A 70716-nucleotide genomic window follows, 5' to 3' on the forward strand; every position below is an offset into this window, starting at 1 on the left:
AACATGTTTCTCCAGGGAATATGTTTGGAAATTTTCCCATGTTTGTACATATACAAAAGTTATAATTTGTAAGTTGTCACATCTGTCAACTATTTTCTTTACGGCCTTAGGTATTATGTTTTGCTTAGGAAAGCCTTTCTCAGATCTAGATGGTATACTCTTATATTGTCATGTGATATTATTTATGTATTTATGCATTTATTTATTTATTTAAAAGTTTATTTATTTTGAGAGAGAGAGCACAAGCAGGGGAGGGGCAGAGAGAGAGAGGGAGCCAGAGAATTCCAAGCAGGTTCTGCACTGTCAGCACAGAGCCCGATGCGGGACCCGGACTAACAAACCATGAGGTCATGACCTGAGCCAAAGTTGGACACTTAACCGACTGAGCCACCCAGGCACCCTTCATGTGATATTTTAAAGTAGTGTTTCACTTAGTCGTTTCGACATACCTGGACTTAATTTTGGTTGGCAGTGTGAGTCTATTATTTATTTGTTGTTGGAACACGTTAATGGTGTAGATGGACAAAGGCAGATAGTGGCAAAGATAATTCCCAATAGCAAAGAAATGTTTAGCTTTGAAATCATGTGATTGTGTATTTTTATTTTGGGGGGTCAGATTTTAAGAAATTTCTAAGATGTTTGTGATAATAAATTCAAACAATGCAGAAATACATAATGTAAAAACTGAGGGTCCGTCCAACTTTGAGATCCAATCCTCCTCTGCATGAATTGAATTTTTTATGACAAGTGTGTCTTAACAAAAGCAGGACACAAGTTTGTTGGCTGTTTGTATTTCTTCTATGAATTGCATCTTTGTATCTTTTATCAGTTCTTTTTTCTTTTTTGTTATTTTTAATTTAATTTAATTTTAGAGATTGACAGAGAGGGAGACAGCACGAGCAGGGGAGAGGGGCAGAGGGAGAGAGAGAGAGAATCGCAAGGAGGCTCCACACTCAGCACAAAGCCCTATGTGGAGCTTGATCCCATAACCCTAGGATCTTGACCTGAGCTGAAAACAAGAGTCAGACACTCAACTGACTGGACCACCAAGGCGCCCCTGTTCTTTTTTTCTACTGGGTTTTTTTTTTTTTTTTGTATTGATTTGCAGGCAATCTTTGTATATTAAGACAATAACTCTTTGATTATTATTTATGTTCCGGATATTTTGGACATTCCAGTCTGTAATGATTAGCTATTAAATAACAGCATTTATCATCAATTTCCATTTCATTCATTCATTCATCCATTCATTCATTTCTGAAGGGCTGAACAATATGATGGAGAAGGTCGCTGAACCGTGAATGAAAACAGTGAGGTTTGTGACTTGGCACATCGACTCTGTGTAAGTCACTTGAGATCTGGGCTTCAGTGTTCTCTCTTCCAAGATGAAGACGTTGCATTAAGCTCTAAGATCCCTAACTTCTAGGCCTGTATCATTCAGCTGCTGCATTAGCATTGGCCATATTTTCTGGGCAGGAGTATGACAGATTCACATCCTGGATATGTTGTGCCCAAGTCCATAGCAGTGATTCTGATTCCCTGATATACTGACCAGAAAATGGGGAAGCGTGGTGAATGTTCGCCAAAGAGCACAAAAGCACTGACCTGGGTGGGCCCAGTGCGCCGGAGACGACACAGAAGGGCTGGAGAAGCAGGATATGAAACCCGGCATCTTAGACAAGTCACTTTTCCTATCTCGGCCTCCGATTTGATCTGGAAAATGGGAATGGGGAACTGTGGGATACCAGGGGTTCCTAAGCTTCTTGCCAGCTCTGAGGTTCTCTGATGGCCCACGGAAGTCGCGAGTAGTGTTTCTGTGGCTGCTGGGCTGGCTATTTGTCTGCTCATCTCCCCTCCCCACTCCTGCGGGAGGTAACCTCTCCCTCCCTAACACACTGTGCACAGCAGCTTTTGTGTTAACAGCATCGATCTGGCAGTTAGTGCCTGGCTCCGTCTGAGCAACTTGAGAACAAGACTTCTCAGTAACTTTTTAAAAACCTTAGTAAAAGACATTTTAATCCCTTCCCCATCTTATTATTGATACACGCTCGCTGTAGAAAAAACAAAGTTCATAAAGCAGGTAAAGTATCCTAATGATGGGAGACATCTACTGTTAGCATTATCTCTTCTTTGCACGCTGTATACACAATTTTGTAATTCTGGGGTTTTCCCCTATGCCACAATTATTTCCTTGTTTCATGAAACATTCACCATAAGCATGATTTATAATCGCTGTATATCAGTGGGGCAGGACATTTTCTTGTTTAAAAATATCTTCATGTGTATATGCCATCTTTTTCCCCAAAGCAACATTGGAAGAAGACCGGGTGTGGTTATTATCGCTATTGTGGGGGATGGAAGCAAAGCTCACAGCGATTACTGGGACTTTCCTGGGTCACGGAGCTGGCCAGATGCAAGGTGGAGCTACTTCATACCTGCCGTCTGCATGGGCATGACAATTCAGTGTACTTTCACACTTAGCTTGTTCACTCCTGCCAATAGTTCTGTAAAGAAGGTGGCTAGGAATTAGTATCTTCTTTGCCGAGAGCGAACTGAGGCTCAGAGAGTTGAATGACTTGGGCAAGGACGCAGAGCATCAGTGGCAGGACCAGAACTGGAATCCTCCTTTCCTGACTCCAGATTTGATACTCTTGTGTCCCCAGTTGAGGGCTCTTTCCACTGAAGTCCCAGCGCAACAGGAAATTTGAGTGAGGCTGGTTGGCCTCAAGATTTCAGCGATGAGAGATCAGGGTTGTTGCTGGAGGGAAAGCCAATACTCTAATCAATCCAGACATCATTGATTTATAACCGAAGAAGGTGCGCACGTCAGCAGGGGAGGGGGAGGGGAGGGGGAAGGAGCAGCAGAACTCATCCCAGGAGGGGCCACAGGTGTCCTGATGCAAGGGAGCTGGGCCCGGGGAGGCCAGGAGAGGAGAGAGGACAGAACTCAGTATGGGAGTTCCTCTTGGCAGAAAGTGTCTCTCCTGGGTCGATGGGACAGGCCTTGGAGAGTCTTCCTTCCTCTGTCCCTCTGCATTAAGTTCTTCAAAAGAAATGTGCTTTCATTGCTTTTCTCTCCCAGCCCTTGACTCCTCCGGACAGAAATAGCTGGAAAGAGACTGCTCTGTTGTCCAGAGCAGATGGTGGGTTTGGTGATACTCCAGAAAGCACTGGTTTCGGCTTGATTTTTCCAGAGCTGACCTGTCTGGTCTGATTTTCCATCAGCATTGAGACTGCTCAGTTCTCTGGCTTAGGTCCTCAGGGATGAGGGCTGGGAGGTTGTCCCCTCTCAGCCTAGCCACTTATCCTGGGACAGCAGATGGGCCATGGTGAGAGGTAGTGGTGGGGGGTGGAGAGCACTGTCCAGGAGACCTGGGTTTCCATGGAGCTTGGTCACTGCATACTGTGTGCTTTGGGGTGGGTTAGCTTCTAGGATATGCCCTCAGTGTCTTCAACTCAAAAATTAGACGGTTGTAGTAGATGACATCCAGGGCCCATGGGACTCCAGTGTCCCTTGATTCATTTAAAGATAGTAGAGCTCAGAGGACAAGTGTGCTGATCTCAGAAACAGAGTTAGACCTCCTGGGCTTTTTCTAGTTCTGTCACTAGCTAACCATTGCTGTTGACTTATTAAGAGCAAGTTACTCAACCTCTTCTGCCTCAATTTCCTCACCTGTGCAATGGGGACAGTCGTTAACTCACTACCTTATTAGGATGATTAAATGGGTTAATTTGGTCAAACACTTGGAACAGTGTGGGGTATACAGTTAGTGCTTTTTAAATAAATACGTGTTGCTGTTAAGCTCAAGGAAAGGTGGGGCTGGGTACCAAATTGGACTCCACCCTCCTGGAAGGCACACAGCTCAGCTCAGCTCACACCAGCAGGAATTCACCATTGTTTCTTCCTCCTGGAGCACTGCTGGGACTCCATGGGTGTGTCTGGACTGATCAGTGACTGCACAGCCAGCTCCTTCCCAGCACCAAATTCATCCTGCCAGTAACTAACCTGGATGCTTTCAAAGAGCCTGCTTCCTACATTATTTTATTGAATCCTCTCTCAACCTGGGAGGCTCTTGGTGGGGATGACACCAAGCTCACAGGTAGAAGACAGAGGCTCGTAGTCAGGAATGGGGCGGGCTGGGACCCAGCTGTCCTGTTTGTCTTTGTAGCATTGGTCTGGGGCAAGGGCCTTCGGCCAGCTGGGGTATCTGTGCTTGAGGTCACCTTGTAGAGCACTCAGTAGCTGAGTTGGGGGTGGGGGGCGGCGGTGGACTGCCATGTGCCTGGGCAGTAGACCTGATTTTTGCTGATCGTGAAAAAAAAAAAAAGTATACAGACTCACCATGCTTCTGAAACTCACTCCCTTATTGTTGAACATTTAAGCTATTTTCAATTTTGAGATATCATTACGTACCTATTAAACTAGTAAAAAATAATTCTTTCAGAACCTTAGAAGCAGTTACATGTGTATTTGCTGATGGCTCCATAAATTGATCCAGGTTTTCAAGAGAACAATCCAGTAATATTTAAGAGCTATAAAATTATTCCTACCCTTTGACCTGATAATTCCACTTCTGAGAATATACGCCAAGGAAATAGCTTAAAAGAGAAAAAATAAGAAAGTAATTGCTCTTAGAAATGCTATTTATAAAAACTGGAAGCAACCCAAATGCCCAGCCATCAGGGTTTGGCTTAAAACCCATGGTGTATTTACATTCTAGAATATGATAGAGCTTTTAAAAATGATAAATATGGGAACCATGTCAAAGCACAGACAAGTACGCACATATGAAATAATGACGAGTGGAAAAAGGGGTAAGTATGTGTGTTTGTATGCATTTTCCAATGACAACTACACAAAGCAGGCCAATATTTGTTCAGCGAGCTGATAAAGGTTAGGTGCAAGTTGGCATTGCTTTTAATGTTCATTAAAATAGTTTCAGCTTACAGTAAAAATAATATGGGTCCTTTTATAGTCATAGATGATAGGACCAGCTACATAATTTGCAGGGATCACTGCTAAATGAGAATATGGGATGCTTTGTTAAAAACTAGAGGTTTGAAGATGGTGACGGCAGAGCTTTAAACCAAGTGCAGGTCCTTTCGAGCCCTGGATCCCATGTAACTGCACTGTAAGCCTGGGAAGCTGGCCCTGGCTAGAGCTGTTAATCCATTCTACTCACTTCACCGATGAGCAAAACGAGTTTATGAAGTTCAGCTTTGCTTAGGAAACCTCAGAAGCACCAACAACCCAAGGCCCCTTGGGGCTTGGAGTTAGTGCGGAGATGACTGACCATCAGAAGGGTGTGGTCCAGAGAGGATGTGGTCACAGAACTCTGGCCATCTGTCCCTGGGCCTTGCTGCCCCAGCTGGAGAGTCCACTGTGCTTTGTTCACCCACCCATCCGTTCATTTATCAAGCATTTATTCACCAGTCACGTGTCTCAGCTGCTATGCTGACTGATGGGGACACAGAGGACAAAGACATGGGAGCTGAGGGTTTACTTGCAAAGACAAAGGATTCTATTTGGGAAAAGCTATGGTAGGTTTGGACCAGTGGTTTAGACACAGCAGAGGGGCTGTGGGAACCCAGGGCTCTTCTGGAGGAGCTGAATGGCACCTGCGTCTTGAGGATGGAGTGCCTTGATCAGGAAGGTGAAGCGTACCTGGCTACCTAGGAAACAACATTCTCTACAAAGTCCAAGTGAAGACGGTACATTTGGGAACTGCCAATAAGGGCTTTGGGAGCAATATCCCATGACCCACTAATATGGACAGAAGTCAACTAAAGCTCTGAAGTCTTTACCTGGAGACAAGCTAGGAGTTTCCCGTTCTGTGTTTATTTAGCAGACTTGGTTACTTTGAGCCTGTTGTTCTGGTCTACAGAGTCTTTTAAGGTGGACTCTGGCATCTTTCCTGGCTTCATGCCATCTCAGGTTGAATCGGCATGCTGTCCGTTTCCTTACCCAAGTGGTCAGCGGGAATACTGATCCTCCATTGGAGACTTCTGTAAGTTGTCCACAGGACTTTGTGAGAGCCTCTGCTGAATGTCTTCCTGACGCTGCGATGTAGCAATTTTCTGGCCCATCACAAATGAATCTTGAGAGATGGGCAGTGTTGTTTTTGGAGAGCCCGCTTGGTTTCTTGCGGGCACTGCTTGCTATTCTAAAAGCTCGCAGACAGACTAGCTGAGGACATTCCTCCCCACCCTCCAGAAATTTTTGCTCTGACCTACTCCTGAGAACTGGGGGTTGTCCATAGTGAGCTTAGAAACAGAAAAATACACAGCTCCTTCCCTTTCTCCCCCTACCCTCCCAGCACACACCGTCCTGGCCACACATCTAATCCTTGGCTCAAGTGTTAGTACCACCAGATGCCTGCCCCTAGTGTGCAGAGCCCCGTGAGTCACGTCCTTGACCACTGACTTCCCCATATGGGGCTGGCACAAATGCCCAGGGAAGCTGAACCCAGGCAATGACCACAGGAACTGTTCGATTCATTTGCTCTTAAAACTCAAATATTGTCCTTCACTACCCAGCTGAGTTTGTGCTTGCCACTCAGCGTTAAGAATTAATCATCTTTTGGGGGCACCTGGGTGGCTCAGTAGGTTAAGCATCTGACTTCTGCTCAGGTCATGATCTCGAGGCTCATGAGATTGAGCCCCACATCAGGCTCTGTGCTGATAGCTTGGAGCCTGGAGCCTGCTTCAGATTCTGTGTCTCCCTATTTCTGCTCCTCCCCCGCTCACACACTCTCTCTCTCTCAAAGATAAATAATAAAAACAGTAAAAAAAATTAATCATCTTTGGTATTTACGTGTAAATGTTGGTAGTGAAGATATTTGAGAAAAAGGTTACTCTGTTCATATCACTAAAAAGAATCATCATCAACAATCTATGATAACCATCTTGTCTGTATGCATGTAAATAGAGAGCTCTTCGGTAGTTAGGGAAATAATTTGGCCAAGATAGAATCATACTGTGCAGGGCATTTTTACTAAACATGGATTAAATGTAACTGAAAAAAAAATTTTTTTAATGTTTATTTATTTCTGACACAGAGAGACATAGCATGAGCAGGGGAGGGGCAGAGAGAGAGAAGGGAGACACAGAATCCAAAACAGGCCCCAGGTTCTGAGCTGTCAGCACAGAGCTCGACGCGGGGCCCGAACTCACGAGCCATGAGATCATGACCTGAGCTGAAGTTGGATGCTCAACCGACTGAGCCACCCAGGCGCCCCTAACCAAATTTTTTAATAGCACAATAAGAAACTCAAGGAATTGACATGGAATTTCTGAACATCAGATAAATTGTTTTCACTACAAGGAATATTTATATATTCCTAAAGTATATTCAAAATATATTCTTAAAACAGCCTTCAAAATTAAGAGATAGGGCTGTAATTATTAAGAGTAAAGTAAGTTCTAAGCAAAATTCCATTTGAGACACTATCCAGTGACTCTATGTTATGAGAAATGAGAAATTAGCATGTTACTCTTTTCCCCTCACTCTTGCACAAGGCAAGGTGTTTATTCCATGCCCTCCTTTCCTATTGTCCAAAGTAGTCACATTCATTTTCTGCTCTCTAACTGCAATTTCTACTTGCTTAATCCACGGACTGTGGGCTACCTTGGAATGCTCACTGCCAGTTGTCGGTTTTTTAACCACAATTTTTCTCTCTTCAGATTATTCTGATTCACTCTTTGGTTGACCAGACTCACTGTCAGATAGTTTTTCAGAGGAGGGGTCCTTATTTTGCGTGCCTGAAGGGGTCTGTCTGTTGGCTTTACATTTGAAGTTATGCATTTTTAATAATCTTTTTTTAATGTTTATTTTTTTATATTTTGAGAGACAGAGAGGGGGGGAGAGAGAAAGAGAGAGAGCGAGTCCATGAATGGGGAGGGGGCAGAGATAGAGAGGGAGACACAATCCGAAGCAGGCTCCGAGCTGTCAGCACAGAGCCCAACGTGGGGTTCGAACTCACTAACTGCTAGATCGTGACATGAGCTGAAGTCAGATGCTTAACCGACTGAGCCACCCAGGTGCCCCTATTTATTTATTTATTTTTTTAAAGAGAGAGAGAGAGAGCACAGTAGGGGAGAGGAGCAGAGAGAGAGAGAGAGAGAGAGAGAGGAGAATCTCAAGCAGGCTCCACGCTCAGCATGGAACCTGACTCTGAGCTTGATCCCATGACCCTGGGATTATTACCTGAGCTGAAATCAAGAGTCAGTCACTCAACCGACTAGGCCAAATATTTTTTATTCTTTTAATGTGGCTTTCACACCTGTGGTGTTTTTATTTTTCCTTTTCTTTCCTCAACCCTGTCAACTCAGGTTTTCTTTTATTACTTACAATAATCCCCATTTTTGTTTTTCAAAGAATTTTATTAGATTGAGTTTTTTAAGTTTACACACAGTAAAATTCACTCTTTGTGGTGAATAGTTCCATGGGTTTGGAAATGCATAGAATTGTATATCCGCTGCCATGATCAACATACAGAATAGTTCCATTATCTCAAATAATTCCTGTGTGTTGCCCTTTCATAGTTAACTCCTCCCCCCGACCTCTAATCCCTGGAAACCACTGATCTGTCCTCCAACCCCTTAGCTTGGCCCTTTTCACTAAAATCATATAAATAAAGGTATATGTTATACAGCTCTTTGGATCTGGCTTCTATCATTTAGCAAGATGCATTTGGATTTATTCACATCATTGTGTGTGTGTGTGTGTGTGTGTGTATGTCTAATTACATTTTGTGGCTGAACAGTACTCTGTTGTTTAGATGTTTGTTGATCCGTAACTGGTTGAAGGATGTTTGAGCTCTTCCCAGTTTTTAGTTATTATGAATAAAGTGGCTATAAACATTCACATAGTGGTTTTACGTGAATGTAAGTTTTCATTTCTTGGTTAAATACCTGGGAGTAGGGTTGGTAGGTTACACACAAGTATATGTGTGGTTTCCTAAGACATTACTAAGCTGTGTCCTACAGGAGCTGTAGCAATTTGCAGCCATTGATGTATGTGAGTCTAGCTATTTCACATTCCTAGTGCTTGCTACTGTCGGGAGTTTTCATTTCAGCAATTCTTTTTTTTTTTTTTTTTTAATTTTTTTTTTAATGTTTATTTATTTTTGAGACAGAGAGAGACAGAGCATGAACGGGGGAGGGGCAGAGAGAGGGAGACACAGAATTGGAAACAGGCTCCAGGCTCTGAGCCATCAGCCCAGAGCCTGACGCGGGGCTCGAACTCACGGACCGCGAGATCATGACCTGGCTGAAGTCGGACGCTTAACCGACTGCGCCACCCAGGCGCCCCTCATTTCAGCAATTCTAACAGAGGTGCAGTGGTCTCTACACAAACCACACGCATTGTGGTCTTCATTTGCATTTCTTTAATGACTAATGATGTTTTATACTTTTTCGTGTGTTTATTTTCCACCCGTACACCTTTTCTTTTTCTTCACAAAGCCCAATATTTCCAAGCCTATTTATGTATCGTTTCTTGAAGTATGATTAGCATATCATGATATGTTAGTTTCAGGTATGCAACATATGGATTTGACGATTCTATACATTACTCAGCCATGGAAAAGAAGGAGGCTGTGCCATTTGCACCAACATGGACAGACCTAGAGGGTATATAATGCCAAGTGAAATAAGTCAGGCAGAGAAAGACAAATACCATATGATTTCCCCCTACGTGGAATCTAAAAAACAAAAGAAATGAAAAAAAAAATCATCCATATGCCTTTTTAAGTGAAACATCTGTTCAAATCTTTTGCTCGTTTTGTTTGTGTCTCCTTACTGTTGAGATTTTGAAAGTTCTTTATGTATACTGGATACAAGTCCTTTGTCCAATATGCCATTTGAAAATATTTTCTTCCAGCCTGTGAATTGTCTTTTCGTTCTCCTAATAGTCCCTCTCATAGAGCAAAAGTTTTCAATTCTGACAAGGCTCAATTTATCATTAAAAAAATAATAGATTTTGCTTGTGGTGCCATCTCTAAGGACTCTTTGCCTAACCCAAGATTGTAAAGACTTTTCTCCCTGGTTTTCTCATAGAAGTTTGTAATTTTGTATTTTACCTTTAGGGCTATGAGACATTTTGAACTAATTTTTGCATATGGTGTGAGTGTTCATGAGTGTTCGGAGGGGGTTGCCTGGGACTGGGAGAGCATGTCCTTCCTGGGGGCATGGGTGTTTTTCTAAGGGTCTGAAGAAGAGCAGAGAGAAGAAACCAGAGCTTCCTGACCGGCTTTCTGAGAGGTGAGAGTGATCTTAAACCTCTCTCCGTAGGATACGACATCCGGTACTGGCACACTGACTCCAGAAAGCCTCAGGGAAGACAGAGCTTGAATGGGCACGAGAAGAAGACTCCAGGAAGGGTTCATCTGGGAAAGCTGCTGGGGTGGGGGATCTGGTGGCAAGGCAGACCTGGGCTTTTAGAGGGATAACCTTTAAACAATAATAGCAGAATGTACCATCTTGTATTGAACAGCTATTCTGTGCAGACACTTTATGTACCTACTTTCTAATCCATATCGCCACCAGGCAAGGAAGGAGTTATTCTTATATACAGATGAGGGAACCAAAGTTCAGAGAAGTTAAGTTATCTGTTGAGGGCCGCACAGCTATTGAGCAAGAGGGCAGGATTTCAAGCTTAGGCTGGGCACTGAAGCAGGTGCTCTGTCTCTCTCCTGTGACTCAGGGCTCAGGGAACACTGGATAGAGGTAGATGAAAGGCAAGGAGTTAAGAAATGCTGGAGGTTCATCAAAGGGAGATTTCCGTGAGGTCAAAGGACAGTTGAGTTGACTCTTGGACAGGGGCTGAGAAAATCCATGGAGTTGTTCTCCCCAAGGTGTCTTCTGAAACGGAGTTTGTAACTTCTCATCCATGGAGGAAGTGGAGGCTGGCTGAGGACTGGACAAAGTGAGCCTGGTGGCCGCTGAAGGAGAATTCCCTTGAGGTGGCCCCGATGGGACCATTTGTGCCTGCTGTCCTGGATGCTTCCTTCCAGGGCTGACTTGGCACTTTTTAGACCAGGTTCAGCCTGGGAAGCTGTCCGGATGACTAGGTGATGAACAACCAAATTCCTGTCTGCTGGATGGGTACCTACATCTTCCCTTGGCATCCCAGGTGGGGCACTGCCAGCAGAGTCCATGAACCATCATTGGCCAAAAGTCACTGCCAGGGGTACCGAGGGGGCCTGGTAGGGAGCAGGAGGTGTCCATCCTGGGAGAGTGGGACTGAGCGTCTGGGAGAGGTGGCCCTGGCAAAGGGCAGCAATTCTGGATCATTCGGTTGTTCTGCGTAAAGGTTTTCTTCCCTTCACCAAATATGGGGCCTCTCTGGCCTAGGTCACTGAGCTATTCCTGGAAGGTAGACAGGCAGGCACTGTTCTTGCTCTGTAAATAAATGCAGTGGAGCCACTGCCCAGCACCCCCTGGGACCAGGAGCCCAGTGTGCCTCTGCTCTGGGAGAGGTGAGGGCCAGGGAGACAGAGACCCAGAGTCCCCCCATAGTCAGCTTCTAGGTGGTCCCAGGTGGGGCTCCATTACCCTTGTTCAGCCCTTCGTTGGCCCCTCACTGACAGCAGTGGTCAAGGAGGGCTCTGGATGCTGCCCTGGCACCTGGTCTTGGGCTCTCGAGTCCGGTGGTGAGGATCCGGGTGAGCAGTGTCCGTGTGAGTCCGTGTGAGTGGAGGGGCAGGTGGACAGCTGAAAAGGAGCTGGAGTCATTCTTAAGACAGTAGGTCTCTCCTTAGTTCAGAAAGACAAAAGCTGAGGGGTGTCTGGGTGGCTCAGTTGATTAAGCACCCGGCTCTTGATTTTGGCTCAGGTCATGATCTCACTATTTCCTGAGTTTGAGCCCCGCCTCCAGTTCTGTGCTGACCGTGTGGAGCCTGCTTGGGATTCTCTCTCTCTCTCTCTCTCTCTCTCTGCTCCTTCCCCACTCATGTTCACTGGCACTCACTCTCTCTCTCTCTCTTAAAATAAATAAATAAACTTTATTTTTATTTTTATTAAAAAATGTGTTTAATCTTTATTTTTTGAGAGACAGAGAGAGACAGGACATGAGCGGGGGAGGGGCAGAGAGAGAGAGGCAGACACAGACCCTGAAGCAGGCTCCAGGCTCCGAGCTGTCAGCACCGAGCCCGACGCGAGGCTCAAACTCACCGACCGCGAGATCATGACCTGAGCCGAAGTCGGACGCTCGACTGACGGAGCCACCTGGGCGCCCCAAACTTTTTTTTTTATTTTTAAAGAAAGACAAAACCTGAGAGGATGAGAGTAGAGTCACTACATTTAGGACGAGTCTGAGAAGCATGAACACAGCCCATGCCCACGTCATCTACAATATGGGAGTAAGGGGTGACAGTGCCGAGGTGAGGGCCAGTCCAGCTTCCCCTTACCAGTTGGGCAAGTTCCATAAGTGCTCTGAGCCTCAGTTTGCTCAGCTGTAAGAGTTCAAGGTTGTTGGGAGGAGTATTTAACATGGCTGAAGTGCTTAGCATGGTGCCTAACACACACGGTAAGTGCTCAATAATTGGGAGCAATCTTCATCATCATCATCCACACCAGACATTTTTATTGGTGCATTTGGAGTCACTCTACTTCACTTGGAGACCACGTCCAACATGTAGTTATTATGTGATCCTGGTGAAACTCCTTGACCACGCTGAGCCTTGGCCTCCTGATCTCTACAATTAGAGGCTAATAATGAAAGTGAAGAAAGTCAACCCAAATTGGCTTGAAAAACTGGGAATACTAGCTGGACTGAGCTGGGCTTCGGGCTCACCTGGAGCCAGGCATGTGGACAATGGCGTCAGCATACTGTCTGTCCGTCTGGAGTCCTCTTTTCCATTGTGTGGACTCCTTTCTCAGGCAGGTTATCTCCTTGTGGTGGCAAAGCCAGCTGCTGTCAGGCCCGGGGAGGCCACCTTCAGAGGAGAAAGCAACACTTCCTCGCCCTGAGCGCGTCACACTCCTCAAAACGACTGTCTGAGTCACATGACCACCCCTGAACCACCGACCAGATTGGGGCTGGATCACATGGCCAGCCGTGTGGCAAGGCCCGAGGGCCCTGTGTTTGACAGACGTGCCGGAGGCCGGGGAGGGGGCACTATTCCCATAAAGCAGAGAAGTGCGCAGTTTCCAGAAGAGAGAAGGCTGGCCGGCCAGGCAGAGGCAATCACTGGTGATTAGAGTTAAAAGGATGCTCTAGGTAATTCCCTGGATGACCTAATGCCTTGTCTTAATGGGCTGTTAATGGGAATGCTCACAAGACTTCATTCTATGGGTCCCTCGGTGCCCTGGCAGGAAAGGAAGCAGGGACTGGGCACCCACTAGACTGCCCTCCGCACACAGCCAGTCCCAGCATGCCACAGACCACACCCACACCCTCACCCCTGCCTGCAGGGCAGTCCTGGAGGGCCTTACTGCCCCCCTTGAGCTAAGGTGGACCAGGGTCCGAAGGCTGCAAATTCATACCTTTCATGGACGCGTGCTGGGAGGGGACGCAGTGAAATACAGACAGCTCTGGGCTTGGAATCAGAGGCCGAGGGGCTGATGTCACCCCGGAGGCATGACCTTGAACACATTGCTGCCCCAGGCATCTTCCTCTGCCGAGTGAGGGGCTGGGCTGCCTGGTCTCTGACGTCTCTCCCAGAGCTGACATTCTGGGAATCTATGAATGTTATTAAATTCATGAATCGGCTTCTTTGCCTGGAACAAGTCAGCTTAAAATACATGCAAATTGCACTAAGTATAGCTGTCCCCTTGCTGAGGAGGCAGTCTGGCATATTTACATAGTTTGAAATTGGCTGCTGCATGCACAGGGTGGGGAGTAACAGGCTCTGAGGCCTGGCTTTTAATGCAAGTGGAGTTCTGGACCCTTCCCAGCCTGGAGTCCCGAGGCCTGTCGTTAGCAGGGAGGGGGAAGGGAGCTGCTCATACTGGAGGCTAGATATGCCAGGATCCATTCTGGGTTCTCATTCTCTAAGATCAGTGAATCTTCACAGCAGTTCTTGAGAGTATTACTGTTCCCATCTAATCAATGAGAAAACCTATAGCCTGCCCAAGGTCACATAGAGAGTAAATGTTGAGGTTACTCTCAAATGTTGAGCCAGGAAGGGGCTAACTCCAAAATCCATGCTCTTTCAACCACACTAGACCAAGGAGAGCTTCCTCTTCACACGCCCAAGTTCAGTCAGACTCCCTGAACTTTGGCCATGGTCTTGTGGGCCGGTGTTGAGAGTCTTCATTCATTCATTCATTCATTCAATCAGTACATGGCGGGCATCTGCTGGGCGCTAAGCTCCGTTCTGGTGATTCTGCGGTAAAACCAGACCGACATGTGTCGGGACTCTTGGGGCTTACATTCTGGTGGAGAGTCAGCAAATAAACAGGGGAATAAAGAAATGAAATGGATCGCAGATCGCGACAGATGCTCAGATCGCAACAGATGCTCAGAAGATAATAGCGTGCAGACACCAAGGACGCCAGGAGCCTGGCCTAGAAGGGGGCCATTTAGGAAGGACCTGGGATGGTGCCAGTAAAGCTGAAAACAGAACAGTGTCCCTGGCGAGGGTTCATCCAGCGGCTCCGGGTTCCAGTCTCAACACCTTTGGGCCTTGTCACCATGGGCGAGTCACTTACTCTTTCTGAGCCTCAGTCTGCCATCTGTGAAAAGGAAGTGATGATACCTCCATTGAGAGGCGGGCTGGGAGAATCGTAACAGTGTAGGTAAAGCACCCAACACAGTGCCTGTCATGCATGTTATTGCTATTGTCACTGTACTTTCTGATCTGGGCCTGGGGCCTGCATCGCTCTTGGCAGTGAGGCTGTTGGGTCGAATCCCTCTATGGCTAACCCCAAGACCATCAAGCCTGGGAGGGCAGATATGGGTAACAGGTCAAGAATCCGGGGCCTGGTTCTGGGCCTGGCTCTCATACCTGCTGCTTGGCGACCTTGGCAGGTCAGGGAATACACGAGGTCCCCGTGCGTCTCCTCTTCCTGCCTCCCAGGATGGCGGTGACACATCAGGGTAGGAAAGTGCTTTGAACAGCTCTTCTTCCAACCAGTTCTCTCGTCCAACCAGCAGCATGACCTTGACAGGTTTTTTTTTTTTTGTCTCTGAGCCCCAGTTTTCTCATCTGCCACAGGGGTATAAGAATATCCACCTCGGTGTCATTGTCAGGGGCAGATGAGAGGAAGACTGTGCAGTGGCCCCTCCCTTATCCATGTTTTTGCTTTCCGTGGTTTTAGTTACCCTTGGTCAACCGTGGTCCAGAAGCAGATGATCCTTCTGACATATTGTAAGGTCAACGGTAGCCTAAAGCTAAGTCACAATGCCTGTGTCATTTACCTTACTCCATCACATCGTGTAGGCCCTTTGTCATCTCACATCATCGCAAGAAGAAGGGTGAGTAGAGCACAATAGGATATTTTGAGGGAGAGAGACCACATCCACATAACTTTTGTCACAGTATATTGCTACAGATACTCTAGTTTATGATTGGTTATTGTTGTTCATCTGTTAGTGTGCCTAATTTCTAAGTTAAACTTTATCACAAGTATGAATGTATTGAAAAAAAAAAACAATGTCCGTATGGTTTCGTGCTATCCATGGGTTCAGACATCCACTGGGGGTCTTGGAACGCATCCCCCGTGGATAAGGGGGATCACTGTGCAGCCTGATAGAAATGGAGGGCTGTGTGCTTAGGCTAGGGTCACGCTCACCCCCACGTCCCGGCAGCCCGCACAGGAAAGATGCACTAGAGTGGCTTGTATTCTGAGAACCAGTGGGGAACACCGGGGCCCAGAGGAAAGACACACTGGCCAGGGACTAAACTGTAGCCATCTTGAGGTGAGGGCGGGGACGGAGTCTCATAAGCCACTTCTCCAAAGATGTGCAAATGACTGGCTGAAGTCAGTGTCCTTCCTACATTTCCCACCTTGAGGAAGATTGGACTTGGATCTGTACCTGGCTCTGTACAACCAGAAGGAACAGAGGAAATCTAGCAGTCTTGGGCCAGTGAACACTCACAATGCCTTACAGAGGAGATGGCTCAATTCCAGAGAGGTTAAGCAACTTTCCCAGAATCACACAGCTTATAAATGTATTTGAGTCTAGTTCGGTCTGACTCCCAAGGCAGATCCTATTTTGTGGAGCCTGAAGCTTATTCAATTTTGGGGAGGCTAGGGGCGAGGAGGATAGAGGAGGGGGATCTTTAAGACAAACATTTTATAAGGACACAACATTTGGTAAGAAAGTGAATACTGGTCTAGAATGAAAAGAAGGGACCTTGGAGGGCCCATGTAAGTGAAGGCCCTTTGTCCATAGACTCAGAAAACATCACGACCATACTGTTCCTCATAGAAATCCCTAAGGATTAACCCTCTGGGCCTGTAGGAAATCATATTTAAGCCCTTCATTTTCCAGGAGAAGGAACTGAGGTGACCTTGTCAGGGCAACTAACTGGCTTTCACACCTGAAACCCCCGCCATGGACGTGTGATGTGTCATGGAGAAAAAAAACACAGCTCATAGCATCAGACATATCTGGGTCTAAGGCTCTATGCGTCACTTTCTTAGCTACATGAACGTCTTTGAGCCTCAGTTTCTCCATCTGTTAAGACAGGACAGTAATACCTACCTTACAGGTTTTATAGGTATTGAATACTATGAAGAGATAAAGGATACAGGGCACATCACAGCTGCATCGTAAGGGTATCCTGGGGTAATGAGAACCGTTGTCTGGGAGCGGGGGTGGGGGGGCGGGTGACAGGGGCTCACTGCTGTCCTGTTGAAATGGAAACCCTGGGGGAAGGAGCCGGAAGAAAGCACTCAGTGCTATCCCACCCCACCCTCCATATCAGTCAGGGCCCCAGTAGGCTCTGCTCCCCAAACCCCATGGCCTCGGGCTGGCCTGACCTGCACTCTTCTCACGCTCTGGGTGGCCAGTGGTGGGGCCAGCCAGGCCTGCTGGACGGGACCCAGGGAGTGGCGAGTGAGGCTAACTCCCTCTGACAAGCCCAGGAGCCGTGCCCCAGGGGCTGGCCAAGCTGAGACCCAGGGGCACTCCTGCTGGCAGGGCAGCTGGTCACATTGATCTCGTAATTAAATCAGGGCCAGGCCTGGCTGACCATCTGGGCTCTGACCCTACTTGGGCTCTGGCCCTTGGCTCCCAGGACGGGCCAGCGTTTGCCTCTGAGAGAGCGGAGGCTTTGTGGTTGGATGGAGATGGGACAATGGGGTGTCTTATGAGAGGCACTACTGTGGTTCCATCCGTGGCTAAGAAGGGCCCTCTCAACAGCGCCTGGCTGCCCGTAGCTAGGACTCTAGGGAAGGGGCAGGGCTAGAAGGTGCAGACTCTTAAATGAGCACCTGGGCAAGTGGTCGCCTGATTAGCTCTCGGGAAAGGGCGGCTCTGTTGTGTCAGATGCTCAGGCCAGAAGCTTGTGGTCATCTTGGATGCCTTAGTTTTTCTCACACTGCACATTCGGTTCACCAGCGAGTCCTGCTGGCTCCATCTTGCTTATATATATATATTTTAAATTTAAATCCAAGTTAGTTAGCATACAGTGTAATAATGGTTTCAAGAGTAGAATTTAGTGATTCATCATGTACACGTAACCCCCAGTGCTTGTCCCACCAAGTGTCCTCCCTAATGCCCATCACCCATTTTAGCCCAGTCCCCACCCAGAACGCCTCTGGCAACCCTCAGTTGGTTTTCTGTATTTAAGAGTCTCTTATGGTTTGCCTCCCTCTCTGTTTTTATCTTATTTTTCCTTCCCTTCCCCTATGTTCATCTGCTTTGTTTCTTAAATTCCACATATGAGTGAAGTCATATGATATTTGTCTTTCTTTGACTGACTTATTTAGCTTAGCATAATACATTCTAGTTCCATCCACGTTGTTGCAAATGGCAAGATTTCATTCTTTTTTTTTAATTTAAAAAAGTTTTTTTAAAATGTTTATTCATTTTTGAGAGAGAGAGAGAGAGACAGAGCGTGAGCGGAGAAGGGGCAGAGAGAGAGGGGCACACAGAATCTGAACCAGGCTCCAGGCTCTGGGCTGTCAGCTCAGAGCCCGACATGGGGCTCGAACTCACATGACCTGAGCCAAAGTCAGATGCTCAACCGACCCAGGAGCCCCAAGATTTCATTCTTTTTGATCACTGAGTAATATTCCGTTGTATATATACCACATCTTCTTTATCCAGTCATCATCAATAGACATTTGGGCTCTTTCCATACTTTGGCTATTATCGATAGTGCTGCTATAAACATTGGGGTACATGTGCCCCTTTGCATCAGCATTTTTGTATCCTTTGGATAAATATCTAGTAGTGCAATTGCTGGGTCATAGGGTAGTTCTATTTTTAATTTTTTAAGGAACCTCCATACTCTTCTCCAGAGTGGCTGCACCAGTTTGCATTCCCACCAACATTACAAAAGTGTTCCCCTTTCTCCACATCCTCACCATCATCTGTTTTTTCATGAGTTGTTCATGTTAGCCATTCTGACAGGTGTGAGGTGGTATCTCATCGTGGTTTTGATTTGTATTTCCCTGATGATGAGTGATGTTGAGCATCTTTTCAAGTGTCTGTTAGCCATATGGATGTCTTCTTTGGAAACATGCCTTTTGCCCATTGCTTTACTGGATTATTTGTTTTGGGGATGTTGAGTTTGATAAGTTCTTCATAGATTTTGGATACTACCCCCTTTATCTGAAATGTTATTTGCAAATATCTTCTCCCATTCTGTCAGTTGCCTTTTAGTTTTGTTGATTGTTTTTTTTTTTCACTGCACAGAAGCTTTTTATCTTGATGAAGTCCCAATAGTTGATTTTTGCTTTGTTTCCCTTGCCTCCAGAGACACGTCTAGTAAGAAGTTGCTGCGGACGAGGTCAAAGAGGTTGTTGCCTGTTTTTTTCCTCTAGGATTTTTGATGGTTTTCTGTCTTACATTTAGGTCTTTCATCCTTTTTGAGTTTATTCTTTTTTGTATAAAGTAAGAAAGTGGTCTAGTTTCATTGTTCTGCATGTCGCTGTCCAGTTTTCCCAGCACCACTTGCTGAAGAGCTGTCTTTTTTCCGTCGGATACTCCTTCCTGCTTTGTCGAAGACGAGTTGGCCATACGTTTCTTTGCATCCATCTTCATACATAGGATGTATAGGTTGGCTACCTAGGTGGGCTCCAGAATCCACCTGCTTCTCCCCAGCCCCTCTGCTGCATAGCCCTCCACGCTACCAGCCTCTCTCACCTGTGTTATCATGCCACCTTCTTGCTGGTCCTCCTCCTGTCTCCATCTTTGCCCGCTATGAATTCTACACACAGCAGTTGGTGTGATCGCAGAAAAACATGTCCAATCACTTCCCTCCTCTGCTCAAAAGCCTCCTGTGGCTTCCCACCTTACCTGGGATAGATTCCGGAGTCCTTTCTGTAACAACAGGGTCCTAAGCTTTCTGGCTTCGTGTGTTGCTGGCTTCCTCTGCCCTGGCCTCCAAGGCATGCCCTCTCCTGCCTGGAGCACTCTGGCCCTGCCATGCCCTGAGCCTAAAATGCTCTTCCCACATCAATCTGCATGACCACTTCCCTAGATTCCTTGAGGTCTCTGCCTAGATACCACCTTATCCAAGAGACCCTCCTTGATGACCCAGTGCGCAAGAGCCCCCTACCATCACTCTCTAATCTCCTCAACCCCATGAGAGCAGGAGCTCTCACTAATCGGTTTATTGATGTATATTCATTCTCAGACTAGCAAGGAAGGGCATTCAGTTCTTTGCATTCCTCATAAAACCAAGGGAGGTATTGGAGCAGGGTAGGGGCTTCATTCATGCTGCCTGACTTTATGTGCATCTTCCTTGCCAAATGTCATGGCTCTTGACATCTTTTGAAGAAAAATGTGGTGCACTTGGCTCGCTTGGCAGTTGGCCAACTAGCATTCCAGTTACCAATTTGCTGTGTAGCCTTAGGGAAAAGGCTGTCCCTCTCTGGGCCTCAGTCGTCTCATCTATAAAACGAAGCACTTGGTCTAGTTGACCCCAACACCTTTTCTAGATCTGACAATCCAGGATCTTATCACCCTCAACCTTCTCACCCCTCACCTCACTCTTGGTGACAATAGATGTGGGTTCCGTTTTGCTTCCAGCTGGGTGTCCTTGAAAAGTCACCATCCTTTCCGTGCCTTGGTTTCCTCCTCTGTAAACTGGAGATAATGCCTGCAGGGCCGGCCAGCACCTAGATGTATCATAAGGCTCAATAGCTGAAAAATTGCTCTGGAGTCTAGATCATGAATAAGAGGGAGACTTAGGGGTGCCTGGGTGGCTCAGTCGGTTGAGCGTCCGACTTCGGCTCAGGTCATGATTTCATGGTTCGTGAGTTCGGCTCCCGCGTCAGGTTTGCTGCTGTCAGCCTGTCAGCGCAGAGCCTGCTTTGGATCCTCTGTTCCCCTCTCTCTGCCCCTCCCCTGTTTGCACTCTCCCAAAAACTAAATAAATATTTTTTAAAAAGGTGGGGGGGGGAGACTTAGCAGCATGGGCTTTGGAGCCACAAGGCCTGGGTTCAGATCCTGATCCTGCACGTTATGAAAGCTTCCCTAAGCCTCAGTTCCCTTGTACATAAAACGGGGATAATTAGCGTCTACCACCCAGGGTAGTCACAAGGATTAAACCGGTTAATATATGTACAGTGCTTAGAACAGGGGCTGGCACAGAGTGGTGCCATATGAACATTTGCTTTTATTATCTATTCATGGAATCATTCATTCGTTCTGAATGCATTCTGCAAGCATCGATCAAGAGCCTATTCATATTCTATTACAGCTTCATCTCCTTCCCTTCCCCAATTTAATTTTTCCTCCACCTTTCCCTTCTGAGGGGAGGAGCGGTCTTACCATGAGATATTTTTGGCACAAGAAGGACATCTTATTTACCTTAGATCCTCAGAACCTAGCATAGTACCAGGCCAATATCAGGCTCTGCAAATATTCACTGAGTTGATGAGCAGCAAGGAGGCCCCAGCATTGGGCAGCGTCTGTTAAATACTGATTCCCTGTCAGGCTCCCTGGCAAGGGTTTCGCATAAGGCTCTTATCCCCACAGTTCCGCAAGGTGGGTGTTATCACCCCATCTTATAGATGAGGACGTTGGGATTCAGCGAGCTCCATTACCCAGACAGAAACCAGCGCTGGGATTCTGAGGCTGACCTGCCAGTCCAGAGCTGAGGCTCCTTGCTTCCTGGGCCACTTCCTGCTCCCCCCCCCCCAAGCCCCCGAGAGTGGAAGGTATTACTTATTGAGCACTTACTGTGTACCAGGCATCGTACTAGGCTCGTTCCAATACGCATTTCATCCTCATGGCTGCCCTGTGAAGAGAATGTATCCCTAATTCCCATCCCTGCTTTATAAATGAGGAGACAGGGGTAAGGCTATGGGGGGAGGGGAGGACGGAGGAAAGAGGAGGAGGAAAAGCAGGGTGAAGGCAATCCCTTTGGCCACCTTCTGACCAGAAAATGTAAACTGGAGACGGAGGCTGGGGGAGGGTTGCAGACCCCCTAGGCTTCCTCCTTTTTCTAGATCAGAAGCTAAGGCTCAGAGGAGGAAAGCTTTTTCAGGAACTTTTAATATAGCGATTTTGCTCATTCACACCTCGCAGCCTCGTGAATCCCATTGACAAAAATACCTGAGGAGGGTGATCCCAGTCCACTGCACCTCCTAATCCCAAGACTTCCTGACTCTTCCCCAGTATGCTTCATTCCTTTATTTTCCTGGAGGCTCCCAGAGATCAGAGGTTCAGGGGACAGCGCTGGAGCCCTTGGTGATTTTTGCTGCAATGTCATTGTAAGACCCCAGCTGGAGTTGACCCCACCAGGGGGGCTGTGGTGTCATATCAAGGGCGTTAGGCCAGGTTTTGATGGCTTCCAGCTGTCTTGGGTCTGAGTCCTAGATTTGCCTCATACTGGCTTTGTGAGCTTGGGCAATTACTTTGCCTCTCTGAGCCTCAGTTTCCTCATCTGAAAATTGAGATAGTGACAAAGACCTCATAGAGGTGTGTGTGTGTGTGTGTGTGTGTGTGTGTGTAACCCAACCCTGACTCCAAGGCCCAACATTTTCTAAGGTGCCAAGGTCTCCTCAGTCTTAGAATTTGGGAAGCCTGTAGGAACCCTTTAGATTCTCGGCCCTTGGGAAATGGGAAAGGCGTGGCCCTGGGGCTGCTGTGGTGCCAGGCAGGCTTTGGAGGGCAACTTCTCTGGGCTCTGTGGGAATATGTGCTGTGGACAGGACATTAGGAGGTGCATGGCACCCTGACTGCAGACCATTTGCGTCGTGATTCGGACCACCTGTACCTAAAGGTCAGTCTGACCCCAGAAGTGGAGATTAGAGGTCTCTTGTAGGACCAGAGAGAAACACAGAAGTAAGGGAGCCCGAAACACGGCTGTATCTTTGCTGTCTCAATGGCATGGATATCTTGGCCACCATTGTGATGATGTGATGTAAATAGTCATTGACTCAATGAATATTTATTGTGCCTGGCACTGTCTCAGATGCTGGGGATTCAGAGATTAACAAAACACTTAAAGATGCTTGGGAGAGAGAAAGTGCCAGAAGCCACCAGAGCACAATGGATGTGGTTTTACTTCTCACATGGCTGTTGCTAGGTCCCCAAATGATCAGTGAAGAGTGTGAGTGTTCATCAGAACAGACCTAGGAAGGGGCGCCTGGGTGGCTCAGTCGGTTAAGTGTTCATCTTTGGCTCGGGTCATGATCTCACGGTTCATGGATTCGAGCCCCATATTGGGCTCTGCGCTGCCAGCTCAGAGCCTGAAGCCTGCTTTGGATTCTGTGTCACCCTCTGTCTCTGCCCCTCCCCCACTTGCGTCTGTCTCTCTCTCTCTCTCTCAAAAATAAATAAACATTAAAAAATTTAAAAAAATAACAGGCCTGGGAAGAGGCTGATTTTCCATGGAATAGAAATCTCCATGCAGGTGGAAGATTTCCTTCTCACAATAAGCATGGAGCCCTGCCTAGTGTCCAGTCTGGAATAGGTCCGGGCCCCAAAGCCTTGATCTTTTCCTGATAAGCCAATCACTTGTGGGTGTGTTGCTTACTGACCTACGAGAGGGACGGGTGTGAGGGGTGGTCTAAAGGGACAAAGGGGAGAGATAATCAGAGCTGACAGGTTCGGAAATGTCCAATGATCCTCTGGTCAAAGAGATGCAGACTTGCCTCATTTGCATGTCATTTAAATAGCACTGATTCCACATCAGAATATGAGGTCTTTTCCCCACTGCTGTGCTAAACCAGCCTGGGAAACTTCAGGTCTGAGGCCCAAGCACAGCTGCAGCACAGGGCAGAGATTAATGGAAAGAGATGTCCTGGGAGCAGGGTCTGGTCTAGATCTGTGGTGCACAGGGCACAGGACAGGCACCCCAGGCCAGGCAGGGAAGTGTCCAGCGTGCTCAAGTGGCACCGGTGGCCTACACTTGAACTAGCTCAGTCGCCCTTGCCACAAATGGGGAAGAGAAGTGGGACCTTGGTGTTGTAGCTTGTACACATCCCCAGCCCCTTTCCCTTTTCCCCTTGATATATTTGTCTAACAAAATCTAAACAGTCAGGGCCAGACAAAACTCTCTCCGGCTCCCATCCCTCCGCTCTTTAGAGGACAGAGGTGGGAGCGCCACGTGTCACAGGAGAAACTAGCAGGAGGGACTGGACCTTGGGAGCCCGATTCAGTTTCCTATTTCTTTGGGGGCAAGGAGCCCTGTTAGTCATCATTAGTCTGCTTGGGGCTGTTCGGAGAAGCCTAGAGCTCTTCCGCATCCTTCACAGTTCCCATTCCATGCCGGAGGAAATGCCCCTGCCCCAGCAGCTGTCCTCAAAGGCTCTCATCTATCATGCTCTCCCTTGTCACCTCAGTACGTGCTACCCGGAAACAGCACCTTGTGCAGGTGCGAGCAGGGTTGGGGGGCCAGCTGCTTGGGTGGGTCAGTTTCCCAGCGGGGGAGTATGGCAGAGACCGTGAAGGGGACATCATTAACAAGACACTAGGGGCAGAGTGGAGTGTGCTTGCTGGTGATTGAATGTAAGGGCTTCTCTTACCCCACACCTTGGCTCCTTTTGAGCCATCTGAATGCTGGGCAGTCCAGCTATGGACCAGATTAGCCCTTAGAAACAATCAGACAGATGAGTCTCCGCAGTGAGTGAGTGTGTGTGTGTGTGTGTGTGTGTGCACGCATGCGCATGTGTGTAGCAAATCTTTTCCAAGGAGGTGCCACTGCATCAGTGAGTTGCTAGAGAACCAGGCCTCTCCTCCTGGGCAGGCAAAGGTAGATGGTCTCCTCACTTGAGTGCTGACAGCATGGTTGATCCAGACCCCTGGGCACCAGCAGGAATGGGCAGAAGTGGTTTGAGAACCGGGCCCTCAAAGGTGGGTGCAGCTGGAGCTAAATGAGGGGGTCTGACTGCTCTTGGTTTTCGAACAGGGTCCCCCTTCCCCACCCATGCCCCAGATCCACAGAAGATGCAAGAAACACGCATATAATGTGAGAGGAGATCGAAAACCCCCACCCAGTGTCCCATCCACATTCTCTGCTTTGTGTGCACTGAGCCCTCAGGCAAGGGCAAATGGGCACATGGCCCAGGTGGCCCCTGATGCACCCAGGAGAGCCCTCGCCTATCCTGCCCTGGTCTCTGGCGGGGCCCTCGAAGTTGCAGAAACCAGAGTGACGGCGGGGCAAGCTCGCGTGCATGTCGTAGGGATGATAATCCGGTCAAGCAAGAAAGAAGGTGGAGACAATCCGTGTCTGTCAAAAATTTTATTTTATGTTTTCATTTCACACAGAATGATGTTAAAATAAATCCTCAGTAATATATATATTTATATACCTATTTACTTGTGTTGATAGTTACAAAAGACGGTGGCGCTCTATGAGGTCTATGTACACCCATGATCAGGGGGACAGACAATGTTCATCGAGGCATGTATGTACACACATATGTATAACCTATGTACAAATATCAGACCCTACTGACACAGGAACTCTCAGCTGCAGAAGTCCGGGCAGGGCAGTGTTGGAGGGGCCGAAAGCTTCCAGAATATGTCAGCAAGAATGATAATACCTATATATCTTGTGCGATGCAGTTACAGCTGGTGTCTAAATTTTCATGAAGCAAACAACTAGTTAAATGCCTCCCGACTCCCATGAGTCTTCCCCACAAGTCCTGCTCCGCCTTCAACTCCCATTGGTCCCCAGCCTCTTATCACCATGGAGACCCCGGTTCCCTTTCGGCATCATCCTTACGAAGCTTTACCATCAGCCTTGGAGTTCCTTCTCCTATTGATCCCAGGGAGGCTTATTTATCTGCCTCTGCTTTTTGAGTTTACAGCAATTATCAGAGACAGAACACGGGAGGGCAGCTGCGGAGTCATGTATGAGCAGCAAGGAAGCCAGAGCAAACCCTAATTAGAGTCTGTGCTGCATGAGCCTAAGTGAGCGGCCATTTCCACATTTTATATACATATGTGTGTACTATATAAAATCTCCAGAGACAGCCTATATCAGCACACAAGCACACAGGTCTAGAGAAAGCATCCTGTACCCATGAGCCTTACAGATGGGTCCCTGCTGAAAAGGAGAGAATCCTCCTTGATGGCTGGCACCATTAATTCCGACTGTTCCAAGATTACCCTCAGCGGAGAGAGGGGTGCAGGAATGCAGAAACCCAGGCAGAGGCCAATTTGGCCAGGGCACTGTTTGCTCAGCAGGCTGGAGCTCGATCATGGGACTTTCCAGCTTCCTGGGGCCCTTCAAATGAAGGAATCATCCAAGCACGACAACAAAAGGAAACTGGGTCGTCGGATCCCACGTGAAGGCAGAACTGGGGCAAGCACAGAGCGTGTTCAGACCCTCCAGAGCTGACACTCACCCTCGCCAACGCCAGCCAGCCAGCCAGCCAGGCCACTCTTGCTCTTCTCTCCCATTTCCTAGCCTGCAGCTGTTTGCTCTTTTCCAGCCCTACCTGGCAGGTCACAGTCCTTGCCCTGCACTTCACAAGCAAAAGAGGCAATAACGTCAGCAGCAGACGCGGAAACTGCTCAGTAGCAAAGCGAGGCCCTGGATATTCCCTCCCTCCCAGCCCTACCTCTCGCTTTCTCTAGCCGCCCTTGTACAAACAAGGCAGCCAGTGTCTAGGGAATCCTTTTCAGGGAGAAGCAGGGCTTGGAGCCTCTCACAAGGACTGAGAAGAGACACGGGATTGAGTCCTCTGGGTAGCGACTGAAGGTCCTAGCACACAGCCACGTCGATGCTGCCCTCGACTATCTAGATGTTGCAGCAGCTGTGCACGGTATTATGTAACCACACCCGCCCTGTGCATCCGTCACGGGAATGATGCGGGGAGTTCTCAGCTGCGAACTCATCTGGAACATACCTGACTATTTTAGGCGTGCAGAGGAGCACAAAGCGTTTCATCTGTTTCCACGCTAGGGTTCACTCAACGTAAGAAGTGGCCATCCAGACAGGCTGCCTTGACTGGCCCCGTTGACCGCTCGTCAGGCTAAGTCTGGGTTATGGGCTTCTACCACATGATCGTGGCCAGTGTGGCCGGACTGGAGGGCTGCTGTGAGCAGAGGGAGGTGGCAGGCACCCCCGCACTTCCTCAGTTATCCCAGGTAGCAGTGGGGAATCCCTCCCACCCACCCTTGTCCGGGTAGACTGCATACAATCAAATGCAGGACGTGAAGCGGAGCTCTCTACCGTGCATCTAAGGTGTTGCCGGGGAAGATGGAGAATGAGAGCGTGGTTCAGCTCAGAGCCAGCTGCTTCTCCAAAGAGGCAACTGAATTATAGCTGTTCTCCTGCCCAAACCTGCAACCTACACTTGGTCACAACGACAGGGTGAGTTTGTTAGTTCTATTGGTCATCACACAACTTGCCTTCCAAGGGGCAGAGGGGTTCTTTAGATCTTCATCAACACCATTACTTGTAGATCTGTCAAAATTCAAGCCTAGGATGCCACCCATGACAAAGGGAAAGCCTAACAGATCAGTCCTGTGCCGCTGCGTCATCGGGCTCCCACCCCTAAGAGCCAAAAAGTCTGGAATAACTTTTTTGGCTTCCGTGATGAGGTTACAGCCAACCAGGGCAGGCAGAACAAAGGATAAAGCACCTGGCCCTTAGATCAGACTTCCCTTTTATCCCTGAGTCAGGCAGCCACCTGGGAGGGAAAGGAAAGAGGTGATCCTGGAGCCCGATCATTTGTTATGAAAGAAGTGCCTTCTAGAGAGGTTCCTACGCAGAAGAAAGAGAGCTGAACTGGGGAGGTGGCAAGAATGCAAGGGAAGGTCATTTAAAAATTCAAAGAAACGCAGTTTATTCCTTGGATTGCCAAACGTATTCCACATTAGTGAAGCTAAGGGGATCGGTCACTGTATAATTTTCAAAACAATGGTATACATATATACATATACTATACATATATACACACAGATATATGTATATATGGAAAACCTCTGATAACTCGGGACCAATTAACCCAAACCTCGATTAACACAAGAATTACGTTTTCTTACTACACTTTCGGTAGAAAGACGCAAATGACAGCCAGGGCATTCTCTGCTGAGCCAGGACGTGCCCACATGGTCAACTTCTGGGTACGCCTCGCGGCCAGCATACATTCAGCCTATCTCTTTGGTCTCCTCCGCCTGTATTTCTGTACGATGAGCACTGAGGTTTACGGCGTTGACCCTGAGCAATGCAAGGTCTTCTGTCGTCTTCAAACACTCTACTTGCTAAGGCAGGAAAGTTTATACTAACCTACTTAGGAAATGGGTTTCTTTCTTTTTTTTTTTTTTTTCAATAGCGAAGGTTCCCACACACCAACAACCATAACTGTAAAGCAGCCAAGCCGCCCCCTTCCCTGAGGATTTCCCCATCAGTTTACTGAGGTTTTGCTGTATTACACGCGTAGAGAGAAAGGTGGATTGGGAAGCCATGGAATGGGACCCTGGGGTTGATTGTCCAGTGTGGCTATTTAACCTCACAGATTTTTCTTCAGCAGAGCGGGTCTCTTCTGAAGTCCCCAGTTATGTGTGCAAATATTTGTGCAAGTGCACACGGTAGTGGGTTGGGGGGCCTTTGCTTCTCTACTGTCATGCCCTAAGCACCCACTTCCTGTCCCTGTAGACCTCCACCCCACGCAGTCCCTTTGGTTAAGCAAATCAGCTTATTTAGAAGGACAGCCAGAGGGCAACTCCCCAAATCTGCCCAGGCTACCCATCCCAGGTACGAACCTCCAGGCCACATTCCCCCAGCATCCTTCCCCCTGGGGAGGGGAGGAGGCGAGACAAATGGATCAAGTAATGGCTTTTAGTGCATGGAAATGATCTTCTGTAATGGCTCAGGATGCTTTATTCTTATCTATTGGTAAGTGCTTTCCTGCAGGGTTCCATTACACCCCGCCAGATTGAGAGTCAACGAGATGGGCTGCCGTGAGGTCACTTCAAACTCAAGGTTTCAGTGCCTACAGGTTGCGAAAATGACATGTGAGAGCTAACGGTCAGGGGCAGGCAGGAGGAAGAGAGGAACAGAGAGGGAAGTACGCATGAGAAAGAGAGAGACAAAGAAAGCCTTTGGTGGTGGTGGTGGGGGGGTGGTTCCTTGTGCATACTTGCACCTCTGCATAAGTTTACATTCCAAAGGAGGGTCAGGGCCTCAGAGGACAGGAGCCACGTGAACCCACGGGAAGAAGAGGGAACCACAGACACTGAACTAACAACGCTCAGAAGCCAAGGGCATTATCTGATAATCCAAGTACTATCACTTTTCAGTCCTGAGAATGTGGTTTTGAAATAGCTATTGCTAAAGAAAACAGTCGCCATTTATTTTATTGCACTTTTCCTCGTTAAAAATATTTTAAAACACAAACCATGAGAGATGGAACTGAGCTTTGGTGGGAAGGGAAGCAGAAAGAAAGGAAAAGTGAACGGGATTAGTGTGAAGAAGAAACCCATCCCAGCTTGTAGAGGACCCTTCACATCCTGCTTGCTGCTTTGATGAGGACAAAGAGCTGGTCTCAACAAGGGAAGACTCTGAAGATACAGATGATGGTCACACTAGCCATGGGGACACCTCCCAGCATCCAGCGCTCTGTTAGGTTAGCTCAGGTGGCTAATGACGTTCGGGGTTAAGGTCATGAGTTCAAGCCTGGCGGTGGACACTTTGCCGAGGCTGGGGAACCCCCACTGTATAGCCAAGGAGCACCCCCGGCATTATAGCCTACGTGGACCAGCCTCTCAGACCAGGCAGCCATCACCCAGATGGAGGCTGTTATGATAATGGGACCCAGAAGAGCCAGAGCTTGGGCAGACCTCACCATCCCAACTCCTGGGTAAGCCATTCAAAGCACCATGCTCCTCCTGTCTGCCACGGGGGCTATGCGATTTGCAAACTGTCCTCTAGTCTCCTTTGGGGAAAGTCAGCCTCCCCCTCTTTTCGCCACTACTGTGGGCTGCACTAAACCCCCAGCTGGAGACTTCTTCGGAGAGCACTGCCCTCTCTCAGCGTGAGTTCGCACTGATATTTTACGGCTATGACGAAGTAAGTCGGCCAAAGTCCTCACTACAATGGAATGAGAGATCCAGGGACAGCAGATAAGACAAGCCAGTCCTGCGACCCTCCTCACATGAAGCAGCTGCACGAGCGCTCAGGCTGGGGTTCAGGCCAACAAAGCTTTCACGGAGCCGTTTCCACATCAAGCCAATGGAGTCTAGAGCCACACTCCCTGGGGGCCCCTTCCAAAAAGTTAACCTCCTGTTGACATGCCTTGTCTATCCTCAGAAGTCCAGCTCAGACAGAGAGAAGCAGAGAGGAAGGAAGACAGTGTGTCAAACACCACAGAAGCTTCGGGAAGCAGAGAGCCTTAATTATGTCCTTAGTTAAGTTCAGCTCCTGCAAAGTTTACTCTGAAATTTGACCTTGTCTTCCTGACCATCTCCCCCACCTTTCCCGGACTTCTTTCTCTTTAGCCTCCTGCAAACTCCAACTTTCTTGAAGATTTGAGCTCACGGAGACACCTGCTGAAGCTAAGGGGGAAATTGCTGCCCTGACTTGGGAATACGGGAAAGAGCCAGCATATTGCACCAAGTGTGCAAATTTGAACCCCTCCCCCCATCCATTCCTTGGTGCTGTTGCTTCCTCTGTCATTTGGAGGAAAGGGACAAGGGACGGCCACAGGAGTAGAGACTAAGATGCCTGAGCCTGACACCTGACTTCCATTCCCAACTTCCATTTGAGGTGGAGCCTTTGCTAAAAAGCACCCAGCTCTCAGCTAGTCCTAGCGGTGGGAAGCAGCAGCTTGGGGCGCAATCCAGACAGTGGGGAGTCTCACAAAGCATTCAAACGTGGACTTAGAATATAAGATAAAAATCAGGCCTTCTAAAAAACTGTTTGCTTGTGCGGCATGAGGTTCACATCCTTAATCGTGTTTTACTTAAGGCACACTAATTGTGTGCGTTTCCTCAAGGCGCAGCCATCGGATGGGAGGTGGGGCATCCAGGCAGGGGCCCAGCAAAGGAAAGGAGCATGCCTGGGATTGAACACCCACAGAAGGGACTCAGGAGTTGACCCCACTGGGCTGATGCCCAGGAGCAAGTGAGACGCCACAAGCAAGGAAAAGCAGTTCATTTTAAGAGACAAGTCTACGTCTGGTCTCGACTTTCTGACCCACTCCTGACAAAGCCACTGGGGGATGGAAGGACAGGAAGGTCTGTGGATGTTGGGGGGCATCTTCACTCTGGTTTTGGGCCCAGGTCCCTGCAGTTTCTTGAGCCATCAACTGCTTTCAAGAGAATGGAGCTGAATGTAGACAGCCTAGGGGTTGGGAGCAGGGGAGCCCGGGCTAGGGGGCTGCCCGTGTGGACTTGCTCCCAAGGAAAGGTCATGGTGAAGGTGTTAGGCTTCTGGCTGTCCCAGGTCCTTCCACACCCACGTTTCTGGTGGGAGGAAGGTGAGTAAGTAGAAGCCCTCTGAGACTCCCAGTCTTAATCAGAGTTCTGCTTGACAACGGGGGCCCATCTCTCTGCTTCAAACCTGGGGGTTACTTCTCTGAAATCTGGAGGTGGGAGAAAGAGAAGAGGGTAGGGGGAGAGGCCTCTTGAAGGCTACTGAGAGGTACAGATGCAGGCTAGGGAAAAGTGATGCAATTTCATCTGTTGTTTGTGTCTATTAATTTGCAGCTCTGGGGGCAGAGAAATGGATCTGAGTATATGTGCACGCTCCCTGTGAATCATGAGTGGATGTGCTTGGGTGTGTGTGCTGTATCTTCTGTGCTTCGTGTGAGTAACTGCATCGTGGGTATAAACCGAGTTTATGTGTATTTTGTGGGCATAAACAACATAAAGTGTCCTTGGTATATTTCACATCCATACCCATCGTGTCCGTGTGGTTTTTATGCATTTTGCATCTGAGTTGCGGGTAGGTCTTTGCACATGGTGTTGGTCTTTTGTGTTGTGTTCTGTGTTGGTGAGTGCATTCCAGGTCTGTGCCGAATGTGCACGCTTTGGATACGGGTGTAGCTGTGTATCACCTGTGTGTGCCCTTTTCATTAATTGGTGCGTGTGCATTTTGCGTTTGGGTGTGGCAACAGTGTATCTATCGATTTGGGGCTGGGTGTGCACGTGTGTGTGCCTGCACCTGTGAACGTTTTATGGTCCCAGGTCAAAGACGCTGGGATAAAAGAACTACCCCCTGACGAAGGCCTTAGGTATGGACTGTTTTATCATCTGTTCCCCTAGGTCTGTGTCCTCCCCACCCCATGTCTTGGGAATTCAGCACCACCTCCCATGAAGGAGAGGAAGACAAGCATAGAGGCTTTGCGCTGGGCAGGCATGGGGTGTCCTGCAGATACCCGGGGACGTGGGTGACCAGGAACTAATGAGCACCCTGGGCCTAGCACCCTGAGCTGGTGCCCCACTCCCCCCAGGTAACTGTAGGTGCTCAGTAGCCAACAGCAAGGCTAGGGCTGGAGCCACGACTGGGCAGCCCGACCGCACAACTCACTGTGTTTGGGAAATCTAAGCCATTATGTTGAAAGGAAGAAGCCCAGTCTGTGAGGCAAAAGCCTCCCCACCTCAACCCACTCCAGGGCCAGCCTGAACTCTACCTTTAGGCCGTGCGGTGCTCATTCACTCTCAGTCTGTCCTGGGGGTGGGAAATGAGTCTCTATCCACCCCCTTGGTTGCCAGTTCAAGGAGGAGAGAGTTTGAGCCTGGCAATCCACATGACGACTGTGGGTCATCTAGGGTCTCCATGCCTTGGTCCTGGACTTCAGAAATTTCCATGTAGAGCAAGCTCCCTTTCAAGTCCAGACTTGTGGCATCTCGGGTCCCCAGAAGCCCTCCTCCTGGTGTCCTTGCTCTGAAGCAGGCAATCCGTTCTGGGTCTTTAGGGAAAGGTTCATTTAAAGTGACTGATGCAGAGCCAAGTGACAATAAAGACCAAAGAGGGCGGGGAAAGATGACAACAGAGATGATTTAACATGATGTGCTGTAGAGACAAGGCCTGGGGCGGGTCTGGCCCAGGGCAGCTGGAGCTGGGAGGGCCGTGGGCCCTTGTGCACTCGGTAAGACAAGCTTCAGCCCCGGGAAACTGAAGCTGCAGCACATGGAGGGCAGAGAGACAACTGTAACATCGAAGAATCCGTGAAACTGGAGTGTCTGAGGCAATGGCAGCAAACCCAGGCCCAGTCGGGTTACCGATGAGAGAAATTAACCCATTAGGCCTCTCAGACGACCAACCCACCAAGCAGTGGATTTGCTCCTGAACCTGAACTCCAGAGAATGAATATGTGTGTGTGTGTGTGTGTGTGTGCGTGTGCACAAACATATGCACACACGTACGTATGTATGTATATAGTACATAGTATATACATACATACTCTAGTGCACATAGTCAAACACATGCATAAATTGCCCTGTGTCCAAAATATTGCATAAGCTTATACAAGGTTCAAATGCAATTTTTTTTTTCCTATAGCTAGCTAGGTAGAGGAACTCATGAAAGAGATACTCAATATATATTTATATACACTGGATCCACAAATCCGCCTGTCCTCGGGACCAGATGCCCTGGTCAGCTATAGAGTCATGCCCATGACCAGGTTAATTCCTAAGGTGCAGTTATGTGAGGTGTTCAGGCGCTGTGTTCCCTGCTCACTTTCCTGGCTTCGCAGAGGTCTGTGCCCCAGCTTGGAAGAACAGGGATGGCGTGGGCTGGAGAGCCAGAAGTTTTGGTTCCCCGTGCCAAACAGTCTCTCTTTTTTTTTTTTTTCTCCTGATTGAGGGCTTTTGTCCTCCGATGGGGGGGAAAAAAACCCTAGTTCAATGCCACTCTGGGGCTATTAATACTCTAAATATGAATACTGTGTAGGCTACTAAGAAAATAGGTTATCTCCTGTGTTTTAAATATTGAGATTCATGCAAGAAACACCCATGCAGCTCTATCGCATCACTGGTAATTTCACTGCGGTGTCAGTGCCGCTGGCACGGCACTAGGAAAGCAGATGTCTGCAAACTCCAGTGTAACGAAGAAATCAGACGTGTTGTGTGACCCCGAAGCCTGCAAAAATGGTGAGATCTGAAGCCGAGAGGTCCCTTGGCTTGCTAGCTTCTCCCCATAGGCCTAAGAGCAAATGTGAAACTTGACAACTCACATTCGGCCATACTCACCGTCCCTCCCCCCTGGGGTTCCCTCACATCCACACTGCAGAGAAAAACCAAATGCAGCATTTTCCGTTACGAAACACAAGCCTCCAGACCATCCACTTGGCAACTGCAACTCACAAAGCCCAGCCCGTGACACAGAAAGTAATTCCAATACACAGGCCTGTGCGTGCTTTTCGATGCAAAAATGGGAATGACCTTTTGCACAATTACCAGCGCTTTAAAGCTAAGCCACCATGGTTTTCCTCTGTGAAGGGGGAGGTGGGCTCATATGGGATGATGGTGCCGGGACCCGGAGGCTGGGGTGGGGGAGGGGTGCATCTCCCGGGTGCCGTGTGCATCTAACTTGGAAGGGAAGGTGGCGTTGAGGCGGTGGGTTATGTATTTGACATGAGGTGGCCCCAACGTGTCCTTCTGAAATTCTGGCTCCATGGGTGACCCCCCCCCCCGTTTGGAAACCCCTAAGCCGGTGATGAAGATTTGCATGAAAGCCATGGACAGATACTCTGTGCTCTAAATCCAAAATCAAAAGATCAAAAAGTCACTTGCACGACTATTGCTTTCCATGCAGAACCAGATACACACTGTAGAACACACTGACTACAATGCAGGCTATTACGCAAGATCTGCATTAGTTCCATGGAGCTGCGAGTATGGTAATGGGTTTCCATCAGACATCAGTTAACATTTTGGTAATATTCACATAGTTTGTATTAGCCAAAGTGCAGTTGGCCGTTTTCAAGTTTTCCTCTCTAAAGTCCTCGTTACTGTTGTTTACCCCCTCCTGGATCTCCATGTAATCAGACTTACTAATGGTAGAGGCACTTCTACTTTTCTTTAGGTCAGGGGAGGATGGGATCTTTGGACAGCTCGTCACTTGCAGGTACTGGGCCTGCTCCTCTCCCTCTGTCTCCCGGTGGTAGAAGTAGTTGAAGTTGGACACGATGACGGGGACCGGTAAGGCAATGGTTAACACACCTGCAATCGCGCATAGGGAGCCCACGATCTTTCCCCCGATGGTAGTTGGAACCATGTCTCCATAGCCTACGGTTGTCATGGAGACGACTGCCCACCAGAAGGCATCCGGGATGCTGGGGAACTGGGAGTCTCGCTCATCGGCCTCTGCGAAATAGACAGCACTAGAGAAAAGGATGACCCCGATGAAGAGGAAGAATATCAGGAGGCCCAATTCTCTCATGCTGGCTTTGAGGGTCTGACCTAGAATCTGGAGACCTTTGGAGTGTCGAGACAACTTGAAAATCCTAAAGACTCTTACCAACCGGATGACACGGAGGATGGCCAGCGACATGGCCTGCTGGCCCTGCTGGGCATCCTCCGGCTTCTCGGCCAGCTCTGTCCCCAGGGTGATGAAGTAGGGGATGATGGCCACGATGTCGATGATGTTCATGATGTTGGTGAAGAAGCCGGCCTTGCTGGGACAGGCAAAGAACCTCACCAAGAATTCAAAGGAGAACCAGATGATGCAGAGGGTCTCTACGATGAAGAAAGGGTCAGTGAAGGAGGTCGACTGCTGGTACCCGATGGTGCTGTTGGAATAGGTGTGGAAGGTCACCCCGCCACCATGCATGTCCTCGTTCTCATCCCGGAAGATGGGCAGTGTTTCCAGGCAGAAGCTGACGATCGAGATCAGGATCACCATGACAGACACGATAGCTATAATCCGGGCAGGCCCCGAGCTCTCTGGGTATTCAAAGAGGAGCCACACCTGCCTCTGAAACTCATTTTCGGGCAGAGGACGCTCTTCCTCTTTGATATAGCCTTCATCTTCCCGAAACATTTCCATGGCTTCTTCTCCCAGCTCATAAAACCGAATCTCCTCAGAGAATATATCTAAGGGCACGTTCACAGGTCGCCTCAGCCGGCCCCCAGACTGGTAATAGTACAAGATGGCATCAAAGCTGGGGCGGTTCCGATCGAAAAAGTACTCATTTCGGAGGGGGTCAAAGTACCTCATCCGCTTCTTTGGGTCCCCTAAGAGGGTCTCTGGAAACTGGGCTAAGGTCTTCAGCTGGGTCTCGAACCGCAGCCCCGAGATGTTGATCACCACCCTCTCACAGCACTCGTGGTCTGCCTCGGGGTCATAGGTGTCCTGCGGGTGCCCGGGGAGGGCAGCAGCCTCGTCCGCTGGCTCTCCGGTGGCCACTGTCATAATTGGGGCTGAGAGAAGGGCCTCACACTATGCCTTCCAGCTGCCTGGCGGCAGGGAGCTCAGGGTACCGCTTATGGCCCCAGGAAACACAGAAGCATTGGCCTGGGTTCCTGCAGGAGAGCCCGTGGGCTCTCTGAGAGCTGGAGAGACAGCCTCGCTTGGCTGAAAGACAGAGGCAGTTAAGGACATGAGACCACTCGGCATCAGCAGCCCGACCTCGGTTGCTGCTCCTTGTCTCCTACCTCTCAGCCAAGAGTTCAGAAATATCACCACCACCACCACCACCACCACCAAAAAGCAGAACTTACTTTCACCTTGTAACCTGGCTGGGGATCAGAGGAAAGCAGGTGGCAGGCTCTCAAGAAAGCTCCGGACTGCCCTGCACTGGGGGAAGGTGGCTGGTACGGGTCCCCTCTGCACCGCACGGGCTTCATGGAGCACAAGCCCATACTAGAGGCCAGAAGGGAGCCCTCTCCCAGGCACTGAACTCGGGGTTTGCAGACACCTGCGCTCGGGGAGCTAGTCACAGTGGTGCATCTGGGGCCTGGGTCTCCCGCATCGCCCCCACTCCAATGACTCTACGCATGGCTGTTATTAAAGAATAGACTGATTTACCTGGCAAGGCAGGAACCTGAAGCTCTCTTCCTCGCAGAGCTGATCAGATACTGTGGGAATCCTAGATACACAAATAGGCAGCCCGGCTGCCCATCACGCCTTCTCACTTGAGCGAGAAATAATGGTGAGTCATTCTGGGCAGGAGGGCAGGCTCCAGGTCCTGGAGGTGAGCTCCAGAACTGGGCTGGCCTGGAGGGGCAGTGGAGGGCCTGGCCAGGGACACGTAGGACTCCAGGGCAGCTGAACTTGGGTCCGGAGCCTTTGGAAGGAAGGAGGCAAGATGCAAAGTTCAGCAAAAGCCAGAGTCCTCCTGGCTGTCCTCAGGAGGTGTGACGTTGCCTGGAAAAAACAGCAGAAAGGTGGAACCGTGGCTCTTGGGTAGCTGGTGCCAAGATTTAGGAGGGCTCTGGCGGCTTTGCCTTCCGTGCCCACCTTCCATGCTGGTGTCACACCTGAGAGCTACCCCTCAGCCTCCCAGCCTCCTCCGGGGCGGGCTTCCATCAGCTGGAAGCATTTTTCTCCCAGGGAACAAGCCTTCAGGCTCCGCTGGGCCTGCCTCCTCTAGGGGCCTCCCAGGGCAGAGCCACAGATCTCCCTTGGTCCTCAGCAGCCATCTGGAGGGACTCTGGGCCAAGCCCTCCAGCCCCTAGGTCTGAACACAGCATCTCCCAAGGGGAGGGCTTCCTCCACGGCAGCCCAGCCGGACTGTAAGCTCTGACCTCGACCGGGTCCGGGAGGAGGAAGAACCCCTCCCCCCACCTCCCCAACACGCACTCCTTCAAAGCCCATCTAGGGAGATTCCTCACACGGAAAGGTCGATTCTACAAAAGCTGGCTGGCTTGGTCCCAGGACTTACTCTCCCTCGGGGATGCCTAGGTTGCAGGCTTCCCTCCGAGCAGGGTGGCATTTGATCTGGGCAGGCGCCCGACCACCGATTTCTCCCCAAGAGAAAATCCCTCCCGTCTCGGCAGGGAGCGCAGAACGAACGCCCGGCCAGCCCGGCTGCGAGGCGGCTTGGCAGCGGCGAGAGGGGGAGCCTGGAGGAAGCCGGCTTCCGGGCTGGCCCCCTGCCGGCCCAATCCCGCCGCCCCCAGGGCGGGGAGGGGTCTGGGCCCTCTCCCCACCGCCCGGACTCCGGCCGGGATTCCGCCAGGCGCGCCCCGCGCTCGGTTCCGCGCCTGCGGACCGGACCCACCAGCCGGCCACCGCTGCGAGCGCCGCCTTAACCCCTTCCTGCCCGGCTCCCGCGGGCCCGAACGCAACCCGGCTCTCTCGCCCCTGGGGTCCATCTCCACCCGAAAACAAGGGAGCCCGAACTCTGGGGGTGGGGAGTAGGGTGCTGCCCCAGACCTCCCCTTCCTCCTAAGCGCGGGGGCTCCCCCGCAACGCACGGCCCCCGGAAAGCGGAAAAGCCTTGCCCCGCCGCAAAGCCGTTTTGATTTGGAGCCGGAGAGGGGAATGCAGGCCGGCGTCCCAAGTGGCTCGGGTCCGACCAACCGGCGCTATCGGCCAGACCCGGTTCTGCTGTCAGCTGCACTTCCCATCACCCGCCCGCGCGCCTCGCTGCGCCCACCGCCCGCGCCGCGCGCAGCCCAAGGGTCCCGAGCCCATTCCGTGCCCTCTCCTTCCGCAGGGCGCCAGCACCCCCCCTCCCCACCCCCCGCCCGGGCCGGACTCAGCCCGAGGCTGCCGCGCTGCGGGCTGCGCCGCCGGTGCCCCGCAGCCCCTCTGCGCGGCGCAGCCCGGGCAGGGGAAGCGGCCCGCGCAGCCCACCGCCCCGACACCCATTTACCCTTCGCGCTGGGCACCCGGGGCCTCCATGTTCCTGGCTGACCGCGAGCGCCGTGACACGGCGGCGGCGGGCGGCGGCGGCGGCGGCGGGGTGCGGGCGGCCAGCCGGGAGCCGGCTCTGCAGTCCCGCGGGCGGCGCGTACGGAGCGCCCGGCCGCCGCCCGCAGCCGCACCGCGCCGCACCGCGCCACGCAGCGCCGCACCTGGCCCGGCTGCGAACTCGAATTAAAGGGGCCGGCGGGGGCCAGAGCCGAGCAGGTGGCCGCTGAGTTGCGCCCCCCTCCCCCGCTCCCCCGGCCTCGGCCCCCACCCTGCGAGGAAAACACCCATGCTTTGGCAGAACCCAGCTTACGAACCAGAACCTCGTGGAGAGCTCAGCTGCGTGCTGCCGGGCCCGGGGAAGGGGGACAGAAGTTGAGGGGCGGTCGGGAGAGGCTCCTGCCAACAGAATGAAGTAGGCGAGGAGGAAACAATCGATAGCAGCCATCCCGGGTCCGAGGAGGGATCCAGCCCCGCGGGAGATGTGTTGCTATTTTTACGAAGCTGCCAGACAGAATTTGCAGACCCCCTCTCGCGCCCGTTCGCCCCCTCCTCCAGCTCTGCTTCCTCACCTCCCTCTTACCCTGCCAAAGCTTTGGCTTCGCAAGGGAATGCAGCAGGTATGGGCCGCAGTGTAGCTGAAACTCACTGGGTTGGTTTCCTGCCAAGGAGCCCCAGGAAACGGGCAGAACTGCAGAGCCGGCCCTCTAGGCTCCCCTCCCCTCCAGGGCCGGGCAGGGAAGGCTCTGGGCCGTGCTGCTGCCCTAGGGAAAGGCCAGCCACTCACAAAACCGGTCTCCTCACAGACCTTAACAGGGCCGGATGGCCCACGGAACTCTGAAAATGGGAGTCCAGCTCCCAGCGCCCTGGCACCCTGGGGTGTGGGCAGAAGAGAAAGGCCTTTGCTTTTGGAAGAAAGGGTAGGGGAAGCCCAGCCTACCCTCTGCTCACATGGTGGATGTGAGAGGGTCCAGGGTGCTCATGACCACATTACAGCCCCATGCCCCTGGGAGTTCTGGCATCTGGATCTCTGTCAGAATCATGGCTGCAAACAGTGATTCCGTGAGCCCCAGACTGGGGCAGACCAGGAGCCTTAGATGCAAAGGGGCTCCAATCCCAGGGAGGCTCCTGCTGGGACCTCCTTACTAAGAACTTTTGGTCTCTAGGCCTGTAGCCTTGTGATGGAAGTTCTGACAGCCGTCAGGGTGGTCTGCTAGGTATGGTTTAAGACTGGGGGCCTAGCCAGAGCTGCAGGGCATGGTCTGGGAGGGAAGTGACCTTAGTGAGCTCTGGGGATGACACATCAAGCGGGCTGGTTTGGCCTAGGGCTTCTAGAACTTGAGCCATCCATGTCCCAGCCTGAGGGTGACCTGGGTGTTTTGAAGCCAGCCAGGCTGGGACCTAAATCCCTGCTGGGTAGGAGGTGAATTAATTCAGCTCTCTGGACCTCGGTGCCCTCATCTGCAAAATGAGGATACTTCACAAGCTGTTGTGAGGGTTAAGTTGCTTATGTAAAGAGTTTAGCCCCCAGCAGACGCTCCACAAATGATGGTTTCTCCACTCTGCCTCCCTGTGAAACAGGCCGTAACTCCCAGCCTGTAGCTTGGCTTGTGGCTCTTTCTCTAAGTTCCCGATCACCGGGTTTTTCTGGCCCATTCTCTCTGCCTCCCAGTGTGCCCCACCCCTCACTTCCCCTGAGATTTCAGCCATTCCCACCTCCTTCAGCACACCGTCTGCCAGTTTGGGCTCCGCCCTCCTACTGGAAAGTCTCCCCTCCCAGCTCTGCAAGGCTCTGTTTCTCCTTCTGGCTCCGTGGGGGTCCTCATGCCAGTTGAAGCACAACACACATCCATTTGACCACCTGTATATATTTTCTTCGCCCGCCTTTGTTCAAATGAAAGCCGTGGACAGAAAAAAAACGCTCTTGAGGGAGAATTCATAATTGTGCTAATTGGTAACATGTGCCCACCATGTGGCGGACACTGTGCTAAGCACGTCCAGTTCAGCGGGAGGCTTAATCCTCACAGCTCCCAGAGCTAGTTTCTACATCACTACCGTTTCCGGGGGGGAAGGAAATTGAGGCAGAAAGAGGTGAAGCAACCTGCCCAACGTCCCTGAGTGATGGCTCTGGGACTTGAATCGGGTGTCTGTGACCCTAGGGCAGATACCCTTAGCCCCCACGCCACACTGCTCAGGTACTGGAGCAACCCCAGAATTTCATTTCCCTCTTTGGGATCTTCCTCTGACCCCTGTCCCATCTGATCGGGCTCAGGGGTATGTCGTCCTACTCCACGACCCTTCCACCCCCCTCAAAGCCTTACCTAAGTGTGAACAACAAGCAAAAAGAAATGAAGGAAAAAAGGGAAGAAAGAAAAAGAAGCATAATATCAGTTGTGCCAGGGCACGTGGGGTGTGGCTCCCACCCTGGACGGTCCCTCTTGGTTTGGCAGGGCTGTGTGAGAAAAAGAGCACGGACCCAGTTCCTACCTCTGGCATTTGCTAGCTGTGTAAACTCGAGCAAGTTATTTAAACTGCTCTGGGCCTCAGTTTCTCCTTTGGTGGGCGGGACAGCAAAGCGGCTCACAGGGTGGGGGGCAGGATGAACTGAGGTGTAGTGGACAGCCAGCCAGCTTAACATAGCTGCTTGATCACTGTTAGCTCTCTTTCCAGCCCTCTAGAGGCCACCATTTCTTATTCTGGGCCACGAAAGGACAGCTGGGGTGCCTCTTGATCCCTCCCTAGGGCTGGCCAGACCCCCAAAGACCACTCCTTTATCCTTCAGTCGGGTGTCCTGCTTGGGGGCCGTGCCTTGTCTTCGGCAGAGGGAAATACTGGTGACGGTCACAGCAGTGACCTGCCAGTGACCTGAAGTTGTCGGTTCCTGCCCTCTGCGACTACAGTCACTGAAAGGAAGAGTTATGATAGGGCACATCCATGAACCCCAGCCCCCAACACACACACACCAAGGCACTGCGGGTACCTTGGTGGTCTCTTGGAGGGTCTCTTCGTCTTTCCCGCCATGATTCATGAATGTAGAAGACAGGAGCGCCCTTCTCCGGTGTCACTTCCAAAGGAGCGGCGCTCCTTCCTTGCATGACCGTCACCTCTGCTGAGGCTTGGTCCCCCACCAGCCCTCGGGCCCACTGTGGTGGCACAGCCCCCTTGAGCCCGCAGGAAGCAGGCCAGGGAAACAGGGAATGTGGGCCCAGGCGCCTGCTGACAGCTGTCGTGGGTTGTTTGATTGACTCCTTGGCACCACCTAAGGGAAAAGATGCCATTATCTCTATTTTATAGATGAAGATACTCAGAGAGGACAAGTCGCTGTCCAGGGCAATTTAGCTCGTAAGTGGTGAGGCTGGAACGGAACTCAAGATGTCTGACTCCACAAATCACTGTTCATTCTCCTGCCCACTTCGACCGTTAGCCTGGTGCCAGGCCTCTGGGCTCACTTCCTGGTCTTAGGGGCAGGGATCCCATCCAGCAGACCTTCTAGACCCTTAGGACATATCCATATATTCTGCGGAGGTTGCCCAACCTGCCAGGATGTCTGTTTTGGAAGCTTGTTGGTGGAGTCAAGACAGCAGTACAAGACTCAGGACCTGAAGTTTCCCCTCTGTGCCTTTGCCTGGAGCAGCTCCACTGATGGCTGTCACATCTGCAGGGCACAGGGCTAAGCCTCCCTCACCCCAGAGCTTTAGTCTTAGCATGCAGAGCTGTGTGACCCAAAGTCACTGGCTTGACCTTTCTGTGCTGTGGTTTACTTGTTTTTTTTTTTTTAATTTTTTTTTTTTTCAACGTTTATTTATTTTTGGGACAGAGAGAGACAGAGCATGAACAGGGGAGGGGCAGAGAGAGAGGGAGACACAGAATCGGAAACAGGCTCCAGGCTCTGAGCCATCAGCCCAGAGCCTGACGCGGGGCTCGAACTCCCGGACCGCGAGATCGTGACCTGGCTGAAGTCGGACGCTTAACCGACTGCGCCACCCAGGCGCCCCAGTGGTTTACTTGTAAGATAGGAAGGGTAGCATTTGTCCCCTGGCTCCCCTTGCTTTGTAGGGTTTAAAGAGAGAGTGGAAGGAAGGAAAAAGAGAAGGAAGGAAATTAGCATTCATTTTTAGCGTGTGTTAAAAATCGCAATTGTTAGCATCAGAGGAGAGTTGATGTGAATGTGCTTGGAAAAGGAGAAAGCCTGGTCCGTGTGGAAGAGGACACTGGTCCCGTCACCATTGCTGCTGCTGTCATGATTGTGCCCTGCCCGTGTGCATCATGTCTGACGTCCGAGGACTTCCCCTGGAAAGTAGAAGGAGCATCGTTCCAGTGCCCTACTTACCTAAGTGCTGCCTCCTGCAGGAAGCCTTCTGCGATTAACTCCCCGCTGCCTCCAAGGAACTCCTGTGAGGAGGCCTGGGCCTTGGCTCCTGTACTGCAAAATTTGGCCACATAAAAGAGTATATTAAGGAATGGGTGAAGGGGGTGGACCTTCCCTCCCCTTTTGGGGCCACTCCTCTGGGTCAGGCATCATGCTGGTGGCCTCACCCTCTCGTCCCTGCCGTTAGCACCCAAAGGCAGAATGGCGTCACGCTTGAGGTACAACCGCTTGTGCCAGCAGGTGTAGGACCCAATCCCCGGCCTGCCATGTTTTAGCCCTGTGACTCAGCTCCTCACCTGTAAACTTTCATCGTGTGGTGGGGATGTAAAACAGTTAGAACAGTGCCTATCCCGGAGCACACACTAAGTGATACTTTCGGCAGACCACCCTCAGCATTGCAATCACCTTTTTCCTCTCTGTTTGGAATAGAAGTGGGTGAGGTTGATGGGGGGCCGTGACACGGATGCCTTGGGTATTCCAAACCACATCCCCTGGACCACCTGTGATTTCAGCTGCCTGTGGAGCTCTTTCTTTCTTTCTTTCTATGCTTTTTTTAAAATGTTTATTCATTTTTGAGAGAGAGAGAGAGAGAGAGAGAGATGGAGTGTGAGCAGGAGAGGGACAGAGAGAGGGAGACAGAATCCGAAGCAGGCTCCAGACTCTCAGCTGTCAGCACAGACCCCGACGTGGGGCTCGAACCCACGAACCGCGAGATCATGACCTGAGCTGAAGTCAACGCTTACCCGACCAGCCCCCCCTCCAGGCGCCCCTGGAGCTGCCTATTTCTGAGCACGCTGGCGGTGTCCCCATCAGTCACTGTGTCTCTCGGCTTTTCTGGCTCCAGACTCTTTCTGAGGCCGTGGTGGCCTGCCCAGGTGGCCTGGGGTGGCCCGGATATTGGTGGGTGGGGGTGGGGGTGCAGCTCTGAATGTCCCAGCCTCCCATGTGTTCAGAGCCCCAATGGCTCACAGAGGTAATCAGTTCGATCACGTGAGCCAGCTGGCCTGGGTTAGGTCAAGGTCCTGACCACCCACCTCCTTGGGCCTGTGCTCCAGGCAGCTGAGCCAGCTCCGGGCCCTGCCCATGGCTGGCTCCCTGTGCGCTCTGTCATCAGCCCAGGCCTGTCTCCGGAGCCTCACTTCCCAGGACCGCGTCTCCCTCACACTCCCCTGGTTTGGAGAAAGCCCACCTTTCACTCCGTCACCCAAACCAGAAACCTGGGAGCCCTATCGGCTCTCTTTGCTTCCCTCGCCCCGATATCCCCTGCACGCAGTCCCTCACTTGGTCTTGGTAGCTCTTCACTTCTCTCCGATTCTCTCCTGCTACCCTAGTCTCAGCCACCAGCAGGGGGGTCTGAGCCACTACAGTTCAGGCTAGCTCTCCCTGGTCCCTTCTCCCCACAGTTGCCACAGTGATCTTCTGAAAGAGCAAATCCCGTCATGTCACTTACCTCTTAACCCCTTGTTGACTCCCTATTGCTGTGACCCAGACAACGTGTTCTTTTTTTTTTTTTTAATTTTTTAAATGTTTTTATTTATTTTTTTTTTTAAAATTTTTTTTTTTTTTCAACGTTTATTTATTTTTGGGACAGAGAGAGACAGAGCATGAACGGGGGAGGGGCAGAGAGAGAGGGAGACACAGAATCGGAAACAGGCTCCAGGCTCTGAGCCATCAGCCCAGAGCCCGACGCGGGGCTCGAACTCCCGGACCGCGAGATCGTGACCTGGCTGAAGTCGGACGCTTAACCGACTGCGCCACCCAGGCGCCCCATGTTTTTATTTATTTTTGAAGGAGAGAGAGAGAGAGAGAGAGAGACAGAGCATGAGCAGGGGAGGGGCAGAAAGAGAGGGAGACACAGAATCCAAAGCAGGCTCCAGGCTCTGAGATGTTAGCACCGAGCCCGATGCGGGGCTCGAACCCACAAACTGTGAGATCATGACCTGAGCCAAAGCTGGACGCTCAAGTGACTGAGCCTCCCAGGCGCCCCCCAGACTACGTGTTCTGAAAGACAAGCAGAGCCCTTCGTGATCTGGTGTTCCCCCCACCCTTCCTCTGTGCCCATCTTAAAAGTCTATGTTGGCATTAGGCCAAACGGTCTTGAGAGCTCTACCTGGCTTAATACAGACACATTAAATGAAGTCCTACGGTCAGACAGGCTTGGCGTCGAGTCTTGGCTCTGCTGCTTGCCACTCACGTGGCCTCAGCTGGGGTATTTTCCCTCTCTGAGTTCCAAACTGTAAAATGGGACTAACGCCTAATGCTTATTCTGAGGACCTAAGGAGATAATGTGCACAGGGTGTTTATCTCAGTGGCTCCCCTGCAGGATGGGCTCAAAAATACGAACTTCCTCGGGGCGCCTGGGTGGCGCAGTCGGTTAAGCGTCCGACTTCAGCCAGGTCACGATCTCGCGGTCCGGGAGTTCGAGCCCCGCGTCAGGCTCTGGGCTGATGGCTCGGAGCCTGGAGCCTGTTTCCGATTCTGTGTCTCCCTCTCTCTCTGCCCCTCCCCCGTTCATGCTCTGTCTCTCTCTGTCCCAAAAATAAATAAACGTTGAAAAAAAAAATACGAACTTCCAGATGGTTCCAGGTCTTCCTGCTTTGGCTTACAGCCTCTCACCCAGAACACCCTGCTCCCCCCGCCCCCCATTACCCCAGTGACTCCTAACATTCAACTCATGTCACGTCCTCCACGAAGCCTTTCTGGACCCTCTCCCTGGTCTCCGCTCATCCATGCAATGCCTGTACGCTGCCCAGGAAACAGGCCCATCACACTGAGTTCTGGGGGTCTGTCTCTGTCCCCATGCTCTCTTCCCCTGGGCAGGGGGCATCCTGAGGGCAGGTGCTGGTGTCTCCCACCTGCAACTGCGTGTCTGGTCCAGGCCAGGCCCAGAGCTGTATTTGTGAGCCGGCAGATGTTGGCAGATGTGTGGAAGGCTCCTGCTTCTGAAGAACCCTCAGTCACCCCAGGACCGGCTAGGACCTGTTCCCGACTCTTGCCTAATCCACAGAGAGGGTTCGAGAAGGACGGCCGGTCACACAGCAGCCACTACCGGAGGGAACACACCTGGGCAGCCCCTGAGCCCGAGGATGACAGAGGGGGTAGAATGGTTCCCCCAAGGGGGCTGGCTCCCTGTCTATTTCACAGAGAGGCTAGATAGCTTGCTCAAGGTCACACAGCTAAACCAGGTAAGAGCCAGGGTTTGAACTCAGGCTCCAGGATTCATGCCCTTTGCCCTTCTGCTGGGCTGTCTCACAGCTTGAGCGTCCGGGCATCCTGTGGGCTGGACTAGACCTTGTCCGCCGGTCACTCTGTGCGTTAAGCTCTGCAAGGATTCCTAAGGACCTTTTGGCTCATGCTTCCCCACCTATGGCTGTTACACGCCATCAGGGACCGGGGCTTACTGCACCGGGACACCGTGAGTCCCACCACGGCCATTCCAACGTTTTCACTGCCTTGTGTCCACCCCTGAACCTTCCTTCCTGAAGTCTTAACTCAGAGGTCTCCATTCCACCTGTGGCCATAGAGCACGATGCCCCACCCCCACGCCCAGCACACACCAGCATTTCACACAGTTGCAGAGAGAAGCTGGGAACCCCACAACCTTTCTTCTTTGAGGCCGTCATCCCCAGGCCCTCTGTTCTCCTTAACACCTCATGACATTCTCTGAAAATTTCTCCAACTTCTTTTTAAGCTTATTTATTTTTTGAGAGACAGAGAGAGAGGAGGGGAGGGGCAGAGAGAGGTGGAGGGGAGAGAAAGAATCCCAAGCAGGCTCCACACTGTTAGTGCAGACAGAGCCCGACACGGGGCTCGAATCCATGAACCGTGAGATCATGACCTGAGCCGAAACCAAGAGTCGGAGGCTTAACTGACTGAGCCACCCAGGCGCCCCAATTACTCCAACTTTTAAGTGTGTCTCACTCGGAGGTCCCCAGAGAAGAGCCCTTTGGCCCGGGTGTGGCCCAATCAGCCCAGAGGTAGGGGCACCAGCACGGCTCTTATCACACGAACACAGCACACACTGACCCTTCGTGTCCATGTCCTGTGACTGTTTTGTCTGGGCCTGATTGTTGCTGTGACCCCTGTGTCCTCCTTTTCACCTCTTTACTGCCTAGTCCATACGCAAGCGGACTAGAGCAGACAAACGAGCAGGAACCTGATATGGAAAGTCCGCCGGCCGGGCAGTTGAGGCCCCGGCTTTGCCACTGCCTGGGTGACCTTGAGGTGTGTGACCTTGGGTAAATCACGTGTCTTCTTTGTGCCTCAGCCCCTTCATCTGTAAAACGGGAAAGCTGGACAACACGATCTATACGACCTCGTCTTGTTCTAGGACTAGTTCTTTGACTTCACCCAGCCAAGGGATGGGAGCCCCGTGCAAACAGATGCGTGTATCTCATTAGCTCGTATCATCAGTGCTCCTATTAGAACTACTTTGCTTCGAGGACCCTGAGCCTCAGAGAGGCGTGTGACCTGCTCAAGGTCACAAGGCTCACTCTAGGGAGTGGCAGAACTGGGACTCGGGCCCAAGCCCCTCTGCCTCCCAAGTCAGCAGCCCCCATCACATATCAGTGCCTGTTTTAAAAAGGGAGGAAGGAATTTTGGAGATGCTAAATCACTGTGAAATGAGTCCTGAAAAAAATTCAAAACAGTGCAAACTTGATGCTCAGCGCATCTTAATGATGTTCTCTGAATCCAAGAAGGGTCATTACAAGGGGAACTCTGGGATTCTTCAGCTCTGAGACCCTACGGAGAGAAGACAGGCTGATGATACCTCAGCAAGAGAGCTCGCGTAGATGGTGGGGAGGGGGGGCGGGGGGTGGCAGAGGGATAATGATGGAAACTATGGGACATTTGATGAACTATGAGACCCGAAGGACATCTTAAAGAACATGGCCTGACTGTCACACACCTCTTAGGTATGGCCTTCCCCAGAATGCTAAGAGTCAGGTGAGTCAGGTGAGTTCAAGACTGGGTAGGGAAGTATCAGGTGGCAGATAATATGTTTGTGGAACGGAATGAGCTCTGGTCTGGAGAGGTAGTAGGGCCTTGTCCGGGGAGCTCGGATGTGAGGTTCTGGATGACTCAGCCTGTCTGACCCGACTTTGAATTAGGGAAAAGGGAAGACAGAGAATGGAGGTGATGGAGCCATCTTGGCAACTTTCCCGGTGTCGCAGAGCCAAGATGCGCCCGGAAAAATGGAGGGAAGCCGACAAAGGCCCAGGGAGATGAGGGAGGGCCAGACAGAGGGACAGAGAGTTGGAACCGGTGTTTTTCCCTGCCCCTGCACACTCCCAGCGGCGACTTGGCTTGCCTGATGGTCCCCAGCTTAAAATTCCGGGATCGTCCAACAGTGCCACCCAGTGGCCACGTGGGAGAGGTGCAGAGAGGTGCCCAGGGAAGCTGAAATTAGATGGAAGAGGAAAAGTACCCAGCCGCGCAGAAAAAGAGAAAGCTCTGCGTTTCTTCCTGCCTTGAGGATGTGGTGCAGGGCTCCCCACAGGTCTCTGGGTCTAGGAGGAGCTGTTCTGTAGTGGTCCACACCCCCCAAAGGACTGCCTGTCTCCTCTCAGCCGGGGCACTCGGAATCTGCTGGGTTCAGCCCACGTTCCTCTAATCTGGAGGCCCCAGGACCTGAAGAGACAGGGATGTCTGCAGCCCTTCCCCCAGCCCCACTTTCTTGGATGAGGAAGGGCCAGCTGGCCCTCCCCTGGGGTTGATCTGGTCATGGTCAAGGTCATAGTCGCAGTGAGGTTGGCACAGTGCGATCTCTAGGGCAGCAGGGGAGGGGGCTGCAAGTCACTTCCCGGCAGACTGCATTCCACTTCTCTTCTCGTGCACCCTCCCCGGGGTCCCTGAGCTTTTAAGAAAGAGACAGAAGCTCTTCCTCTAAGAAACGTGGGACCCCAGAGTTGGGTCGTGGAGAAGGTGGCACATTTCCTGAGAAAGACACAATAGAACCTGGGAATGAGGGTCTCCTTGAAACTCTCCTGCCTAAGAGTATGTGATAAGGACAATACCTAACGGAGGCAGGTCCTATTTTCATTCTCATTCTACAGATACAGAAACCGAAGCTTCGTGAGGGTGAGTAACGAGCCGGTGGCCGCATGGCCAGTAAGCAGGTGCGAGGGGCAGGAGCTGGACTGTGGTCTGTCCGACTCAGCAGCCCCAGCTCCAGACGGGGCCCCAGCCCAGCCAGGAGGAGGTTCTCAACAAAGTGGACCCTTCCCTGGAGCTGGAGAGGGAAGCAAGTTGTCAGTAACTGACTCTGACTCGAGGCAGAATGAAAATGCTTCAGCTGACGAATAAAGTACAAAAGTGCATGAGACAAGGGAAGCCTTCATAAAAGACGGGGTGTTTGAGAGGTGGCGTTAAGAAGCATGTCCAAAGGCCGTAAAAGGGCTGTGGAGGGTTGGGGCTTTCTGCATGGGGTCTCTGCATACCTGCATTCACTCCCTGCAGAAACCCTCTCTGCAGAAACCCACCAGCCTAAGCAGCGACCCCCTCCCTGCACCTTATCCTGCTGTATTTCTCTTTAGAGCACTTATCTCTACCTGTCACTTTGCTATTTACATATTTGTTTGTTCTCTTATTCCCTGTTGCTAGAAGACAAATTCCATGGGGAAGGATTTTGAGGATTTTGCTCTTTCTTATACCCCCAGTGCCTGGGGTGTTAAGGGTAGTCAACACATATTTGTAAAATAGATGTCTAAATGGATGAGTGGATTCCAGCATACGGGGACAAGAGGGACAGGGCACAGAAGCAGTGTCGCCTGCCCCAGGAATACCGAGTCATACGGCAGGACTGGAGCGGGCTGCCTGGAAGGACACAGTGAGACAGGAAAGGTTGTTCAGGAAGATAGGGGAAGGCCTCGAATGCCACTCGGAGGAGTTCGATTTATTTTGTCCTATAGATGACAGTGAACCTTTGAGGGTTTTGTGGAAGAGAGAGACAGGATCCAACTAGATTTTAGAAAGATAATTTAGGAAGGTAATATGATTTGTAATGAAATTTGTCATGAAAACGTAGCGTGAGGGATGATCTGAGGTGGCTCCTCCCGGTGAGAGGTGACAGGCAGGAAGAGACCAAGAGATGGTCCCGGTAGTAAGAAGAAAAGATCAACGGGGAGCCGCCAAGGGGGAGTCAAGAGGACTCAGTGGTCAGTGAGACGGGCGAGGGGGAGAAAGTACCGCGGTGCCTTTGGCCAAGCACCAAGCAAGGGATTTAGGAAGGTGTCAGGTGGGTGTGCGCCTGCATATGTGAGCCTACGTGGGTGTTGGGGGATTGAGCCCATGGGAGGGCAGTTCTGGCAGAGAGGGGGGTTGTGGGGCTGCTACAGCCAGGCTGTCCTTGTCACCTAGGCAGGTGACAATGCTGGCCTGACGCTCAGGAGAGAGGCTGGGGCTGGGGTATTTGGAGCCGCAGGGGAGAACGAGATCCTCCAAGATGAGACTTAGATGGAATGAGAAGAGAACAACCCACTTTACGGGGAAAGGAAGACAGTGGAGGGGAAGGAGCCAGTGGAGTCATGGTCAGAGGGGCCGGAGGGCCCGAGGCAGTGTCCCAGACAGCCGCATCTGGGCCAGGGCCTCGCTGACACACTCACGTCCCCCACTGATGGGACTTCCATGGCATCTGAGCCCCATGGCCCCCTCCCTCATTCCCACACAGAAGCACAGGGCATGGCAGGGTCTGATATCCCAGGGTCCCTACTTAGGGTCAATGTTCGCCCTACATTGGGGCCAACAATTCTTCAGAAGGAAGAAATACTTTATTAGTGGTATCTGTGGAGCTAAACGTAAGATAGTTTTTTTTTAATTTTTTTTGACGTTTATTTATTTTTGAGACAGAGCATGAACAGGGGAGGGTCAGAAGGAGAGGGAGACACAGAATCCGAAACAGGCTCCAGGCTCTGAGCTGTCAGCACAGAGCCCGATGCGGGGCTCGAACTCACGGACGGCAAGATCATGACCTGAGCCGAAGTCGGCCGCCCAACCGACTGAGCCACCCAGGCGTCCCCAAGATAGTTTTTTAAAAACACTGGCAAATCCTCATTAGAGTTTTCTCCAAAGTAGCCTTGTCCTTCCCATTCATCTGTTGGGAAGGGTAGACTGTGGTCTAGAGATAGGACCCAGTGTCCAGATGTGGGCTCTGGGGAAGGGGAGCCAGAGGAATTTGGAGCAGGCTTTGTGACCTGGAAATACCTGGGGGGGCAGGGTTGGGCACTGTGCCTTCTAGGAGACATGGTGGCCACCTCCTTCATGTGGCTCACTGATTCCAGGGGAGACAGACTTGCAGATGTCGGGTGATGGGAGCCATGGGACCCACGGGAGACCACTCTGCCAGGTGGCTGTAGGGGTGGGGACTTGGGACAGAGAGGACTTGGAACTTGGCCCTGGAACCCAGGGTCCCACCTGCTCCCTGCTGGGGTGCACAGATCCACACTCCCGTAGTAGGATGAGCCCAGCCACCCCAAGAGAGACCTGTCAGCTAAGTATTTTTTGGCGGATCCGAGGAGCCCAGAATCCCAAGCTTTTCTCTGACTTTGCCATTTAGTTGAGGCGTGGCCCCGGAAGATCGGCGATGCCTGTTGTTCTTTCTGTTTGGAATAACTGCTCTGGGTGGACTTTCCTTCTGGGAGGAGGCGAGGGGGGCGTGTGACCCTCCAGTGACAAAGAGACCCAGGAGGGTGATGGAAGAAACATAAGGAGAGGACAAGAAGGATAGAGAGCCTTGCTCAGGTAACCTGACATCGTTCCTTAGACGTCCAACAGGCAGCTCAAACTCAGAATGTCCAAACGGACTTCTCCTTTCTGCTCCCCTCCCCCCCAAACCTGGTCCTGAACCACGTCAGCGCTCACCCAATTGTTCAGGCCCAAACCCTGGGAGACAGCCTTTTACGAAGCCATCAGCGAATCCTATTGTCTTACCTTCAAAATGTATTCTGAGTCTGGTTCAGATTCCTCCAAGGAGCAAGGCGGGTACTGGATACTCGCATCTCTCACCTGGGCTCCCAACAGGTCTCTCTGCTCTTCCCCATGGTCCCAGAGAAGCCAGAGTGATTTTTTTTTTTTAATGTCAATCAGGTTGTATCATGCCTTTGTTCAAACTCCAATCGCTGTTTACCGGCCTTAGAACTAAACCTCCAGCTCTTCTGTGGCCTGGAAGGCTCCGCACCATCTGTGCCCCGGATACCTTTCTGACCTCATTTCCAACCACCCCCCACCCCCGCCCGTGTTCACTCAGCTGGGCCAGCTGCCTCCTCGCCTGTCCCCAAACCCAGCAAGCCCATCCCTGCTGCAGGGCCTGTGCGTTGACTGTCGCCACCCCCTGGAAGACTGACCCGGAGCATTCTCAATATTCGCTTCCTTTCTGGGGTCTCTGCTTACACATGGTCTCCTAGGAGGTGCCTGGCACGTAGGAAGAACTTAATAACCAGCATGGAATAATAGCCTGGCCAAAGCTCTCTTGTCTTGGCCATGAAATCCGCCCCCCACCCTCGGCGGTTCCACTGGACCTACACTGAGAAGATGCTATCAGCCCCGCTGAAAGCACCAGATGCATGCGGTGTCCATGGCCGCCAGAGGGCGCCACAGGCAGCTTCAAGGGCACACTGCGGCACACGCTGCCACGGCAGCCGCCTGGGGACGTTGGAGCCACCTGCCCCAGTCCTCCAGGCCCCTAACCCTCCCCCAGCACGGGAGAGATGGGAAGTAGGCATTCTGAACCAGCACCTGGCTCTCCTCATACCTGCTAACTGAGGCCTTCTTAGAAACAGGCAGGTGAGACCTTGCCGATTAAAAATGGGTTTTCCCTCCACTTATTTGTCAAACGCCAAGCCCCACGGTCTCCTGTTACCAGAGGTCATGTTGCTGACAGCAGTGCCCTCCCCCCAGTCTCCCTTCTGCAAATACAGGCCCCAGAAACTGGAGCTTTAGTGTGGTTAAGGAACACAAACCCCTCTGCCCAACCAACCCGTTTAAGCAGCCAGGCCTCTGGGGACAGCAATTGCAGCTTCTCTAGGCTGACTCGGGCCTAACCTTCTCCCAGGAGGTCACCGGTCCCTGTGGACATCTCCCACTGCAAGTGCTGCTCTGAACTGTAGTTGTGGGAGCTTCCTGAGAAAGAGAGAGAGAGAGAGAGAGAGAAAGAGGGAGAGGGGGGTAGACAGAAAAAGAGAGAGACAGGGAGAGGGAGAGAGGGATTAAGCACTCACTTGGTGAGGACCCAGAGCCAGGAGGCTACCAGACTTCTCAGCCCCCAGACCGAATTTGACATCTGTAGCATCCAGACCCATGCCCTGTCCTCACCCATTACGGTCTCTCCTCTAGACCCTCCCGTCCCCTCCGGGCCAATCCCGTACGGGCAGGTCAGCCCTCAGTGCCACGGTGTCTTGGAGGTTACCTCACCACCTCACCACTTCTTGGGCACCTCCAGCATGCTGGGAACCCACCGCTTACTATCCCCATCCCCATTTCCAGGTCCTCAGGTGTGGTTGGGCCCACGGGGACCGATGGAATGTCTTCTGGATGGTAAGCAAACTCTCTCTCCCGGGCACGGCCGCTCATGGGGCTTGCCCGTCTGTCCCGCGGCTCCTTCTCAGGGGCTGGATGTGATGCCATTGACAATGGGGCTTTCGCTTGGCAGAGGGCCAGCGAGTGGGAGTGGGAAGGCAGGACAGGGAGGGAGGGAGGCGGTGAGCTGCTGGTCTAACCAAACGACGTCCCAAGGGGACAGGATGTGGGTGGGAGCTGAATACAGGATCAGGGCTGCACTGCACCTGAGGTGGGAATGGTCAGCCTGTCTTCCACGCGGCTCCGCTTTGTGGTCATTCCCACTGAAAACTCCTTTTAAAATATCCTCCCCACTCCCCCCCCCCCCCCCCCCGCCCAGGAGCCCCGTGTGTGGGATCATTTTGCCTGAGAAACAAACTGCCTGTATTATGTAACGATGAGTGTGAGTATCCACTGTTAGCAGCGTGAACGTTTGTAACAGCGAGCATAGCTCCTGGCCCGCATGGGAGGCTGCCGTCTGCCTCGCTCAAGGGTGAGGATTCAGCCCAAAGTAAAGCCACGTGACATTCTGCTTTGCTTGGGCAGCCCTGTTACAGGGAAAGGTGTGACTTTTCCTCAGGCTTTTTGCAGTTCTAACTTAGAGTGCCACAGTCTTGCCCCTGGGACGCCAAGTCTCTGGAGATTCCTGAATGTGGACACTGGCTTCGGTTTTGTCCTTCACACGAACGAACTTCACTGTTGAGAGTCCCACTCCTTAGAATGCTGTTCTTTCCTGGGTGAAGAAGGCTGCATTAGCTAGTTTTTTTAAATAAGTTTCCATGAAAAAAAAATGGGCCACTAGGCTAATTTTGACTATAGCCCTTCCAGGTAGCAAAATGCTTTAGCCCGATAAAATACAAGTGTCTCTGGAACATAAAATTATAACTTCGTTTAAAAAAAAAACAAAACTGGTGAGATTTCCAGCTCTGGCAGAGTGAGGACTCTGGCAAATCCTCTCATCCAAAAATAATGCTCAACTGGACAGAATTGTCAAAATCATTTCAGGGCTCTGAAAATCGATCAAATACGAACTAACACACTGAGAAATGTTTACTCATTAAAAAATTGTTGGGGCGCCTGGGCGGCTCGGTAGGTTAAGCGGCCGACTTCGGCTCAGGTCATGATCTCGCGGTCTGTGAGTTCGAGCCCCGAGTCGGGCTCTGTGCTGACAGCTCAGAGCCTGGAGCCTGTTTCAGATTCTGTGTCTCCCTCTCTCTGACCCTCCCCCGTTCATGCTTTGTCTCTCTCTGTCTCAAAAATAAATAAACGTTAAAAAAATTAAAAATAAAATAAAAATAAAAAATTGTCGAACTTCTGGTCTGCACAATGGGAATCTGTGGAGTTAGTGCACAGAGCTTCCCTCCTACCCCCCAAGCTTGGGAGAGGGAGAGCTACCAGAGGGTGTCTGGCTATGAACACCAACAGCTTCACTGCTGGAGAAGGCTCTCTTGATTTGGAGAGGAGGACAAAAGGCCCACGTTCAGGAGAGTTTTCAGTAAAAGTAGCAAACGCGGAATGAAACAAATGGGAAAGCCCACAGCCCTGCTTGCTTGATGCTTCTTGTTGCTTGGGGTGGGCAGCAGACCAGTAGCGTATTCAGAAATGTAACAGAAACATCTGGAAATAAGATAGTCACAGAGGGACTAGATAAGCTCTCCACACATCTCTGGTTGACTGGGAGGCTGAGCTCACGCAGAGGCAAGTTCCGGGTGGAAAATACAAGCTGACTTTAAAACCTGCCCGAACTTTGAATGCGCTCCCCGCCTACACTCAGATCCACGGATAGAGGGTGGATGCTTTACTGGCTCAAGGTGCTTGGGTACAATCTCCGGCCAATCATTGGCTGATCATTAAGCTATCAGACCAGAGGCAACCTCTCTAAAGACAGGCTGAAAAAGAAAAAGGGAGTAAGGGGGTAAGAATAAGCAGGCACATCAGTGAGGCACATTGCAGAGAGACAAATAACCACAGATTAAACCCAGGCAAGAGGGGCGCCTGGGTGGCTCAGTTGGTTAAGTGGCCGACTTCGGCTCAGGTCATGATCTCGTGGTCCGTGAGTTCGAGCCCCGTGTCGGGCTCTGTGCTGACAGCTCACAGCCTGGAGCCTGTTTCAGATTCTGTGTCTCCCTCTCTCTGACCCTCCCCTGTTCATGCTCTGTCTCTCTCTGTCTCAAAAATAAATAAATGTTAAAAAAAAATAAAAAAAAAAACCCAGGCAAGTTACTCAAAAGACAAAACCCAACCAAACGAGAGCAGCAAAAAATTTCAGAGGGAAAAAAAATCAGAACCTAGAGTTGCTACAAAATATTACCTAAAAATTTCCAATTTTCAACAAATTATAAGACATTCAAAGAAATAGGAAAATGTACTCCATACTCAGAAAAACAGCAGTTAAAAATGGTCCTCAGTGGGCCCAGATTTTGGGTTTAGCAGAAAAAGATTTCAAAGTAGTTATTATAAATGTTTAAAGAAATAAGCATGTTTAAGGAATTAAAGAAAAGTATTAAGAAAATGGCTCAACAAGCAGGGAATCTAAAAGAATGAATGGAAACTCTTAAAAGAGGACCGCATGTCAATTCTAGAATTGAGAAGTATAATAGCTGAAATGGAAAATTCACTAAATGGGCTTAACAGCATGTTTGAGATGTCAGAAAAAAGAAAAGAACTGGTTACCTTGAATGAAAATCAGTAGAAATCATCCACTATGAAGATCAAAGAGAAAAAAAATGGAAGAAAAATGAACAGGCTCTGATATCTTTCGTATTATGCCAAATGTGCCCCACAAATGTGTCATGAGACTCTCAGAAGGAAAGGAGAGAAAAGAGCAGAAAAAAATATTTGAACAAAAAGTGGCTGAAAACCTCTCAAATTTGATTAAAAAACCCATGAATCTGTGGATCTGACGAGCTCAATGAACCCAAAATAAGGTGAACGCAGAGAGATCTGCACCTAGACACGCCATAGTCAAACTGTTGAAAGCTAAAATGAAGAGAAAATCTTGAGAGCAGCAAGACAAAAATACCTCATCACACACAGGGGAAGAAGCACGTGGTTAAGAGCTGACTCCTCCTGAGAAAAAAATGGAGGCCCCAAGGCAGTAAAATGATGTAAATTGAAAAAAAAAAAAAAAAAGCAAGGGGCAAACAGCATATTTAGTATGCTACCTTTTGAATACCGAAGTCAAGGGAATACAAATACACATGTGTATGTGTTCATATTTGCACAAAGAAATACTGGAAGGATACAGAAGAAATTAAACTCAGTGGTTACCTCCAGGGCTTATAAAATGGGGCGGTCAGGGCAGAATGAGAAGAGACATATCAATGTGTATCTTTATTATTTTGATTTTTGATCTATACAAAACATTGCCCTTCAAAACAACAACAACAACAACAACAACAAAACCCTATTTTCAAAGGTTGCTATTAGTGGATATTAAAGATCCTAAGCCTGAACTTAAGAGACTCAGTTTTCCGGCTTTATCTCCCCCTCAGCCCTGCCCAGGGCTCAGGCTCCAGCCAAATCAGGTTCTCTGGAACCTAAATCTTGTTCTTTCGCCTCCCTGCATGGAATGCCATTTCCTTTCAAACAGTAACGTCTAGGGCCCTCTCCCACTTCCCTGGGAGGCTTTAATAATAAGAAGAATGTAACAGGATAAGGATGATGATGATGATGATCATGGTGATGATGATGATGATGGTGACAATGATGGTGATGATGAGGATGATGGTAAGTGAGGGTGATGATGATGGTGACGACGATGGTGACAATGATGGTGATGATGATGGTGACAATGATGGTGATGATGATGATGATGGTGATGATGATGATGGTGGTGATAATGATGATGGTGTGATGGTGAGGATGGTGATGATGATGGTGACGATGATGGTGATGATGATGAGGATGATAGGGTGATGATGGTGACAATGATGGTGACGACGATGGTGATGATGATGGTGACGATGATGGTGAGGATGATGGCGATGATGATGATAATGGTGATGATGATGATGGTGATAATGATGATGGTGATGATGGTGAGGATGGTGACGATGATGGTGACAATGATGGTGACGATGATGGTGATGATGATGGTGACGATGATGATGATAGTGATGATGATGGTGGTGATGATGGTAAGGATGGTGATGATGATGGTGATGATGATGGTGACGATGATGGTGACAATGATGGTGATGATGATGGCGACAATGATGGTGATGATGATGGTGATGATGATGGTGATGATGATGATGATGGTGATGATGATGATGGTGGTGATAATGATGATGGTGTGATGGTGAGGATGGTGATGATGATGATGATGATGGTGACGATGATGGTGACAATGATGGTGATGATGATGGTGATGATGATGATGATGGTGGCGATAATGATGATGGTGTGATGGTGAGGATGGTGATGATGATGGTGATGATGATGATGGTGACGATGATGGTGATGATGATGAGGATGATAGGGTGTTGATGGTGACGATGATGGTGACAATGATGGTGATGATGATGGTGACGATGATGGTGAGGATGATGGCGATGATGATGATAATGGTGATGATGATGATGGTGATAATGATGATGGTGGTGATGGTGAGGATGGTGACGATGATGGTGACAATGATGGTGACGATGATGGTGACGATGATGGTGACGATGATGATGATAGTGATGATGATGGTGGTGATGATGGTAAGGATGGTGATGATGATGGTGATGATGATGGTGTTGACCACTGTTTACCAGGAGCCTTCTGTGTTGGCACTGCAGTAGGTGGTTGGTTGCATGTCTTTTAATCTTCCCGCCAACTGTGTGAAGGAGGAATTGCTATGTCACACACAGGAAACCCTTCCCAGATGGCTCAGCTCAGTGACCCAACCTTGATGTCTGGGGTCACATAGGTCCAGGCTTAGACTCCCAACTAAGCTCCTTCCCAGTTCTGTGATTTTGGAAAGCTACCTTATCTACAGAAGCTTTAATGTAATCATTAGTAAAATGGGAATAATAAAAATTCCTACATCAAGAGGTTACTAAGGATTAAATGAGACACTGGGAAGGAAACACTCCACACATAGCTTGGCACATAGTAAGTGTTAAGTTAATGTCCAGGCACAAAGTCTTTGTAGTTCCAGATTCTATCCACTCCCCCATGTACAATCAGTCTCTGTCCCTTGAAATGTGAAGTCCCAGCCCCCTGAGCCTCTTGGTGTTACCAGCAGCACTATGCCAGCTAATGCCATGTTATCTCTACCCACCTCCATGTGTCCTTAGTTAGACGGCAAAGGCTCAGGACCAGGACTAGCTTTGCCTTTCTCTGTACGGATACCCCATGATTGAACCTGGCACTTAATAGATGCTCAATACAAATTTAATGATTGATTAAGTCCGAAGGAAGACAGTAGGGAAGGCGAAGAAAGGTAGAAGAAGAAAACTAAAATAAAATTAGGGACATCTTAAAGACTAGTTTAAGGGGTGCCTGGCCGGTTCCATTGGTTGAGTGTCCGACTCTTGGTTTTGGCTCAGGTCATGATCTCATGGTTTCATGGGTTTGAGCCCTGCATCGGACTCGGCACTGCTTGGGATTCTCTCTCTCTCTCCTTCTCCCTCTTCCCCTTCCCCTCTTATGCTGTCTCTCTCTCTCTCAAAATAAATAAACTTAAAAAAAAAGGATGAGTTCAATTAAAGAAAACGTTAGTGCCAGACTTGATTTCAGGAGGAAGTGAGAGAGGCAGGAACCTCTATGGGGTGGACAGGAAGTGAAATATCAAGGATAGGAATGGGAAAAGAGGTATTGAGAGTAGTGCCATGCATTGAGGAAACATTTATATTAGAGAGGCTGCTATTGGGCAATGATAAGTTCCTCTTTTCTTGAATTCAATAAGATATAGATGATTGAAGTGCGATGCAAAAGCCACTGCTAGTTCCCAAGTGCCTTACCCAATAAAGCCTTGTTGTTTCCAGATGATGGTGGTGGTTGACAAGGCTTTTCAGCGATCATAGGTTGCTGGCGTGCACTGATGTGGGGAGAAGGTGGTGTGCCCCTGGGAGCATTAGTGAGCATGGGTCATGCGAGGCCCAGAAGCAAGCCTCAGCTCTATCCTCCACCCTGGGCATGTCCTGAGTCGAGCAGAATAAGTGAGTAGTGAGACATTTTCCCCTTCTTCCATGTTCACCCTCAGAAATCCTACCCATCTTTTAAGGTTGGCTGTGAAGGATCCTTCTAGATGTCAGAGCTGACCTGACCATCCTCCGTGTTCCACAGCACTGGTTTCTACTCAGTGATGGGTCCACCCCAAGCTGTTTCATATGAGAGGAAGAAGAGGGGAAGACTGTTCACCCCAGCCTGTGAGCTCCTTGAGGGCAGGGATCTATCTTATTCATCCCTGTCCTGCCTCAGGGGCCACATGCACTGCCTGGCACCTGCTGTCTGATATATAACAGATGCCCCGGACATTTTTATTGGGCAAGTTCTCTCTGCAGAGGGTTGGAAAAGAGCAGATGACATAAAGGGTGGGAGTCCGGATTAGACACCCCATCAAAGTGCCCCTATGGTGCCCTGGACATCCTGCACCTTAGCAACCATACATGAGTCTCTCGTATGTTTTAGACCCATCTCCCCTCAGCCAGATCCTTGGGAGCAGAGATGGACTGACTTGTGCTCAAAGCAGGTACAAAGTGAGCACGAAATGATTGTGAAATGGTGGACACAACCTCACAATATTGTTCGTTGACTTAGAGCCCAGCAGAGCCATTTCCTCTGGGAGTCATGGCTGTGCCCTTCAAACCCAGGAGCTGGTCCCTGGCTCCCAAATGTGGCGGCACATTAGAATCTCCTGGGGGAGTTAAAAAAAATTCCTGGTGTCCAGGCTGCATTTCAGAATGTCTGGGATGGGTAAGAGCCTGGCATCAGTGATTTGCAAAGATCCCCAGGCGATCCCAAGGGCCACTAAGTTTTGGAACCACTTGTTTGGGAGGTATTCCAATAAACTAAGTTAAAGTAAGGCGGGCACCCATACCTTTGACACAACATAAATGGGTTTTAACCATCATAGGACTTTTTCAAAGTGCAAAGGATCTGCTGGGACAGCCAGAATTTGGCCAGATGCTGCTAACATTTACAGATCACCCTGAGAAGGAGGCTCAGTTAAGTACCTCAGCCTGGTACCCTCTCTTTCCTCTGTGTGCTTATTCAGTATTGTGATTATTTGTTGCCATGTTTTTGTCCCCACTAGCCTGTGAGCAACTCGAGAACAGGAACCGTGTTTTCATAAGCACACTAAGTGTCTGACCCACAGTGGATGGGTGACGCATGTTTGTGCAATACTTGTGTCCATGAATTCATTCATTCATTCATTCTTTCTTTCTTTCTTTCACTTATGCAGGGATGCATTCAACAAATGATAATAAGGATAGAAGGGATAGTATTGGCAGAAAAGAAGAATAAATTAGGAAGAGAGAGGAAAAAAAATATGGATTCCATGAGGAGACAGAATCCAAAGTAGGGGAGTAAAAACCAAAGAAGAAAAGAGTATTCATTCACGTCATGCAGAAGAATGCAAGTCAGGCTGGAAGAGGCATGCGTATTTTTTATTAAAAGGACTCGAAAGTTAGTTAACATCTGTAAGTATTCTGTATCTCTTCTCCTTTTTAGTGTATGAATCACAATAAAATCAATTAATTACTAAGGTACTATATGCACAATGTCTTTTTTCCTCTTCCAGGCTGTTAGCTCTAGGAAGGCAGACCTTACCCCTGGCATTCACCTCCACGTCCCCAGTGCCTAGCACGGCACGACATACAATGGTGCTCAGTAAGTATTTACCCAGTAACTCAGAGGATTGCCCATGGCTTCAGTTCCTTCTTTTATTAAAAAAAAATCATAATATACTCATTCAGGGTTGCTATAAGGAATAATTTAGATAATAATATATATAAGTACCTGGTGCATGGTTGGCATTCAACAACTGTTAATTCATTATTACTATTAAAAAGAAAATGCCTACTCTGCCAGCCTCTATGCTACATAAGGGCCCAAAAGAGGCAACGGAAAGAGCAAAGAAACTGCACCTTTTACAAAGAGTAAGGATTTGAGAACCCCAGTGTCAGCATCTCCCACCTCAACGCTCCCGGAAGAGTCTCAGCAAACTCCCGAGTCTACTCCCAACACCCTCCCTGGCCACATCCCGCCACGGTGAGTCCTGGACCGACCAAGACCGGGCTTCCACTCCACCACCACCAGATGGCAGCACAGAGCTCTCTGGCTGCTTGGCCTAAGTAAGGTCGGCAGGTCAATGCCCTGTGCAGTGCAGGGTCTCTGAAACCCTGGAGAAGGAGGGGACTAACCCTTGCCCCTCTGGTCTTGGTGTGCTGTTTGGGAGTCAAAACTGGTGCTTTGATATTGGCTTCTTCCTTTCAATTTTCAATCAACAGATTCCAGCCTCTTGCCCCGGGGTCATCTTACACCTGCAGGGTTCTTGTTCAGAATCCTTCGCAGAGCACCTTCCCTTCACCTTCACTCCATTTCAGACCCCCATGTTGCTTTTTGTGAAGGCTCAGAATCCCGTTGGGCCCTTAAGATGTGTCCACATCAAAGTTCACCGTCTTGTGCCTGTCACTGCTCGGCATGGCCCGCGAGGCATCTCCCATTCTGTCTGTCTTTGCTCACATCATTCCTGTCTGTTAATACCCACCCATCGATGCTCATATCTGCTGCCCCTCTATTTCTCTCAGCCTCTTGAAGACCCAGCCAAAGTTCATCTCCAGGAAGTCTTCACTGGTTTGGCACCAGATGAAGGCTCACTCTACTGAGTACCCCATCAACATTTCCTTTCTTGGTAAGTGCTCTCTGGGTTTCAGGTTTGGTGGTTGGCCTGTTTTCATGATGCTTTATCAACAATCTCCAGGTGTTTCCTGTCACCCCAGCAAGGGAGGGCAAGAATAGGTCTTTCTCTTCAAAGGAAAACAAGTCCTTTTTCCCTACTCTGGTCTGTGCCCTGCATTCATTGAGCCCTTAATCATTACTGGTGAGCTAAAGGGAGTGAGGAGGAGGTCCCCACACAATGGTGTGTGGGGACAAGGGCAGAGGGTGCCCTGGAGAGCAGCTCGGATGAAACAATCCAGATCCCCTATGTCCCCAAGGCTCCTTGTTGATCAGGATGGGAAGGACACTGTAAAAGGCAAAAGTCCCAGAAAAATTAGATTTTTAGTCTTCTTGGAAATCAAGTGCCTTCTGAGGCTTACTGAGAAAATGCAACCTCTCTGTTCACTCATTCATTCATTTATTCAGAACAATGTGTTGAGCATTGACTGGACTGTGGGTACTAGGAACATACAGATAGACCCAATGCCAGTCCTCAAAACCCCCAAGGTCTAATGGGGACACAGGCTAGTGAACAGCCACTTACTGTGGCGCAGGGGAAGTGCCACGAGGGAGGAAAGTGCAGGGCTCTGTGGGAGCACAGAAAGGGAGGGGCTGGAGGAGGCCATGGAAGTTTCCAGAATCAGTGACTAAGAGTTGAGCACTGAAGGGCCAGTGGGAATTAGTTAGCCATGTGAAGAATTAGGAAGAGGAACCAGCACTTGTGAAAGCATGAAGGGAAGACAACATGGAAGGCCAAGGGATTTATAAGCATTATGACGGGGGCCGCCTGAGCAGGAGATCCAGGAGAGGTGCGTGAAGAGGGTGGCAGGAGCCAGATCTCGTAGTGTCTGTCCAGCAGGTTCTGCAAAGGCTATTTGGACCTTTTGCTGGAGGTAGAGAGCCTGGAAGGCTTTCAAGCATAGGGGTGACATGATTGGATTTTCCTGTTAGGGGTGATCACTCTGCCTGCTGAGGGACGGAATGGGAGCAGGTGACGCAGAAGGTGAGGAGGCCAGAGGGAAAGATACTGCTTGTCCCAGCTGACACAATGTGGGTATGAACTGGTAAGGGATACTTTAGGGGTACAGTCACAGGCTCAGTGACCTGGGTGGACCTTGAAGGCCCTGAGGGGTCCATGGCAGACCTGAGTGGGTAGTTCAGGGGGATTTAGATGTTGCCTGGAGTTCAGGAGACAGGCTGGGGCTGGGTCTCCAAGGAGATCTGGAGTCTGCACGGATGAGGCCTCCAACATAGAGGAGATGACACTAGGGGCAGGGGAGCAGAAGAGGGGAAAGCAGGGACATCTAGGGACCTAGAAGAGAAGGAGGAGGCACAAGGGGAATGGAGAAGGTAGGGTCATAGATAGAGAAGGTAAGTTGGGGGCAGTGATGGCATAGAAGCCCCAGTGGCGGCAGGTGGCAGAGACAAAGGCAGCTGAGCTCAGGCATTTGGAGTCAGCAACACTGGGGTGATGCTTTCAATGGGACGGTGTGGGGCAGAGGCTGAGGCCATAGGCAGAAGGAGGAGCGGGAAATGAGACAGGAAAAAGACTCAGGGCTGCCCTTTGAAGGAATCTGAATATAAAGGAATTAATGAAAAGGGGTGGTGATAGAAGGGAATGTCAGATTAAAGAAGTGTCTCGTTTGTTTGAGACTTTTTGGTTTGGGATGGAAGAAATGTATGGAGGGAAATGGGTCCAGCATGAGTAGTTAGGGATGTAGGGGAAATAAGAGAAGAGAATTCAGAGAGGGAGGAGGGAGAGCCATCAGGTTCTTACTTGATGGGAGAGGGGCTGGGCTTGATGAGAGAGAAGGAGATGGGCTTTGCTGAGAACCAGACTGGTGGAGTCAGGGCTCTGGAGCCTGGACCAGAAAGAAGGCCACTGAGGCAGACTGAGCTCTGTCCAGAGTGCGGTGGGAAGGCAGGATGGGGCAGTGCTCCTGTCCTCGTGGCTCTGTGATCTTCTCCATCAGGACTCTACCGTCTGGGGAAAGGAGTGAGGAGGCCACCGTAGTCTCCAATCCGATCTGGGGTATGATTTGCTGGAGAGGGAGCTGGAGAGTGATAGCAGTATAGTAAGGGTTCTTGGAGTTGAGAGTTTAGCCAGAAAGTACTCAAGGCAACAGTCCAGGGCTCTGGGCCACCTCTTGGCAGGAGTGAAGACAGGACGAGGTGGATAGGCTGGGGGAAAAGAGAGTGAAGGTGGAAGGTGTTGCTAAGTTATCAGAGCCCCGCAGGGGGATTTGGGAGAGCTTGAGGGCTGGGTGAGACGGGGTGTTGGAGTCTTTAACATTCCCAAGAAGCGGCAGGTTTTATCAAAGTCCTGGATGTGACCTTGGGTGGGGAGCCCAAGTGGAGCCCGGATGTGGGATCCCGGAGCGGAAGAGGTAGAGGTGCTGGATGGACAGAGCACAGGAGCCTGACATTATGGTGATGAAAGAGCTGCAGACTAAGTGCCTGCAGGGGAGCGTGAGGTCTCCTTAAGGCGAGGAGAGTTGGCGTCACTGGACCTAGCCCTCGCCTCAGGCCCGCCGAGATACAGTGGCTTGCCTGAGTACAGGCAGCTAGAAAGTGGCTGAGAAAAATTAAAATTACTCTCGTGTGTGGATTCTCTTACTCCTCCTACCTGCGCGAGCTGCCCATTTGGACGGACGTTTCGGTTCACTGAAAAGCTTGGTCTGCAAGCCCTTTTATGCTGGCTGAATTTGTGATATGGCTGAATTTGTACTATGTAGTCACCGTGTGACTTAGGGAAATGCATGGCATGTTCTGCGAGCCTCTGTGCAATGAGGGGTTGAACCGTGGGTTTTCGACCATGTCGAGTGGAGTCCGAGTGACTCCCTGGAAGAGGCTAAGGCCCCCCCCACCGGGGGGGGGCAGGACTGAGGGGAGTCTGAGTGGGGACGGGCTCCTGGTTTCCACCTGAGAAGCTGTCCTTGGATCTGAGTACTGCAGTTCTGCAGATTTTGGGCAGAGCGAGGATTCAGCTGTCCAAAGCAATGTTAAAATTGGTCTTGCCCAGGGCCGCCTGGGTAGCTCAGCTGGTTAAGTGTCTGACTTCAGCTCAGGTCACGATCTCACAGTTCATGGGTTTGAGCCCCATGTCGGGCTCTGTGCTGACAGCTCAGAGCCGGGAGCCTGCTGCGGATTCTGCGTCTCCTTCTATCTCTGCCCCTCCCCCACTTGTGCTCTGTCTCTCTCACACAAGAATAAATAAGCATTAAAAAAAAAATCGGTCTTGCCTGGCCCTTACCCTGCACGAGCCTTTTGCTGTTGTGTGCTGTAGGGCGTGTCCCTGGTGGTGCGTCCTTATCTGTGGACCCTTGTCAGTTTGAATGTTAGGCACTTGGCGGGCAACTGGGCAGCTCCAGAGCCCTGCCCTGAGCCCACTGAAAAGCCAGTGCTCTTCTGAGGTGGTCATGGTGCCCTTCCAGAAATCGAATTTTACTAAAGTGGTTTTGATGGGCTGACGGCTTGGGCGCTCAGTAACCTCGAAGATGGATTACATCCTGAGTCTAGCAAGTGGGACAGACAGGTCCTGTAGCCAAGGGACAAAGCCCAGACCTGTTCTTCATCACCTAGCGCCAGCTGGAATCTCTTGTCACTGGGCTGGCAGCTGTGAGGGATCACTTGGCCACCAGGCAACCTTCCCAGCTGGGACCTTCGTGAGAGTCTGTGCCAGAGAAACGACATCTGTGAGTCACTGCTCAGGGGAAAACCCAGCTGCTCTGCTCAGTCCCGGGCCCCGTGGCCATGGGGAAGGGCCAGCAGGCAGAGCAAGAGTCGGAGATAGGCTACTTTGTTTTTCTCAGTTTCTACAGCGGCTTTCCAGATTTGCATTTCCTGATTTCAGAAGGGAAGTTAGGAGGTGGGACTGGAACCAAAGAGGCAGATGGAAGGCCCACAGCTACGGAGGGTGGAGGGCTTGGGCTGAGCTGTTGGACCTATTCCTCAGACCCACTGGGTTCTCACCTTTGTCCCCCCACTTTGCTTCTGACCCACAGGTGGTGACAGCCAGGCTTTTAGTCTCCATGTGGTATGCTTGGGGCAGTGAGTGTCAGGAAATGGGGGTGACTCTTGGGTGGGCAAGATGAATCAGGGGAAAGTCTCCCCAAATACTGGGAGAGAGGAACTGGGGAAGAGGGTGAGGTTTGTTTCACAACACAGAAGGATGGATCCTTGGTGCCGTGTGCAAATTCTCTTCGCTGAAGGGAATGTCAGCCAGGTGTGGGCCTGACAGCCATATGTGTTAGTGGGCTAGCCCTGGAGTAGTCCCTGCGGGGACTGGGGTGATTACTTGGGACCATGGTGGGAAGGGCTGGTGGCTGGGGATGTCATTCCTCACGACAGTGAAATCACCTCGGAGACTGAGAAGCCCTTCACTGGGGAGAGGGACCAGAATCTCTTCACTTAACCTGAGCTCCCAGTAAGCCAAAAGTCTTTGAGCTCCATGTTTGGTTGAGTCTTGGTGGGTCAGGGAGCCTGCCTTGCTCTGTGTGATGCAGATCAACCTCAAGTGTATGGCTCAGTTTCCAGCAGTGGGTTTGGGGAGTGATGTGAGCAGGTGGGAGTGTGTGTGGGGCTTGCCTGGAGTAGCAGCCAGTATGGCAAAAGTCCTACAAACCAACCAGGTAAGGAATGCTTGAGGCCGTTGGGGATATTTAGTCTAGAGAAGAGAACAGGAGAGCGTTTTGGAACACTTCTTGCTCCAGATGGCGGAACTGGGGCCAGCAGACGGAAATAACAGGAAGAAAAATTGCAAACCACCCGAGATACACCTGTCTGATCATTTTAACACAACAGAACCTGGTGGTTAACACCCTGGGCTCTAGAGCAGCGTTACAATGGGCGTAGCCACAAACCTGCTCACAGATGTGGTTATGAGACCTGTTCAGTGTTGGCTTGCACCACGATTTTTAAAAATTCCATCAGTAAACAATACATATTGAGAAGTTGTGCTTATACATCTGTATTTATAACCTCTCTTGAAAAACCTGAAGGGCTGATCACTCAGGTTCATGTTCTGTCATGGAACAATAAACGGTACCAGGATGGCAGCTGCCCCCTCCCAGGTCATCACAGATGCCACTCTCCTCCACCTTTCTTACACCTGCATGGCTTTCACTGATTCACAGGTACCCAGCCCTTTGGAGGGATTACAGTTTGCAACTCTGTTCTAGTTAAGAGCTCAGGGTTTGGGTCCTGGCTTTGCCACTTTCAAGCAATCGTGATCTTAGGCAAGTGAGTCAACGTCTCCAAGCCACAATTTCCTTTTCTGAATATGGGATTTATAACAATACTGACCTGGTGGGGTTAGAGAACTCATGGGTAGTGGCTAACGCAGAGTGGGGCACTTGACCAGAGCTCACCAACTATTAGCTGCCCGGGAGCTGTCCAACAGTGGAAAGGGCGTTCTCACAAAGTCTTGGGGCTCCGTCACCAACATCAGACCTGCAGAAGTCGAGGACTGCAGAAGAGAAAAGCCACCAAAGATCTCTGAAATAAATGGGTCATGTGCCAGTTCTCCATGGACCGTCCCCAATGACCAAGTCAAAGGTGTCGGTTTAGGGTTGCCCTTGATGCTCATTAAAATCAGATTTTGTCTAAAAGGGACTTTGAGGAGCCAGAAAGAATGCGTTACTTTGAGTAACCTGCACCTTCTTGGGAAGCTGTTGCATGCTCAGGGTGGGGTGGAGCTCCGGCTCTAGCTGCCACTTCCTTTTCTGCTGCAAGATTACTTTGAGTTCACTGGTAGCATTTCCTCCCTCACTAGCTGGCATAGGGTCATCAGTCAGCTCTGCAGACTGAGCAGCCCCATGGCAGCCAAACCCATCCCTATTCCTTAGCCCTGTGATAGAGCCTTCGGTATGTCAGGACCTGTCTGGGACCTGGGTCTCCCTCTGGGTGGGGTCCGAGCCGTATGGGTGCCCTTTGGGAGGTCTGATGAAAGATATTTTGACAGCTGATTCCCACCAGGCCCTGAGACATCCCCTGCTGAAACAGATGATTGAAAGATTTGTTTCCGTATCCTAAGCCTTCATGCATTTCCTGACTCTAGAAGCTGAGCCTGCTTTACGTACTTGGGATGCTGAGCTAAGAGTGGACATATGCTTGCTCAGGGAGGTATCAGAGGAGAGGAGAGAGTGAAACTCCAGTTCATGAGCACAGAAGGACAAGGGAAACAGTCCATGTGTGCCACACATGCCTGGGCAGAAGCTTGGGAGAGATGGGGGGCAGACCCCCCAAGTCTGGAGGCCACAGGAAGGCAGCCTGTGGGGATCAGGGGATGATGGCTGTAGACATGGGTACAAAGGATGTTAGGTGAAGTGGGGTCAGTGGAATGAGCAGGGGATTCACTCTCTGAGTCTCTTTCCCTTGTTGCTTCTCCACTCCTCCATTCTTCCTCCCTTCTCCTCTTTGGCATTCGCTGTGGCCCCAACACCTACATAGTGTTACAGCCGGAGAGCGGCTGTCAGGCACCTGTCCCCTTGCTTCAGCCCTAGGTGGCACTTCACATGCGTGCATCTCCCTTTTGGCTGGCCTGAATAGCACAGAGCGGCAAGAGGCTGATGTTGGTCCAGAACCTGGCTGCCTGCAGAATCTTGAGGCCAAGCCCTGACCTGCAGCCGGACTTATCCAGATGTCAGGGCCCAAGCTCTCGTTCCTGTGTTTGAGCTAATTGGTCTGTTCAGAGAAGCATTTTTGCCTCTGCCCTGTGGGCACCTGTTCCTGGGAAGCTGTCCCTCATTTAGCGTTGGCCTTTGCACTGGGCCTCTATAGCTGCTGAGTCTTCATCTGACGTCATCTGGCGTCATCATCTGACGCCATGTCTCATGGCCTCTGGCTTGAATCTGGGGGGCTGGAAACTTGTTCAGGCAGTAGAGTGTAAATTAAATACTAGATCTAAGAGGATTTCACATACTTCATAGCATGACCTAGTTGGGATATTTATTTGCTGTTCTCCTGGTTCTCCCAAATGAATAATTGAGTAAAGTCGTGTTTTGACATTCAGAGCTGATTTGCTTACATTTTGCTGAACTGCACCTGCTTTGTAAGAGAGTGGGTGTGAGTCGGGAGGCTGGGAGAAGTGGGGGCAGACAACAGAAGCTTTAACAGAGATGCGTGGATTGAACATTTTATACATGAAAATACAATTCAGCCCTCAAATTGTGGGTCATAAACTATGTGACAAGCCCGGGAGTAGACTCCAGTGGCAGAATGAAGTCACGGATGGTACTGGCTTCTCTTCGCAAGTTCGTGTCGGGGAAACGATAGCAAATACACAAGCACCAGCTGAACAGCAGAGTACGAAGACAGACACGCGTCCCCCTTTCCACTGCACATACACTCACGATCAGATGCACATCTGTACATATCTGGCCACACACGAAAGACCCATCCAGGTTTTGAGATTTTGGCCATCCAAACCTACAAGTAAAATCTCCCCACTTTGAATCTGCATTTCATCGTAGCATTGTGGTCTGACATGGGCTCTGGAGCCAGAGGATTTGGGTGAGAATCTGGCTCCTTCCGTACTAGCTGTTGGAATGTATACCCGCCACATAACCTCTCTCTGTGCTTCAATGTCCTCATCTGTAGAATAGAGATTATACTTTGCAGGATTTCTTAGCGGTTTAAAGACGTTAAAACGGGTGCATGCTTAGAATGGTGCAAGACACATGGGAGTGTTCAATAGTCGTGGCCATTACTCCTAAGATCTCACCGCTCACAGAGGGAGATGGCAGTCATTCAGGCCATAGGGGGAACAGGAGGCTCATTTGTAGGATGAGAAAGTAGGACAATTAAAAGAATATGTGCTTGGGTTCAGGAGAGGAGAAGGTCCTGGCAACTTGGTTCTTCCCTTACAGCCACTGAGCCCCGACTCCATTCCATTCATCAAGGATACAAGAGAATCTGCCACTCACACATCATGTAAGGGTGATGGGAAAACAGAGATCCTTGAGGCATGGAATCCACAGTGTGCTTCAGGAGGCGAAACAAATAGAGAAAAACAAAGAGTCTTAGAGCATGAAAAACACCACCAAAACTTAAGAAGACTCATTAAGTTGTGGGTAGGAAGGTCAGAAAAGACTTGTGTGTTTCGGAGGAGAAGGTGTTACAGGTGTCAGGAACAGTATGGATCAGAGCAGGGAGGCAGGAAAGCTTCGCCTTTATGTGAGAACAGGGCAGGGTCCAATTTGGTTGGGGCAAACTAGGATAAGAAGGGTTGCTTTGGGCTACCAATGGAGAGAGGAAATGAAAAAAGAAGGTGAGACTTGGCACGTTGTCGACAGGCAACAGAGGGTCACTAAAGGTACCTAAATGGGGATATTGGAGGTCAAATCTTGTTATATTTTAAAGCTAAGAGAATCTAGTGGGTAAGGAAGACAGAGGAGTCCAAGATTACAACATATTTTTCTACCTGGGTGACTGAGGACATGGTGATATTTGCCAGAAATAGGCAAGTCAGAAAAAGGGACTGGTTCAGTAACAGAAATTGCTCTGCCGGGACAGTTTTGGTGGCAAATGTCAGTGAGTCATCCCAGTGGCAGTGACCTGCCAGCTGTTGGAAATGGAGGCGCCAAA

General features: G+C 50.4%; 1 protein-coding gene and 1 long non-coding RNA gene across 6 annotated transcripts in view; one reads left to right on the top strand and one right to left on the bottom strand.

Annotated features, from left to right (window-relative positions):
- Window positions 1–24800: 24800 nt before the first annotated feature.
- On the bottom strand, window positions 24801–38428 carry KCNA2 (potassium voltage-gated channel subfamily A member 2). Of its 5 annotated transcripts, none has more exons than XR_006296699.1 (4): window positions 38296–38428; window positions 36504–36842; window positions 33548–36050; window positions 24801–30268 (listed from the first exon to the last, which is right to left on the bottom strand). XR_006296699.1 is itself a non-coding variant. In XM_043575817.1 (3 exons), the coding sequence occupies exon 3, from the start codon at window positions 35886–35888 to the stop codon at window positions 34389–34391; it is 1500 nt and encodes a 499-aa protein (XP_043431752.1). In that variant the 5' UTR covers window positions 35889–36050; window positions 36504–36842; window positions 38296–38428; the 3' UTR covers window positions 24801–34388. The 5 variants fall into 5 exon arrangements, 2 of the variants coding, with proteins under 2 accessions (XP_043431752.1, XP_043431753.1); XR_006296698.1 differs by having other exon boundaries at window positions 24801–32366; XR_006296697.1 differs by having other exon boundaries at window positions 24801–33307.
- Window positions 38429–68997: 30569 nt separating this feature from the next.
- The window catches only part of LOC122480915, a 4310-nt gene continuing 2591 nt past the window's right edge, over window positions 68998–70716 (top strand). Inside the window, exon 1 of the long non-coding RNA XR_006296700.1 lies at window positions 68998–70716. This exon is cut by the window's right edge and continues 611 nt beyond it. This is a non-coding gene — a long non-coding RNA (uncharacterized LOC122480915).

The sequence above is a fragment of the Prionailurus bengalensis genome, chromosome C1, assembly GCF_016509475.1.
Source record: "Prionailurus bengalensis isolate Pbe53 chromosome C1, Fcat_Pben_1.1_paternal_pri, whole genome shotgun sequence".
NCBI lineage: Eukaryota > Metazoa > Chordata > Mammalia > Carnivora > Felidae > Prionailurus > Prionailurus bengalensis.

Bases quoted from the DNA above. Each gene is read 5' to 3' on its own strand.
- KCNA2 (XM_043575817.1), bottom strand. From the start codon at position 35,888: ATGACAGTGGCCACCGGAGAGCCAGCGGACGAGGCTGCTGCCCTCCCC.